The sequence below is a fragment of the Akebia trifoliata genome, chromosome 2, assembly GCF_017979445.1.
Source record: "Akebia trifoliata isolate Shusen 1 chromosome 2, ASM1797944v1, whole genome shotgun sequence".
NCBI lineage: Eukaryota > Viridiplantae > Streptophyta > Magnoliopsida > Ranunculales > Lardizabalaceae > Akebia > Akebia trifoliata.
In genome coordinates this window covers 27,470,146-27,542,234 of record NC_141376.1, presented here as the reverse complement: position 1 = coordinate 27,542,234, position 72,089 = coordinate 27,470,146, and the positions used below count along the sequence as shown (strand labels likewise).

The 72,089-nt window shown below is 38.5% G+C and overlaps 1 protein-coding gene and 1 pseudogene across 1 annotated transcript; one reads left to right on the top strand and one right to left on the bottom strand.

Annotated features, from left to right (window-relative positions):
• Positions 1–29,110: 29,110 nt before the first annotated feature.
• On the bottom strand, positions 29,111–40,390 carry LOC147410019 (putative protein phosphatase 2C 55 pseudogene; annotated as a pseudogene).
• A 3,141-nt stretch (positions 40,391–43,531) lies between these two features.
• Positions 43,532–46,210, top strand: LOC147410018 (endochitinase 4-like). The gene is made up of 4 exons (XM_086432206.1): positions 43,532–43,751; positions 44,848–44,907; positions 45,299–45,452; positions 45,580–46,210. The coding sequence occupies exons 1-3, from the start codon at positions 43,532–43,534 to the stop codon at positions 45,430–45,432; spliced, it is 414 nt and encodes a 137-aa protein (XP_086288332.1). The 3' UTR covers positions 45,433–45,452; positions 45,580–46,210.
• The last annotated feature ends 25,879 nt before the right edge of the window (positions 46,211–72,089 follow it).

Below are 72,089 nucleotides of genomic sequence, written 5' to 3'. Positions count from 1 at the left end.
AGACTATGAAGCATAACACTTTTCAAGAGATGTCCACACATTTCAAGATGTAGAGAGATGCGCCACAGTAAAAAGAGCGCTAGGAGTAAGTATAACATTGATCCAACTAAGAAGAAGCTGATCCTGTTGGTGCCATAACAAATAGCTTGGATCAACTGTTGGAACTTCATTCCCGTTTTGATCAATGAGAAATTCATTTGGATAGGGCTTTGTTCCATCAACAAAGCCAAACAAGTTGTTGCTTTTAAGGACTGGAAGAAATTGTTCTAGTCAAATAACATAGTTTGTTTGATCAAGCTTGATCGAAACAATGTGTGAAATGTTTGGGATAGGTGAAGAAGCAGCCATGAGAAATAAAATTAAAAAAAAAAAAATTCTCTCAAAGTCACTAGAGGTATGGCTCTGATACCATGAAATAATTGAGGTAATTTTCATATATTTTCTCATTATCTATAGAAGTTATTATACATGAAAAATCCCAATCATGATCATTGGAAGTCTCATACACACAATAAATATCATACAAAGTGTTTACAAGACAAGGCAAAATGTAATTCCTACAAATCCCATCTGTTTTGACCCAGTTTTACAGATTATGATATATTTTTGCAAGTTTTTCTCCTTTAAGTACAAACAATACATTAAAGGCTTCAAGGAAAAAGATCATTTTCTGACTTCATCTTCGGTAAAATTTCCCATTAAAAGTTTCAAAAAATCAGGTTTCACATGTTTAGGTTTGAAATCCATGTTTCAAAATTCAAAAATAGAAATAAAATACAGGTAAAATTGATTTTAAGATTGTTGTAAATACTGGTTCTGGTTATGTGTTGTTGAAACAATAGATTATAACCAATAGGACATGATCTATTTTTATAGACAATAGGCCTAATGGTCCACAATAGTAAATGTAGAGATGATTAGGCATTAATTAGCCTATTTGTGAACATTAGAGAAACTGAACGGTCAACACATTAACTCACTTATCAACGGTTGAGATAGAAACAAGTAATAACACAATTCAACGAGTTAGATAAACTAAAAATTTAGCAAAAGGGGGCCTTACATGTATACTCACATGAGGCTTAAATTTTGAGATTTGCACTCCCTTGCGCTGTAGACACCCCATTTTTGCATCCGCCTGATTAATCAACTCGTCAACCCGATCGCAAGGATTCCCAATGATGGATGTGTATTCCATTGCTTTACTTTGTTACCAGATTTGTTTCAGAAATTCAGATGAGGTATCTCGAATTGACAAAACCTTAGAAACCACGCTACGCTAGGAAAGTACGACCCCAGAAACATAGAAATCATCATCTTGCAGACCAAAAAGAAGTTTCACGATAAAAATCACTAAAAATTACCAAATTACCAAAATACCCCTAACCTCAAAACAACCTTAGAGCCTACGTTACGCTTAGGAAAACCCATTCGAACACATAAAATGACAAATTGGAACCAAATAAATCATTTCACCAATTTTAACAGAATTTGACAAAATTACGAAAATGCCCCTCATAAAGTTCACAACCATTTCACACAAAAAATTTCATAAATAACAAAAACTAATATTTCCATTGAATTCCTTACGAAAAACTGATTCTAAAACATCCTAGAACATTAAAAACTGACTTAAAATGTGAAAAGTCCTCTCCGGGGGTAAAACGGTAATTTCACAATTTTCATGATAAAAAATTCTGAAATTAATAAATAAAACATTAAATTATTAAATTTAAACATTAATGAAATTAATTTAAAATTTTGAATCTAAAAAATCGATCAATCGGACTTTCGGGTAAAATTGTTGAGGGTTAGTGGGATATTTCTTTAAGGACCCCTCCATTTAGGGGTCCAAAGAATTAAAGATATTTTAGAAGGGGGTTCTCCCAAAATTAAAAGTAAATCAAGCAAGACTGAAGTCAAGGTATTAAAGTCAATCAAGTGAGACTGAAGTCAAAATTAAAGTCAATTAAGCAAGACTGAAGTCAAAATATTAAAAGTCAATCAATTAAGACTAAAGTCAAAACATTAAAAGTCAATCAAATAAGACCAAAAGTCATAATAGAATTATAATTGATTAATAACTCTATCTAATAGAGTTCTAACTTAAAAATAATTCTACCTAAAACAATTCTAATTAAAACACAATTCTACCTAAAACAAGTCAAATTAAAACACTAACTCTATCCAAATCAACTCCTAAAAACATCTATAAATAGAGGTGCTCACACCCTATTTTCGTATCAAATGAAAAACCCTAAGAGAAGTAGGTCTAGAAGCTCCCCTAGCCCCTAGTTTTGGAGCCCCAACTCCTTAGCTAACATCCCTCCTTCAATTTTAGTCTAGAAAACACCCAAAAGCCTTCTAAAAACATCCCCAAATCCGCAACGAACTTGAAGAGTTCAGATTAAAAAAACAAGGAGATACCTTGTCTCGGAGATCCGAAGTCAAATCCGGAAGCATAACGAAGCAAGGGAGCACGGTACAAGGAGTTCTTTTTGTCAGATCTGAGGGAACCAAGTCCTTGCCATCGGAAAGGTAAACTTTTTATTTTTATTTATTTTCTTATCTAGGTTTTAACAATGTAATTTACTTGGGAATTTAGTAGAGACCGGCTTTGGCCGGGCGGGGTTGGTGCCTAACACCTTCCAACCCCGTAACTTGATCCCCGAATTCAGTTTTTTTGATTTTAGATTAGTTTTTATCCGTTTAGAGTCATTGATCGGTTCCTAGATCGTAATAACTAGGTGGCGACTCCCAAACCTCAAGGGTCAAAAGCGGATCCGCGCACCCCGAGGATCGAGGGCGCTTTCATGCGCATGGATCATATGCACACTACGATTTTCAAACGGGTTGGCCCCAAACACATTAGACTGTAGTCCCACGGTGCCTTGGCCCCTATGTGCGTGCGAGACCTATTCTCTTTCTCACTCACACTCAAGTAATAGAAAAAGAGGGATTCTATATTAAATAACCACCACTCTTGTATTTACCCAATGTGTGATTAAAATTTGGAAAAGTTATCTCTACAATTCTTATAAACAAGACAGCTAAGAGAATCTTTGATTCTCAACTTATACAAAAAAGGGAAGAACAATTATGACTTATGTTTCAACAATTAAGAAAATCTCTACTTTTTACAAGTAACACTCAAAAGGTCTTGAGTTCAAATATTATCCTCAAAATATATGAATAAAACTATGAATTTTACCATACACATTCCATGTTAACAAGAGGCAAATCTAGTGCAAGCTTTTTTGTCTCTAGTAAAGTTCTCCCAACTGAGCCTAAAATCGTTAAGACCGTTACATGTCATCCAGGCTAGCTACAAGCTATGAAAGAGGAATTATTTGCTCTTTATTCAAACTTTACATGGGATTTTGTATCACGGCCCTCTAATGCGATTGTCATGGGTTGCCTTTGGGTTTTCAAGAAAAAACTAAAGTAAGAAGCCATTGTCGAACGTTTAAGAGCCAGGTTGGTTGCCAAAAGTTTTTAGTTATGTCAAGGTATTGAGTTTGCTAAACCTTTTAGTCTTGTTATCAAACCAATTATTGTAGACACACCAATTTGCATGAACCCATTAGGAAAATCTAAATTTTCTCGAATTGATTCCGATTTAAAACTCAAGCTTTTCGACGGACCCACATTGCCACTTAGCATTATTTTCATGCATACATGCATACATGCATCATGTCACATAATTTTGCAGGCTCAACCTTGTCCCTAACCCAATCTAATTCCATACCACCTCTATGATCCAATCCAGATCCATAATCGTTCTCCATTCACCGTTCCATCACTCATACCATAACCAAGGTCTATTTCCTAATCCAACCTTAGCCCATGAAAAAGTCTACCTTCTAACCCAAATTCAAGTCTATTCTTTTAGCCCACTCTTAAAGTCCATAGTCCATAGCCCAAGTCCATCACCTAAGCCCAATACCAAGTTCATTCTAAGCCCATTCTCTCACACCCCCTTAAAAGGTGACATATGTTGATCTTCCATAAGCCCTCAATACCAATGCTTAATCTAATTGGATAATCAACTCCCCTTTGTGAAAGTTCAAGAATACCCTTCCCTAAAAGGGTGGTCAAACCAAAAATGTTATTTGGTCTTTGATAATAATCCATAAAGTTGAGAGAACTTCCAATCATATCCTCAAAAGGTGAGAATTTTCAAGTATATACATGGAGCTCTCCCATTAGTCCATTTCAAAAATATACTTCCACCCTTGTTTTATGAGTTATTTACAAATGAACCAAGGTCTACTTTTAACCTACCACTCCACCTTTACACATGTCACTCTTCTATTCACCCTCCCAAAAGTATTTTTGTTCTCTTATTGGTCTATTTCAAAAATATACCTCCACCCTTATTTTATAAGTTATTTAGTAATGAACCAAAATTTACTTTTCACCTACCACTCCACCTTTACACATGTCACTCCCCTATTCACCCTCCTAAAAGTAATTTTTGTTTTCTCACCTTTATTTACCAAAAACCTAAAGATCAAAGAATGTTTTTAGGATTTTTTCACAAATGTCATCTTTACCCTCATAGAAATGAAAAATCTAAAAAAAAATAAGCTAAACCTCATGTTCATTCTCTTTACTTTTAGGGTTTGACCACTTTATCATCAAAAGTCCTTCAAAAACTCTATAAATACCCTCCCTTTCTATGAATAATTCATGTTCTCAAGTCCCTATCTCTCAACTTAAAACTCTACCAAAATTCTTACTCATTCTCTCATCTTCTAAACTTCAACTCATTCAACCCTCAACCATCTCACTCAACTCACAAGTCTACCTTTCAAGGTTCAAGTTCATCAAGGGACAATGTGGGATTTAAGATGTAGTTTATTTATTTTAAAGTTTGCATATTCTTCTTCTACCCCTCTCATTTTCTTCTTTCTAGAAGCCTTAGGATGTAATGCATACCCTCTCCCATCCCCGATAGATTGGACTAAGGTTCGATCAAAAGGATGGGGGTTGAAGCCTTCTTTACCTTAAATTCATGCATCATATTGTACACAATGCACATACTCACCTATGTATGGCAATGATGAAGAAATGTATCACCCTCTTAATGGGGTGAAACACTACGTTTTTAGCCTTGCATACATGCATCAATGTTGTAGCCTCAAGGGAACTTCATCATGGAGTCTCTCTAAAAGTTCAAACCTACATTCATATTCATAAATTTAATGTGACTACATGGGTCATTCTTTTCCATAGAATGCCCTTAATGTCACATTGAAATCAAAACCTTTTGCTAAGGGGATATTTCACTCCAATGCACACACTACTCTTATCATATATTATCATGCATTTTAACATTTATTTTCTTAAGTTTTATAAGAAAAATGGCCAAGTAAGGTAACTACCTTTGGTAGAGAGGATGGGGTGCCTAACACCTTACCCATCCTCTAATTGGACCTCTTTACCTAGATCTTAGGTAAACTTTGCCCTTTCCAACACATGTGAGTCACTACAATGTCATGAAAAAGTGGTTTTTCAAAAAATCAATTCGGGTGCTCATTCACACCCATTTCCAAAAAAGAATGGTGGCGACTCCAAACAATGTAACATTGAGGTTCATGGTGAACATTTCATGTCTACAACTTGGCGATTCCACTGGGGATAGTCCATGTTCTAGTAGGTCCAAACCGATTTTACTTGGCCATTTTTCTTTTTCTTAAAAAAAAATTCAACTTTCTTTCTTATTCTTATTTTTTGTTTCTAACATGTTTGTTTATTGATTGACTCCATTGTCTTTATTGTTTTCCTTTCTTTGTGGGAGTGCATGTAATATTTATTTCTTTACTTGTTTTGATTCAAGGTTGTAAGGGTTGATATACACTTGTAAATGCACTTGTACACATTCATTTCATAGCTCATTGCACAAATCACCTTCTCCTATTTTAAAATCTAACCCCGGATGTCGGTACTCTCAAGCCCCCTAGATCGTTCATTTGGAGAGGCAGGGAGAAGAGCATCTACCTCAATCACCAACCTAAGAAGTGTACATTTCAATGTGCATGGAGGTTTGAAGATTGAGTAATCTCAAACCACCTATAGCCGCATGCATCAATACGATTAGAGGTGTAGGACACAAATGTCAAGATGTATCAATCCTTGGGAATGTTGTAAATCCTCTTTTTTAGCCCTTGAAGGCAAGGTTGTAATATCCAAAGGGGCAAGGGTGTATAGATCCTAGGATCCCTTATTGTTTCTTCCCCTAGGTAAAAGGGGTGAAACTCTCCTAGAATTTATGGTTTTTACCATTAATTTGCATGTCAAAAAAAAAAAAAAGACTAGTGGACATTGGGCCTATAGTAATGAGCAAGACACTAAGCAGTGGGCAACAAATCAATTCGAACCGAAAAATTAGCTACTGGTCCAGTCACATATAGCGGAGTGAGGAAACAAGTCAAAGTATGTACATACAAAACGGACTGGAGGCTTTTATCCAAGCCCGCTCTGTATGAACGGACTTAAACATGTTATCCCAGTCCGCCCTATGTAAACGGACTCTAGTGTGCTACTTCAGTCCGCTCTGTAAACACGGACCTGTAGGTCTCCATTGACTCATTTGACTAATTTGATTTGTAGGCCTCCATTGACTAAATTTTCGAGCCCTAAGTCTATTGTCCATGTTCAGTTATCTAAACTTCCCAATCTACCCATCCACATTCAATTTTTCAAAAAGAGAAGAGAAGTCCTCCTTAGGACCCATTTCTTACTTAGCCACCCTAGGGCTCCAATTGATTCCATATCCACCATATCCAGTCCAAACAGGGTCCATGACCCGTACCTATTTTGAATTAGGTCCACGACCCATACCTACTTCAAACTGGGTATACGACCCATATCCATTATCAAATGGGTCCATGAACCATAATGAGTCCATTACCTATGCCAACTTCCAAATGGGTCCACAACCCATATCCATTGGCTAATTGTGTTCACGACCTATATCCATTTCAGATTGGGTCAAAGACCCATATCCAACCCAAACCGGGTCCACAACCCGTGTCCAATCCGAATTTGGTCTACGACCCATATCTATTTCCAAATGGGTTCACGACCCATATCCACATCAAAATGAGTCCGTAACCCATATCCACTTCCAAATGGGTCGTTGACCCATATCCATTTTAAATGGGTCCACGACCCATAGCCGCTTCAAGATCCATTTCAACTGGGTTCATGACCTATATCCACTTCCAAATGGGTCTACGACCCATATCCATTTTAAATGGGTCCACAACCCATAGCCGTTTCAAGATCCACTTCAATTGGGTTCATGACCTATATCCATTTCGAGTCAGGTCTCCAACCCGTGCCCAACCCAAACCAGATCTATCCTTTAATCTCAACCATATCCATGATTTATATGTAAACAGTCAAGATCAACGATCGACTGATCAATTCAAATAAATCCAATCATTTTCCAACAAATTATATTAAAAAAAAGTGGTTTCTCCGACTCAATCTTTTTTATGGTAATCCATCTTTACAAAATATTTTTTCTAACTCCGTGCTGACAAACCTTCAACTCCGTGCCGACAAACCTTCAGTTCCGTGTTGACAAACTTTTGGTTCCATGTTGATGACCCTCGAGCTCCGTGTTGACAAACCTCCAGTTCCGTGCTGACAAACCTTTGACCCCGTGTTGATGACCCGCCAGTTCCATGCTGATAAACCTCCAGTTCCGTGCTGACAAACCCCTGCTCTGTGCTGACAAATCTTCTATTCCGTGCCAACAAACCTTCAGCTCTGTGCTGACAAACCTTTGGCTCCGTGCCGATGACCCTCCAGCTTCGTGTTGACAAACCTCCAACTCCGTGCTGACAAACCTTTGGCCCCGTGCTGATGACCCGCCAGCTCCGTGCTGATAAACCTCCAGCTCTGTGCTGGCAAACCCTAGCTCCGTGTTGACAAACCTTTGGCTCCGTGCCGATAACCTCTCGCTCCGTGTTGACAAACCTTCGGTTCCATGCCGATAAACCTCTAGCTCCGTGCTGACAAACCTTCGGCTCCGTACCGACAAACCTCCAGCTCTGTGCTGACAAACCTCAAGCTCCGTGCTGACAAACCTCAAGCTCCGTACCGACAAACCTATAATTTCGTGTTGACAAACTTTTGACTCCATACCGATAAACCTCTAGTTCTATGTTGATAAACCTCTAGCTTCGTTCTAACAGATTCCAGCTCCATGCTGACAAAAAAAATTCAATTCCAACTAAATTCAGGGCTCTCTTAATGTAACTTTACCAATTAATCCAATCCAACTTAATAAATCATCATGCATCTTCATTACGTAAATGATATATTAATGCTTAACCTCTTTCCATAGGTGGCCAAACGACCCAGAAAGAAGTACTTGCTACCTGACAATCCTTCATATTTTCTACGCTCGCAACCAATCATGAGCACTTCAGAGCAACCTCAGTAGACAATGATAGAAGTAATAACAGATCTTACGTCAAAGCTAGATATAGTGGTAAAGGCATTGGAAAAACATGACAAGATCCTAGATCTGCTAATGGCAAATTCAAGCATCATCCAAGCTGTCCAACATGAAACTTCTAGCTCAAATCAGGCTATGCCAGAGCAACAGCAACAACAGCCTCCGTAAGCACCGAATACCTTACCACCCACCGTTCTTGCCAATCAAGGACCACCAATTCACATTTACTGCAATCCACCACTACATGAGGTCATTTAAGAAGAAGAATGTGAATTCAGGGTAGCTGAGGTAAGGAGTACCACAGAGGAGAAACTTGCAAGTAAACTAGAGACAGTCGAGAAAGAGATCAGAAGGATGAAAGGAAAGGACTCCACAAATGGAATGAGGTTTAGAGATATGTGCCTATACCCTAATGCATCATTGCCGCCAAAATTCAAGTGCCCCGACTTCGAGAAATACAATGGCATTGGGTGCCATCTATCTCACTTAAAGCTCCACTGCGGATCTATGTACCAGTTTGGAGATGATGACAGGTTGTTGGTTCAGCTATTTCAAAGGAGTCTAATAGGGTTTGGTCAAAACCCACAGTTTGCCCAGAATCATCAAGTCGAACAGCGCAGACCCAACAGGGTGCCTCAAGTTTTCACTCGCTTGCCTATGAATTTATCAGAACTACTCCTAGCACCACTCAAGGGAGAATATCTCACTAAGAGGTAGTCAAATCCAGAGGCGATAAAGGAGCCAGGGTACAATCCCAATCAATTATGCGAATTTCATATGGGTGCACCGGGGTATGCCACCGACCAATGTTGGCAACTCAAGTACCAAGTTCAGAATCTAATCGACATGAAAATGATCATCTTGGATGGTCCGACAACCTAAGTACCTCAGCAGAATATCAATCAAAACTCATTATCAACACACAACGGGGATAGTAGTGGACCCACAATAAATGCCATAGAAAGTGATGAACCTAGCTTCGACCCTTCAATGTTGATAACACCTATTGTCTCTAAAATCATAGTCAACTTGAGGAAGGAGCCAGCATCCTCCAGCATCAATACATTGCCACAAGATTCAACCAACCAATCACCATCCCAACTTGCAGCCGTAATACCCTATCTCACCATTTACTCTAACTACCCAATTTCAAATCCTTCACGACCATATCTCATTATACCCTACACATTACCAACGACAAGTTCTTCCTTCCGACCACCTCTCGTAATTCCTTGCACCATATCAACTTTCGGTCCTTCTTCTCGACCACCTTTTATCATACCTTGCTCTACGCCAACCTCTCAAATTTTAAACTTCTCCTCTTGACCACCTCTCATCCTATCTTACACTAACTCACAAACCCCTAACATTACTACATCAACCATCAATCCCAACCCACCACCTCTTATCCTCTATCTAAAGCCAGATCCTCAATCCATGACCATCATATCTCTTAAATCCTTTCCATATCGCTCAAACCAAACTGTCCCATGGAGTTATGAGACTATGATCATTACCTCGGCAGGGGTCGAAAAATCGAAGGAGGCCATGGTAACAAACATTGGTCATATGACCAGATCAGGGAGGTGCTACAAGGTACCAAAAAGGGACCAGAAGAAATAGTTAGAGGATGAGGAAAAAAAGAATGAAAAGGGAAAAGAAAAATTGGTGGAGGAATAGTGAACATCACAAAGAGAGTCGGAGAAGAAGAAGAGTCGAGTGACTGACAAGGAAGCGGCTGATCTCCTTAAACTAATTAGAAAAAGTGAGTACAACATAGTGGAACAATTGAACCGGATGCCAACTCAGATCAGTATATTGAACCTGCTATTAAATTTGGAGCATCATCGGGAAGCATTACTTAAGGTCCTTAGTAATGCATACGTACCTGAGACCACCTCACTAGAAGAGTTGGAAAAAATAATGGGACAGATCATGACCCCCAATCCAATCACTTTCACAGAAGATGAATTTATCAATGGGGGACGTGGTCATATTGAGCCACTGCATATCGTAGTAATGTGCAAAGGTATGATGATAGCTAGAGTATTGATCGACAATGGCTCGGCTCTAAATGTCTGTTCTCTACAAACTCTGCATAAGCTAAATGCAGATCTGTCTCACCTCAGGCCGACTAAGAGGACCGTCAAAGCTTTTGACAATAGAAAAACTGAGTCGCTAGGGGAATTGGATCTTCCTATCACCATCAGATCATGCACATTTGAAGTTTTGAACATACTCTCGACATTCAATCTTTTCCTAGGAAGACCTTGGATTCATATCGCAGAAGCAGTTCCTTCTTCTTTACATCAACGGGTCAAGTTCATCATGGGGTAGAGGGTGATTTCTGTTCTCGCAGAGAATCTCATACCAGTCGATCAATCACCAAATGTACCTTATATTGATGTGGAAATAACCAGGGAAAACAAGGAGTATCATTCATTTCAGTTCGCATCTATCAATCATATTCCAAAAGGAAAAGAAAAGATAAGGGTAGAATAGTCGAAATCAAATTTGATGATTGGGCGAATAATGAAGAAGGCGGGGTATCGTCCAAAACAAGGACTAGGACCTAAAGAAAAATGCAGGGCCACTTTGATCAATGTCCAAAAGCACATTCCCTACTTTGGTTTTGGGTTCAAACCTACGAAGAATGACATCTTTGATATGAACGATAAGAAGAGGGAACTTCGACTCTCACGAAGACATAATCGAGAGCCTAGTGTATGGAACTTGGACAGGGTGTCGCACATCAGCGTCAGCTTCCTATGATCCTCGAAGAGGCCAGATGACTTGTCAGAACTACTACCAACAAACTACACAGGAGAATCAAGTGTTATAAGTATCGAGCTTATTCAAGTACAAAAAGACTCATTTGTTGAGTCCTTATAGTCCTTCATGGATGGTATGGACGTCTTGTTCAAAGGGATTCCAAATGGAGTCAAGAGGAAGAAGAAAGAGGGCCCGCTAAGGCGAAAGTCGCAATATGCGAAAAAGAAAAATCACTGTTCCTCTTTCAAATCGATTGGGGATCTATTGTAATTCCCCCTACCCTTCTAGTGTCTATGCCCGGATCAGACAACAGTCACCCGGAAGTAATGGTCATATCTGAACCATCAAGGGAGTTATTCTCCCAACCTATCTACCCTATAGAGGAGGGGCAAGTCTTCAAAAATTGGGAGGAGTACCCAATTACTTACGAGGCCGCCATGGGGTCCAGAATCCCTACGGATGTCATTAATAGAATCTCATTGGCCCGAGGACCATAATGAGCCCTCGTCCTCGAAGCAAAACTATTTTGGGGGCTCACCCTCAGTACTAATGAATTCGCATGACTTTTCGTTATCTTGTTTCAGGAAGTCAGATGACCCACAAAATCCAAAAAAATCATTAAGCTTTCAAAATTCAAAAAAATCATTAAGCTTTCAAAATTCAAAAAAATAAAAAATCTTTCAAAATTCAAAAAAATCAAAAAATCTGCAAAATTCAAAATAATTGAATATGTTAAAAAATTAAAAAAAATCAAAAATCTTCAAAATACCAAAGGTTTTCAAAGAATTTCCTCAATTGAATGAGCCTTGTGACAGAACAAAGTATGAAAGAGATGAATACGACTTTGACATCAAGTTTGACTTTGATCTCATGGGGATCAAAGAAGAGTCAGAGGAAGATGTTGAATATCCTTCAAAAGAAATCAAAGAACTCATGGAACGTCATGAGAAGGGTGTTTAGCGAAATATAGAGGATACAAACTCAGTAAATCTACGCATCGAAGATGACTCACGGATCGTCAAAATCGGAGTCCTATTAACGATTGAACAGAAAGAAGAGATGACAAAGTTCTTACAATACTACCAAGATGTATTCGCATGGTCCTATCAAGATATGCCTGGTTAGACACAGATCTAGTCGTTCACAAGTTACCTATCAAATCGGGAAGCAAGCCAGTTAAACATAAACTACGAAGGTTGAACCTAGAGTGGACACTTAAGGTCAATGATAAAGTAATGAAGCAGTTCCAAGAAGGATTTCTCACGGTATCCACCTACCCTGAATGGCTCACTAACGTCGTTCCTATACCAAAGAAGGACGAAAAAGTACGCATGTGTGTAGATTACCGAGATTTGAACAGAGCCAGTCCTAAAGACAACTTTCTATTATCACACATCGATACACTGGTGGATAATACAACGGGGCACAGTATGTTCTCTTTCATAGATGGCTTCTCGGGTTAGAATCAGATAAAAATGATGGAAAAAGATCAAGAGAAGACTGCGTTCATTACACCTTGGGGTACCTTTCACTATAAGGTCATGCCATTCGATCTTAAGAATGCCAGAGCCACTTATCAACGAGCTATGACTGTTTTATTCCATGACATGATTCACAAGAAAATAGAAGTTTACGTAGATGACATGATAGCTAAATCAAATCTCGACGAGAATCATCTGGTGAATCTAAAAAAATTGTTCGATCGATTAAGGAAGTACAGCTTAAGACTTAATCCGGTTAAGTGTGTATTTGGGGCCACATCAGGGAAGCTGTTGGGGTTCATTGTCAGTAGAAGAGGTATCAAAATCGATCTGGCTAAAACATAGTACATTATAAATATGGAGCCACCCAAATCAGAAAAATAGATCAGGGATTCCTAAGAAGAATTCAGTATATTAGTCGGTTCATCGCACAACTAACACCGATCTGTGAGCCATTATTTAAACTACTAAAGAAGTATGAGTCGAAAGAATGGAATGAAGTTTGTCAAAAAAATTTCGACAAGATTAAGAGATACCTGCTTAATCCACCAGTCTTAGATCCACCTACACCAAGTCGACCTCTACTGATGTATCTTTCCGTGCAAGAAAACTCCATGGGTTATGTATTGGGGTAACATGATGAAATTGGTCGAAAAGAACGAGCCATCTACTACCTTAACAAGAAGTTCACAACTTACGAGGTGAACTATTCGACCCTCAAAAAAATATGTTGTTCCCTTTTCTGGGCATCACAACGACTACGCCACTACTTGCTTAGCTATTCGACTATGCTCATTGCTTGAATGGATTCTTTGAAGTATCTCTTTGAGAAACCGGCACTAATGGGACACATTGGGAAATAACAACTACTTTTATTAGAGTTCGACATCACCTATGTTACTCAAAAAGCCATTAAAGGACAAGCCATTATTGACCACTTAGCGGAGTACCCTTTACCCGACTATGAGCCGTTGAAAACAAATTTTCCTGATGAAGCCATTTCTTTTGCCGTGGCCAAAGATGATGATGAAGATAAAAGTTGGAAGACGTACTTTGATGGAGCAGTAAATCAAAAGGAAAATGGAATTGGGGCAGTCTTGGTCAATGCCGGACGGAACTCATATCCCCATTGCAGTCAGATTAAGGTTTCAATGTTCCAATAACGAATCGAGTATGAAACATGCATTGTGGGGTTGAAAGCAGCAATCGACCTCGAAGTGGATGAAATAAATGTATTTAGAGACTCAAGTCTGGTAGTCTACTAGACAACGGGAGAATGGAAGACCCGAGAGCAGAGACTAGTTCCTTATCATGAGTATCTTGAGAATCTAAGTTCAAATTTCACTCAAATCTTATTCATTTATATGCCAAGGGCTAAGAACCAATTTATAGATGCTCTAGCCACTCTTGCTTCAATGATCAGCATCTCCGAAGATAATATCGTTGACCCCCTTGAGATTGGTATTCAAGACGAACCGGCATTTTGTCTGCTAGTGGAGATTGAAGAGCCTGAGGAAAAATCATGGTATGCAAACATCAAGGCATTCTTAGAGGACCGAACTTTCCCATCCGATGCCACAACAATCGACTGAAAGGCTATTCAGAGATTGATAAGACAGTTCTTCTTGAGTAGTAGAGTCTTATACAAAAAGTCTCACCACGAGGTTCTCCTCAGATGTGTAGCAGAAATAGAAGCTCAACGTTTAATCGAGACCGTGCACGGTGGAGTTTGTGAACCTCACATGAATGGACATATGCTCGCAAAGAAGATTATGAGAATGAGTTACTACTGGATGACTATGAAGAGCGACAGGTATCAACATGTTCGAAAGTGTCACTTGTGTCAAATCTATGCCAACAAGATCAATGCACTACCTTCAGAGTTGCACAATATGAGTTCTCCCTGGCCCTCTCACTTTGGGGCATGGATGTCATCGGACAGATCAGTCCCCAAGCTTCCAATGGGCATCGCTTCATCTTAGTTGCCATCGACTACTTTACAAAATGGGTAGAAGTCGCATCCTATGCCAATGTTACAAGGGGAAACGTCTTGAAGTTTGTGAAAAACAACATCATATGTCGGTACAGCCTTACAAGCGAAATAGTAACTAGTAACACCAAGAATTTCAAGAACAAAGACATGTCCAAGATGTGTAAGGATTTTCAGATCATCCATCATAATTCAATCATTTACAGGCCAAAGATGAACGAAGCAGTTGAAGCCGCCAACAAAAATATCAAAAAGATCATCGAGAAAATGGCTGTCACATATAAGGATTGGCACAAGATGTTACCATTTGCTCTGCACGCTTACCGAACGTTAATCCGAACTTTGACTGGGGTAACACCTTATTCACTGGTCTATGGAATGGAGGCAGTCTTGTCTGTTGATGTTGAGATTCCTTATCTTCGGATCTTAAAAGAAGTTGAATTGGATGAGGCATAATGGGTCCAAGCCTGATTCGATCAGTTGAACTTAATAAAGAAGAAACGACTTTCAACAATCTGTCATGGGCAAACTTATCAACGGAGAATAGCATGTGCTTATAACAAGAAGGTTCGACCTAGATAATTTACATCAGAAGACCTAGTTTTGACGAAGATTTTACCAATACAAGAAGATGCGAGAGGAAAGTTTTGTCCAAATTACGAGGGGCCATTCGTCATCCAAAAGGTACTGTCTGGGGGAGTGTTGATTCTCACAGAGATGGACGGGGAAGTCTTTCCGCAACCAATCAATGCTGACACCGTTAAAAAATATTACGCCTAAAGTCATTATTTGAAATACCAAAGTATACTTTGGCCCGCATGATGATAAACTATGAACGGCTAAAAGTACAAAAAAAATTAAAAAGTCAAAAATCTCAAGTATTTGATCTCAAGCTAGACCCAAATCTCCCATTTAAACGATTCGTCAGATGTTGGGAGGAGACATAGATCATACTTTCGGAACAAAAATAGATAAACCTCGCGTCCATTCTACCCCTCAATAAATCCAGATTCAACCTTCCTTACATCCCTTCACAATCCTAGCCTAAGCCTACATTTCGTCCTATTTAAAGTCCTCTCAGATCAGGGAATGGTTCAAGGCAACTCAATCACGGTGGAAGCATGTTATGAAAAATATCGTCAGGGTATAGTTGATTTTGCTACTTAATTCGGATTTCAAGCCACCAAAGTCGTTGGAAGACTCAAGAAGGGAGGTCAGGTCAAATATTTGAAAAAAGAATGACTTGAAATGTAGAGTCATTGATATCGAAGCTCAACTTGAGTTACCGCACCATTAAAATCGTCAGAGGAACTTGAATGGGAATCTAGATCTGTTACTCAAGAAAGAGCGCCACTAGAACTAGTGTTCGGTCTCGCAGCTCAATTTGAGTCACCAAGCCACAAAGGGCACAGAGAAATCGAAAATGTATTCAAAGTGAAAATCTATAAAGTAAGCATAGACTGAAAGGGCATGATGAAAACATGTAAGGGCACTATGAGTAAAAAAATCAGTCTATGGTAAGATCAAAACCACCGGTACAATGAAAATCCAAAAAGGGCGTTGATGCGCAAAAATGTGAAAATCGAGTTTGGTGAAAATCGTAACTGGTGCTAGGGGAAAAAATGAAAAAAAAAATAATGAAAAAAAAAACTCCTGGCCCGCAAGAGTATAAACTGTGAACGGCAAAAATCTCGAAATCCTCAATGTTCAAACAGATACGACGAAGGGATGACTCTGAAGATGCTAAGGATTAGCTGATACTTGTATCATTGCATTTGGCGAAGGCACCATAATCGTTGACGTTTAAAGTCGTCAAACACTAGTCTGTCACAGATTATTCGACAAAGGCAATCTTTTAAAACTTAAAACGAAAAAAATACATCATCAAAATTACTATTTTTGGCCTATGACGAAGAATTTATGACTTTTCTTAAAATCAAGAGTTTTCGAAAACATTAGATATATCTGAGGCTACTACGTAAAAAACTTATTTCATTTATTTCAAATAGTACTACATCATTCTTCTTAAAAGTAGGGTACAAGAAGGAATAACTGGCAAGAACCACTCAAACATTTCCCTGGGAAGCGTAGTAGGTATCAAGTCTATCCTCTAGGACTTTGATCTGAGTAGCTTGGTCAAGGATGATTCTCTCCACATCCGAGGCACGATGACACACCAAATACTCAAATATCATACCATCATGCATGTCTCTCTCAAGGACGGTCATGCTACGCTAAGCTCTCTCAAGACGATCTCGTAACTTCCATGAAAAGGAAAGAAGGAAGTTCAAAATTTGGAATTATCAAGGGAAAAGAAAGATATCTCAAAATTGTATTTCATGGTTTAAAACGTTAATCATTTTCAAAAATCATCAAAAATTCTATCTAAGATTTCAAACGAGCTCTGTGCCACGAAGTCAAGGATTTCAAAAAGGTTAACTCTGTCAGATACTATGCTTGGGTAGCCACATTCTACAAAAAATTTCTCAATCCATCCGACGTTTTTAATTATCATGCAATAAATTATTATGGATTGGTGCAAATAAAGGGTTTAATTTATTCTTTGCAAGCAACTCCTGCAAAGAGGAATAGCTATAGACACCCCAATTTGCACGAACCTATTAGGAAAATTCAAATTTCCTCGAATTGATTCCTATTTAGAACTCAAGCTTTTTAATGGACCCGCATTGCCACTTAGCATCATTTTCATGCATACATGCATCATGTCACATAATTTTGCATGCTCAACCTTGTCCCTAACCCAATCTAATTCTATACCACCTCTATGATCCAATCTGGTTCCATAATCATTCTCCATTCACCGCTCTATCACCCATACCATAACCAAGGTCCATTTCCTAATCCAACCTTAGCCCAAGACAAAGTCTACCTTCTAACCCAAATTCAAGTCTATTATTTTAACCCATTCTTAAAGTCCATAGTCCATGGCCCAAGTCCATTACCTAAGCCCAATACCAAGTCCATTTTGAGCCCATTCTCTCACAACCCCTCTAAAGGTGACACATGTTGATCTCCCATAAGTCCTCAATACCCAATGCTTAATCTAATTGGAGAGTCAACTCCCCTTTGTGAAAGTCCAAGAATACCCTTCTCAAAAAGGGTGGTCAAATCAAAAAGGTTATCTGGTCTTCTGATAATAATCTATAAAGTTGAAGGAACTTCCAATCATACCTTCAAAATGTGGGAATTTTCAAGTACATACATAGAGCTCTCCTATTAGTCCATTTCAAAAATATACTTTCACCCTTGCTTTATGAGTTATTTACAAATGAACCAAAGTCTACTTTTCACCTACCACTCTACCTTTACACATGTCACTCTCCTATTCACCCTCCCAAAAGTATTTTTGTTCTCCTATTGGTCTATTTCAAAAATATACCTCCACCCTTATTTTATAAGTTATTTAGTAATGAACCAAAATTTACTTTTCACCTACCACTCCACCTTTACACATGTCACTCCCCTATTCACCCTCCTAAAAGTAATTTTTGTTTTCTCACCTTTATTTACCAAAAACCTAAAGATCAAAGAATGTTTTTAGGATTTTTTCACAAATGTCATCTTTACCCTCATAGAAATGAAAAATCTAAAAAGAAATAAGCTAAACCTCATGTTCATTCTCTTTACTTTTAGGGTTTGACCACTTTATCATCAAAAGTCCTTCAAAAACTCTATAAATACCCTCCCTTTCTATGAATAATTCATGTTCTCAAGTCCCTATCTCTCAACTTAAAACTCTACCAAAATTCTTACTCATTCTCTCATCTTCTAAACTTCAACTCATTCAACCCTCAACCATCTCACTCAACTCACAAGTCTACCTTTCAAGGTTCAAGTTCATCAAGGGACAATGTGGGGTTTAAAATAGAGTTTATTTATTTTAAAGTTTGCATATTTTTCTTTTATCCCTCTCATTTTCTTCTTTCTAAAAGCCTTAGGATGTAATACATACCCTCTCCCATCCTTGGTAGATTGGACTGAGGTTCGATCAAAAGGATGGGGGTTGAAGCCTTTTTTACATTAAATTCATGCATCATATTTTACACAATGCACACACTCACCTATGTATGGCAATGATGAATAAATGTGTCACCCTCTTGATGAGGTGAAACACTAAGTTTCTAGCCATGCATACACGCATCAAGGTTGTAGCCTCAAGGAAACTCTATCATGGAGTCTCTCTAAGAGCTTAAACCTACATTCATATTCATAAATTTAATGTGAGTACATGGGTTATTTTTTTCCATATAATGCCCTTAATATCACATTGAAATCAAAATCTTTTGCTAAGTGGACATTTCACTCCAATGCACACACTACTCTTATCATATATTCTCATGTATTTTAACATTTATTTCCTTTGGTGGAGAGGTTAGGGTGCCTAACACCTTTCCTATCCTCTAACCGGACCTCCTTACCTAGATCTTAGGTAGACTTTGCCCTTTTCAACACATGAGTCACTACAATGCCATGAAAAAGTGGTTTTTCAAAAAATCAATTCGGGTGCCCATTCACACCCATTTCCAAAAAAGAATGGTGGCGACTCCAAACAATGTAGCATTGAGGGTCATGGTGAACATTTCATGTCTACAACTATTATACATCTTATTATTTCCATTACAACAATGAATGGTTGGCCAATTCGACAGTTTGATATCAAAAATGCATTTTTGCATGGACATCTTTGAGAAATTGTCTACATGGAACAACCACTAAGGTTTATTGATAATTCAAAGCCAACACATGTTTGCAAATTGAAAAGAGCACTTTATGGACTAAAGTAAGCTCTAAGAGCTTGGTTTGATCACTTTAGTGATTATTTGATGAGTTTGGGGTTCTTCTGTAACACTGCTGATTCGTCTTTGCTCATTGAAAAAATTTCATAGACTTTATTTATTTGCTACTATACGTTGATGATATTGTTGTTACGGGTGAAAACTTGGAATATTTACATTGGTTTAATCATAGTCTTGGCCGAGAATTTTGAATGAAGAATTTGGGACCATTTCATTATTTTTCAGGTATTGAAGTGCATACTGCTTCTGATGGTTTTTTTCTCTCACAGTCTAAATATACAAAATACCTGTTGATTAAGGCACATATGTTGGATAGTAAAGCCATCTCAACTCCCTTGGCAGTGGAGCGCCAGTTCTATCTTTCTGAAGATCATTTTCCAAATCCAACTTTCTATTGTAGCATTAGTTGGAAGTTTACAATATATCATCATTACACGTTTAGATTTATCCTATTCAGTTAACTCAGTTTGTTAACACATGCATGCACCTAATATTGGGCATTTTGAAGTTGTGAAAATAATTCTCTTTTCCTTTAAATAGGACTCAAGATTTTGGCATTCGTATTTTTTTAAAAGCTCAATTAACTTGTATATTTTTTCTGATGCGGATTGGGCTAGTTGTTCTACTGCTCAAAGATCGATCATAGGTTTTTGCATTTTCTTGGATCTAATTCTTGGAATGCAAAGTAACAAGCAACAGTTGCACGCTCAACTGTTGAAGTAGAATATGGCTCCATGACTTTTTCTGCAGCTAAACTCACGTGGTTATCTTTTCTTCTTTGTAATCTACAAATTGAACTTCTCACTCCACCAACTCTTTTCTGCAAAAATATGAGTGTTTTAAATTTGTCAATTAATCTAGTATTTCATGCTCACACTGATCATGTTGAATTGGATTATCATTTTGTTCAGAAAAAAAGTTGCCTTTGGCAATCTACTTACCTGGTATGTTTTTTCACAAAATCTATAACTATGCAATTTTTGAGTTCGAAACATCAATACTATGTTGATTGGAGTTGCCATCAATTTTTTTTGGAAAAGGATGTAAATGGTTACCCATAAAGTGTTTTAAATCTCATACGAATATAACACTAGTCTACCTAAGATTTGGGTAAGTTGTTCGATGAAAGATTAGAAAAGGTTTTAGGTACCTCTCTATCTTTCTTCACCTTAGGTGTTGAAAGCGCCCTATATCCGCGGGGTGCGTGGATCCGCTTTTAACCTTTGAGGTTTAGGAGTCACCACCTAGGTATTATGGTCTAGGAATCGAACATTGATTCGAAACGGATAAACAAACAACTAATCTACTAAAAAATACTGAGTCCGGGGATCACATTATGGGGTTAGAATGTGTTAGGCACCAACCCCGTCTGGCAAACACCGGTCTCTACTAATTCTCAAAAATGATTACATTGTTAAAAAGACCTAAACAATAATAAAAATAAAAAATAAAAATATTTACCTTTACAACGCAACGATTTTGTTTCCTCAGATTTGATAGAACAGCTCCTCGTATACAACTCATCGCTTTGTTCTGTCACCAGATTCGCTTCAGACCTCCAAAACGAAGTACTCTTTTTTAGATCTGAATATTTCTAATTTGTTTATGGATTTTTAGGTATTTTTGAGGGGTTTCTAACCGTTTTTTGAGCTAAAGTTGGGGTATGGATGTTAGGTAAGGAGTTAGAGCTTCAAAATTTGGGTTTATGAGAGGTTAGGGAAGTTTTTTGACCTACTTTTCTTAGAGTTTATTTTTTGATACGAAAATAGGTTATATGGACCCTTATTTATAGATTTTTTAAAGTGATTTTTAAATAGAGTTAATGTTTAATTAGAATTCTATTAGATAGTTTTAGAGTTTAATTAAAATTCTTTTAGGTAGTTTTAGAGTTTAATTAGAATTCTATTAGGATTTTGACTTAAGTCTTATGAGATTGACTTTAATTTTTGACTTAAGTCTTACTTGATTGATTAGAATTTAGGATTTTGACTTAAGTCTTATTTGATTGACTTTAATTTTAATTAGGATTTCACTTTACATTAATTAATATTTTAATTATTAATTTCAAAATTCTTAATTATTAAAATTGTAAAATTATCGTTTTACTTTCGAAGAGAACGTTTGCGTTTCAAGTCAGTTTTCGATGTTCTGGGATGTTTTGGAATCGATTTTTTGTAAGGAATTCAATGGGATTGGTCGTTTGTGTCGTTTATGAAATTTTTTTGTACAAAATGATCATGAACTTTATGAAGGGCATTTTCGTAATTTTATTAAATTTTGTGAAAATTGACAAAATTATTTATTTGGTTTTGATTTGTTGTTTTATGTGCTTGAAAGGATTTTTCTAAGCGTAATGTGGGCTCTAAGGATGTTTTGATGTTAGGGGTATTTTGATAATTTGGCCATTTTTAGTGATTTTTATCGTAAAACATCTTTTTATCTACAAGATGATGATTTATATGTTTTTGGGGTTATATTTTTCTAGCTTAGTGTGATTTTTACAGTTTTGTTAGTTTGAGATACCTCATCCGAATTTTTGAAACATGTCTAGCAACAAATAAAGCAATGAAATAATCATCTATTATTGGGAACCGTTGTGATCAGGTTGACGAGTTGATTAATCAAATGAGTGCAAAAATAGGGTATCTACAGATGCCCCTCTTTGGCAGAGGGTTGAAGCAAAATAGATAGCAAATCTATTTTGGTAGATAGTGTGATATCCAACTGCCAAAGCTAGTGACAGCTCATTTTGCAGCCTGATTTAGCAATTCATTGCGACGTTCGGATCTTTGAGGGTAAAACTCTCCCCGAAAAAAGGTTGTCAAGTCTTCGAGCGAGAGCTCTTACTGACGGTGTCAGATCCTTGAATTTTAGAAAATTTTCCCTGACTACAATGTACAAGTTTATGCACTTGAAATCTGAGATAATCTCAGATGGTTTGAGCAAAATCTGAGCAAAAACTAAGTAAAATTTAAGCATAATGAATTATTTTTTTTGAAGTCCTACTCTACCTACTCGGGGTGAAAGAGTAATGAATTATTTTTTTATGAAGTCCTATTCTACCTACTCGGGGTGAAAGAATAATGAACTAATTTTTTGGGAAGTTCTATTATCTACCTACTCGGAGTGAAAGAGTAATGAACTAATTTTTTTTTTCGAAAAGTTCTACTCTACCTACTCGGAGTGAAAGAACAATGAACTAAGCTTTTGGGGAGTCCTACTCTACCTGCCCAAGGTGAAAGAGTAATGAACTAATTTTTTGGGAAGTTCTACTCTACCTACTCGGAGTGAAAGAGTAATGAACTAATTTTTTTTTGAAAAGTTCTACTCTACCTAGTCGGAGTGAAAGAGTAATGAATTAAGCTTTGAGGGAACAAACGGGGGATTTATCTCTCATTTAATTTTTTTTTAAAAATAAAAAATTGGATTTTATGAAGGTCCGGTAAACATTTTAACTCTCTTTGAATCTTAGGAGTTTTCAAAATTGCTATCAAGAGGGTAAACTTTAATTAAAAGTTAACCTTATCCTTTGGGGTTGAAATTGACCAGGCTTCAAAATCAAAATGCCCTTAGTTTGACAAGGAACATTTTATTGGGGATAATTGAACATAATTTGAAAATAAATGCCCCTAGTGTAAGGGGAGAAACTATATTCTTAAAAAAAAGGAAATGCCCTTGTTAGCAAAATTTGAAATCTTTGATTATCGCAAACGCAATAAAGTTTTAACTTTGACTTTTTATATTGAAGATTTCAAGTCAGACTCAAAGAAATTGGAACAAAATATTTCTTTTTAAAATTCATCATAGAATCTGTTCTTTCTCCCCGTCGATTCGCTTAGGGACATAAAACTCTTCAAATCAATCATAGATGAGATACTTATATCCACATAGTCTATATTTGGTTCAAACTGGGTATTAAAACTTGATCATTCAGACTTTTGATGTTTTGGCTCGGACGGCCTTTTCAGCTTCTCAACTCAATGGAGATTTTCTTTTATTTTTTGGTTGCATTAAGTTTTGCTTAGATTGGTTTTTTAGGTTTTCAATCTAACGAGCATGCTCTAGCTTTTGCCTAGATCACCTTTTTAGGTTTTTGATTTAGCGAGCTTACAATTTTTTCTCTTTTCTTTGCTCTGATTGTTGCCAAGGTCGTCCTTTAAGATTTTGAACCTTGCTAGCTTGCCCTGATTTTTGCCTAAGTTGCCCTTTTAGATTTTCAACCTAACAGGCTTCATTTTTCTTTTTCTTTCATTTCGAACTTCTGGAGTTACTATTTGATCATGTTTTACTATCTTCCTTAACTTTTTCGTACAGTACTTAGGAGGACTTTTATGGGTAGGCTTAGGACTGGGCATAAAAAGAAAGGAATTTTAAGGCTAAAAAACCCAAATGCCCGTTGTGTGGCATTTCCTTTTAAATTGTTTTCTTTTTCCTTGAAATTTTTTTCCCATTTTAGATGATATTTCTTTTGAATTTTGAATTTTGAATTTTTAGATTTTTTTCTTTGTTGGGGAATATATATTTTTATTTTGATGTGGTTGGGCCTGAAGTAACTTCTTAGGTTGCCTACGTACCCCAGAATTTTGGGATCAGACTAAAACGTAGTTCGAATTCTTCCCTCCCTTAGGTTAGGTGATCTGGCTGAGAAAGAAAAATGCGTCATTTTTTTTAAAAGGCTGCAAAGGACTGAGAAAGGAAATATTGAACTGGGTAGCAGAAAAATTGATTCGGCCAAAGAAACCCTCCTTAAATGTAGTACCGCTTGATCTGGTCATGGTTGGTTGACTCTGGTAGTTCAATCATGATCTTAAAATTTGAGGGTTTTTTCAGGTAGTATTTTCTTAATAAATGAATCTCTCCAATTGAATTCAGACTTCCTCCTATGGTCGAGAACAAGTGCTTAATTTTATTTGAAGTCCGATGGTTAAATCATTGACTTGTAAGTGGCGAACTTTGATTTTCTTGTCAAACGTGTGAGTGACTTTTCTTTGATGAGTTTGCATGTGGTACAGAACTCTAAGTTGTTTTTCTTCAATCAAGTTTAGTTTTTCATACCCTTAATGGATCTAATCTACTTCTGAAAATTGACTTTCCAACAAGACCCTAAGAAATGGGGTTTCCATTTCGACTGACAAGATTGCTTCCGTGCCATACACTAAGGAGTAGGGAGTATCTCCAGTAGAGGATCGAATTGAAGTTTGATATGCCAATAGTGCAAATGGTAATTTTTCTGATCAATCTTGATGTGATTGACATGTTTTCCTAATGATTGTCTTCAGATTCTTATTGATCGCTTTAATTACTCTAGTGGTTTGAGGACAGTAAGGAGATGATGCTGGATCTTAAACTTTGAGCATAAAGTAATAATCTCGGCTTTGAAGTATGACCCGTTATCAGATATCAATTCTAAAGGTACCCTGTATTGACTTATGATAGATGCAGTGAGGACAACATTGATACGTTTTGTAACATCTTCTTTGATCTCGTTGGTGTTTTCATTTTATCAAGCGAGTATCTATTCCATGTCGGACAACACCCAAGCTTGCACCTAACATATCCCCATCAGACCACGTGAGCAAGTCTTTTGAAATTTCTGAGTAAATTTATTATCCCTTTGTGTTCCTTTAGAGATAGGATGGTTTCTACTTGAATCTCTTTAGGAATTATTTTCTGTTCCGAGGTCAATGACCTTTGTTTTCTCGATTAAAAGTTGAGCCAAACTCTTATCTTCTTGTTCAGAAGAGAAATCTATCATTGAAGTCAAATTATTAGTTAATTCGTTAATACGCTCGATGTATTCAAAATTTCTTTTATTCAATTAAATTCAGATGGGGCGACTAACACCATTGCAGACTTGACAAACTAACTTGACTAGAACAAAATAAAAAATAAAAAGACAGACTTGATTACTGAATTGATAGAAAGAACTGGACTCAAGACTTATAAACAACTAGAGACAATTACCCACAACGGACTTGATTATAGACTGAGAACTTGAGAAACTGTTTCCAAGCGGTTGGACTGAGTTTCTTCTTCAGATTCTTTGCGTTCTTCAGACTTACTTCTTCTCTCTTGGCCAATATTACATTTGGTGGCGAAAACCTCATTAGGGATCGTCACTCTGGTAAGAGGGAGGCTAGGAGGTTTATGATTGACTAAGCGGATGAGAATGATTGGGTCAAACGAGAGTTAAGTATTGGATACTATGTTCAAAGTCTGAGGAGGTTGGTAAGTGGGTAGAGGGTTGGTGGTAACATTTGACTGCTCAGGGACAGGGACAGTAACTTTTTTGGCGTCAATGAGGTCTTGAACTGTATGACGAAGAGCGATGCAACAATCAGTAAGATGATCGGGATTTTGGTGAAACTCACAAAATAAGTTGGGATTGTGAGAAGTGGGGAGTGGATTTGGTAAAGGTCGAGGTAGGAGAGGTGCAATGAGCCCTTTACTTAATAATTTTTGAAAGACAATGCTCAAAGGCATACCAAGATTGGTGAATTTCCTATGTGGTCGAGGTTGACTAGGGTTAACTTGGTTACTAAGGTTAACTTGATTACTAGGCAAGATAGTAGATTGGACGGGTGTGGTAGACGTATTGGTTATATAGGCGTGACAATGTTAGACTTGGAATTGGTGAAAGGCTTTTTGAATTTGTTGTCAGAAGAATTGGAAAGGATTCTGGAAGTGAAAGCATCTTCCAATTGGCTACCAGCTTGCAATAAAGACTCGAATGTAAGAAGGTATTGGGAGACTAGATGTTGGACATACCCTTACGAGAGATTTTTTAAGATAATAGCCACTTGTTTTTTTTCTGAAGGTCTATCCCATATTTGTGCAGCCTTGGCCCTCCAATGACCGATGAAGTCAGTAAATGTTTCTCTATTTTTCTATTTAGTTAACTCCAAGTCCCTTCTTGAAGTTTCAATTTTGGTACTGCATTTTTACTGATGCCAGAAAGCCTTAGACATATTCTCCCATATACCTACTGTAGCTGGATCTTGAGACATCAGCCATTGTAGAGCTGATCCTGACAGAGTTCGCTGAAATAGTAATGTCATATGTTCGTCGCTAAGCCCCATAGTGCGCATGTTAGTGACATATACTTTGAGATGGGTTCTTGCACAACCCACTTCATTGAACTTATCCATTTCAGGCATTACAAGTTTCTCCGGTAATTGAATCCTAGGGATACGATTCAAAGCTTCAATGCTTGCTGCATCTCATCAATTTATACTCTTCAGAGTTGAATCTAATTGAGACATCCTGTTGGCTAGCACAGGATTTTCATCGACGGGTTTTTCATCTCCATCAAGTTCAAAGACCTCATGTGAACATCTTGTTGCACTTTCTTCTGCCTTCTTTCCTTTTGGGTTTCCATAGGGATTGCCCATTGATTCTGAAATCTGTTATAAGGTTTCCACCTTGCCTTTTATACTGTTGATATCATTGGCAAAGACTGTCAAAATCTTACGGATCTCTACAAGCTTAGATTCTGAAGCCATTTCCGACTGTTGATTGGTATTGGCATTCGTTCTAACCGACTGGACTTACGACTCCAATTAAGAGATGGACGCTTGAGTTTAGCCGTAATGATATCATGAAATCCCATCAAAGGTGGAGTAGGCTTTTAGCAATTAGAAATATAGGTCCCTCTTGATAGCATTGGTTAAGTTAAACCCCTAGATTCAAAAACTCTAACCGATGAAATATTCTGATCAAGAAACATTACATGAAGATGATTTATCGATTAATCAGGAATCTTAGAAAATTTTGAATAGTGATTAAGGGTTGTACGATTTTCTAAAAGTAAGATCCAAATTGTACATCCCTTAATATGATTTTCTTACTGATTGAAATATTCGATCCATTGAATTAAACTGGTTGATGAAGGTGATTGGGACTATGTACCCTATCGAGTTTGGACCGATTCGATCCAATGGATTCGAATGTTCGTGAATCACTTCATCCAATATTTTTAAGCCAATTATTTCAATTGGTCCATGTCTTGATCCATAAGATCCATTTACCAATTAGGCTAATTAGTTTAATTTGATATTTATTGGCATGTCTAATCAATTAAGTCTATTGTGTTGGATCGATACTGCGGGTTCGATTGGAGCGGTGCGGGCCGGTCCACCCACTTACCTTTTGATTGGATTAAATAAAGCAACCCGGGAACACCCATGATAAGTTCGAGTCGTGACCTATAGGGAGGTTTCTAGTCTCTAGGTTTACTACGTGCAATGCATTTTTATCTGGCCACCCTTGCCCAAGTACACATATATACCTTTTGAGCATACTCAATTAGACGGTACGTGATGACTTGGTTTGATATACCGCATAGGTGATAATCTAGAATTCCAACTCACTTTTCTAAAGTAAAAAATAGCTAGTTTAATCCCCAATTGAAAGGTGGCGCGCGATGCTTGAGCAAAGGTACTCTTAAATCACCTTTCTTCTAGAATAGACGTAGTCTATCCCCCTATTACCGTAGTACGTCAGGGCAGGATCTTGCTTAGGCACTGATTTTTACCAAGAAGTGCAATTGATGAACTTATATTATATTTGATATACCTATAGGTACGAGTCTTAGGTTGTAGCTTTCATAAATGGTTTAGCATCCCATGAGGGGATCGACCACGTACTAGTATTACGTTGGCAATCGTGACATGTGTCTATGTGGCTCACAATATGTCAAAGGCTCAGGTCGCTTCAGCTTGGGTGCATCGATATACCTTTTAGAGTCACCTGATCAGACAGTACTGATGTCCCAGTTTGATATACCTTAAGGTACGTGACTGGAGTTGTGATTTTCATGAATGACGTCGCATCTTCGAAGAGACCAGACCACACATTAGTGCCACGTTGGTTATATTGGGACATGCAAGTGTGCAAAATAGTAAACGTGTATGTGGTGTGTGCAAAACAGAGTGGGGTGTGCCCGGGGCCTTTTTTCAAACAAATGGGCCCATGGGCCAGATCACATCATAAACGTATGAATTTCAAATATTGATCAAGAAATAAAAAATATACATAACATCAAGATTGGTATCAAGGCATGTACATCAAAGATATATCTATCAACTAGGATCATGGTATATCAGATAAACAATTAATCAGGGTAATGAAAAAGAGAAACAATGATCAAATAATCAAGAGATCACTTTAAACGATATCAACCATCGATTAACCATAGGCACAAGAAAAAACTTTTTTTTTTAGCTAGTCAAAAATAATAATATTTTCATTAAAAGTAAATGATATATCAACTTTCTTCATGATCATAGCAACATTGAGTAATCGATCGATAGGAAAATCCCACATGGCCATACCCCATCAAAAATGGAACCTTACACACGCACATGAAAAACCAGAAGAACATCAATAACACTACTTAACTCAACAGTTGTGTGTGGATAGATAATTTTGAGGTCAAAATGCTCCTTCCAATCATCAATTGGGATCACTGGTTTCAAAGGTTAGAGCTAAAAGGAGATTACTATTTCGTTACAATCCTAGGTAGAGAGAAAGGAACTATACAAGCAGAGATTGAATGGGTACAAAAATAAGTAACTCATGCTGTAATGGAGATGCTTATATAGGAGACAACTACAGTGATATCGTCGAGCTTTCCACCATGATACTGTAAACCAGCCATTTGAGCAGCAGTAAAGAAGGGTGTTGTAACACCCTGGATTTTCAACTCATATCTCGAGGAAATTAAATGGTGAGATTGGGAGGAAAATGTCGAATGAGAGATTTAGAGTAAAATACTCGAATATTACTATGATTAATTTTGAGGAAAATAGACTTTTCCATTAGATTCAAAAGGATCGAAATATATACATTAGCCTGTAAGCAAGTTTGAATTCGAGTTCGGAGGAAAAAGTTATAAAATCCTCGAATTTCGCGTTAAGTGGGACCCAAAATAGAAAATTTTCGTTAGAGGGAGAATCAAGAAAATTTGACTAAACCATTAGAACCACAACGAAAAATTATTTGAAATGGTGTATTCGTTTGTCACTTTCCGAGCCCGAATAGTTAAGTTATGATCGAAACTAGAAATGATGGGAAAATTACAAGTATACCCTCAGCCCTTTTATAAAAGAAAACTCACTTTCTTTTATTTCATTTCACTTCTTCATTCTTCTCCAAAGAACTCAACTCAGCCATTCTCTAGACCTAGGGTTTCAACCCATTCTCACCATGTTCTAAAGCGAACGAGTCCGAGTTGAACCTCGACGAAGAAGGGAAAGTTGTCGGCCACGACGAGGGCTACAACTTCACCACCTTTGGTTGTTCATTCTTGTTCGTTTTCTCCATCCTCCATCAAAACCAGCCGGGTAACTCGAGTAAACCTCAACACATTCCATCCGAGGGTTTCATCGAGTTAGGAGCTAGGTCTATACTTCATTGTAGAAGCGAAGGAGAACGTCATTGTCGGATACCTTGCAAACCCTTGCTTATTTGGCATCCAAGTCAGCCCAACCTCGACTCTTGAGCCATCCAACCCTGATTTGTAGTGCTAGCTTGTATCCTTGGCGTCCACAACCAAGTAAGGGACTTCCAATTCTTATTGGTAGCTTTAGATTTCCGAAATGTGCATTTAGGGTTTTGAAACAAAACTTATTGTTTGCATTTAAATCGTAGAAATTGGTGTTTGATTTCAAATTCATGGTAGAAGTAGGTGTTTTGTTTATGCTTTATCGAATTTTGATAACAAAATCGTGGGTGGGTCGAATGGTTCGAAGAATGGAAGAAGAAATCGAAAAACCAAAAAAAAATCGCGAGTGAGTTTCAGGCTGTAGGTGGGAAGGGTCGGTGCCACCGGCACCTGCCTAAGGCATTCTGTCGGTCCCACCGACAGAATGTTGCTTCTGCCACCGACGAAATCAAGAAGCACCCGAAAACTTTGTTCTGTCAGCAGGACCGTCGGTCCCACCGACATCTGCCGATGTGTATTCTGTCGGTTCCACCGACAGCCACCGACAGACACAGTTTTGACCAGAACAGTGTTCTGACTCTTGGCTTGACCTCCTCACACCTTATACACTATTTCTCACCCTTTATTTCATTAAAAACAATTAAGTAAATGTCCTCTTTAATTTTTACTTTCCATTTACTTTAAGTTCTTTAATGAAATTAAGGTTTTACCCCCCATTTCGGAACAATGGGAATGGTTTTAAGATCCAAATCTCAAAGGATTAAAATCCAAATTTTGGTTTTAAGAACAAAACGTAAATTTCGACAAGTTTTCAAAATATAATAATTTTCACATTACTTTGAATTAGATTACAAAAACTATATGGTGTCGAATCTCGTAAGCGAGACTTTCATTTCGAAAAACCCATTTTCAATTTTGAGAACTTTGAAAAATTGAGTTTCCGACACTTAGCCAAATTTTCACCAGCTTTCATTATTTTTAACAGCTTTTGCCCCGTGCGTCATTGGGACCTTGTTTGTGAATAAACTGTGAAGGTTTTCAATGGAAAGACCGAAATAATGACCTTGAAAGATTGGAAATGGATGGTTGATTTGAAAAGATGAAAAATGAGAATGTTGAAAGAATGGAAAATGGATGAAACGGTAAATTGTCAGAATCACACCCGAGGGGTGATGTCTGCCTTTTACATTGTATGTTGTGTGTAGGTTGGTGAAAGGATATCCAGGTTATTAATGAAAGGGTTGCATGTTTATTTTCAATTATGTTAGCGCGTGCGCTGAGTACTGTTATTTATTTTAGGCCGGGTGGCCACGGTTGCATGGTAGGAACTGGATATTTGTTCTCAACCCTGTTTTGTTAATTTCTCTTTTATTTTAAATAAAAAATCATATATGTACGTAGCTATTTTGTGAGCTGTTAAAGGGTTTGTGAATGCCTGAAGGGATAGTGTGTCACATCATCCGGAGGGGTACACTATCCTGGGATGTACGGTAGGGACCACCAAACTCATACGTGGTATGGGACGCGTATGAGAGTGGAGTCACAACTGGAATCCGGGTCCATTCCTTTCTTATCTTTACCAGTGAACGTGTATTGTAAAGGTGGTCGTATACGAGTGGAGTGTCATTTGGGAATCACATGCACGCCTGATAGGCATAGACGAAGATGATTAGTCAGTGATCACTAACAATCTAGTAGTAGTCGAACGTTCTGACACATCGAAAAGAGACCCATTGCTTACGGTCACGTCAAACGGCCAGCCCGAGCATGATAAATGGTCCCGCAAGCATGGTAGACACGACCAGCCACAAAATCAGGAACTACGATGTTATTGAGGAATATCATGTCCTGACTGGGAGCAATCCAGTCGTGAATCCCAACTCTTTAATTCCAATACTCCACCATTTGTAGTATGTATCTGTTGTTATATTTTGAATTATAAACTGAGAAGCATGTCATTTATTTCAATGTTGTCAATACTATTTGCATAAAATGGAAAATGTATAATGAGTATGGACGATTGATGCTATGTGTAATTTTTAAACTGTTTAGTTGTTCATCCCTGGCTATATGTACCAGTTGATCGTACTTCATCTTGTAAAACCTTGTATGTATTAAAATGTTCAGCATGCTTTATTCGATCATGCTTAGGAAGGGTTATTAGTAGGAATTGGCTGTGGACTTACTGGGTAACTATTGTTACTCACCCTTTCCTTCCTATTTTTTTTTAGTTTCAGCACTTGCAGCTACCGAGGCAGCCGTAGAGTCAGTAATTGAGGAGTATCTGGTCGATCAGATCGACGATCAGAGTTTATTGCCTGGTGAGCACTAGGGCCACATCCCTTAGTATTGTCAGTTTCATCCAGGATGTGTGTAGTTTTTGGATTGAGAGTTTAGGCCTATATTAGAGTGAGAATGTTTTGGTAAGCCTGTATATTGATAAATCTTCCGCACTCTGATCTACTTGCATGTTAGATGTAATTAGTCTTCCGTTGTTATTTTTTTTCTGTATCTACATTTTTATATACAGGTATTGTTATAAATTGGTTTATCAGGTTTGAGTTCCGTGAAACGCTAACATAAACAGAGGAGACCATGCCGAAATTTCGAGGTGCCACCTAGTACCTTGGGATTTGGCCTTGGGATTTGTGTTAGCGTTTGACGGGGCGCCACAGGTGTCTGCTGTACACTGTCTTGAGCCCATTGGCGAGCCAAGGCTGCTATTTCCTGAGCAGTCACTTGAGGGCCCAAGCCAGCCCTCATAGCATGAACAACCATAGCTGCGACCTCACTGTTGTATAAGTTGTCAAATAATCCATTTGTACCGGCAACGATTACATCCCCCAGTGCAACAGGAACATTAAAAACCTGACCAGCACTTGGTAGATCATTATTATTTCTTCTCTCTAGTTGATATGGGAAATTGAAACCATGGTGCTGTACAGAAGATTGGAAGACAGTATGTCCATCTCTAATGACTATAAACCCACTGTCACCTAGATTAATGACTTGAATGGCCTGGTCTCCTAGTGCTATAATGCATGCCGTGAATGATCTTATAGCCTCTGTACACGAGTGTGCTTTCTCTAAAACTTTTGCTGGGTTAATGGAACCTTTCGATTCCCTTTTAATTGTAGTTACTGAATTAGACATGAGTTTTCCAACATCAATACCCATGTCTCTCCAGCCTCTAACGCCATCTACCACACCTATTGCACTGTTGAATGTGCGCTAAAGCTAGGGCCTATAGGTGCTGTAGGCAGGGTTGTCAACGGATAGATATCCGATTGGATATAGCTCTATCCAAATTCGAATCCGAAAAATAATAATACTATCTGAATTCGAATTCGAATCCGATTGGATATCCCAAACAAACATTCGAATTTGAATTCGAAAACTATATCGGATATCCGATAATATTCGATTCGATCAAAAATCGAATAAAAGTCCGTCTTCCTCGATCTGTTGGAGTTCACACAGTCGAAACCCAAATTTCATCGGAAACTCCGACTGGTTCAGATCAGAGAGAGAGAGAGAGAGAGAGAGAGAGAGAGAGAATGTACCTGGATGCTCGCCGACCGGAGAAGACGTGTCGGAGTTCGCACAGTCGAAACCCTTATTTTCTTCGAAAAATCACTCCTATTAGTTTCGATCGGAGAGAGAGAGAGAGAGATTGTCGCCGGCGGAGAAGACGGTGGTTACAACAATCGAAACCACGATTCAGTCGTTTGGTTATTCACGTTTGAAGGTTTGAAGAAGATAAAGTTTAAAATTTCTTTTTTGGTTGTATAACACGAATATATACATATATAAAAGTTTTGTTGTAAAACATAAATACAATATATGTATATTCTTATCGGAGTGGATATTATCGAATCAGATATCGCAATATCCGAATTCGTATCCGAAACTCATTCGAGTGTTAAACTGACATCTGAATCCAAATCCGATATTCGATTTTTCGAATTCGAATTCGAATTTGAATTCGAATTTCGGCTATTCATTGACACCCCTAGCTGTAGGTGTATGTATTGGTGACATCAAATTAGAGCAGGCGTGGGTGGTGTGTTGTGGACCCATCTCAAAGACAAACTGTGGGACCTACTATGGTCCCCACCTTACCTTACATCATCCTAGACAGTCCGAGCATTTCCTTCATATCTCCCTCTCTCTCTCTCTCTCTTCCCTTTATCAGATTTCTTTTTCTTAAAGTTTTTTTTTTTTTTATTCTTGTTGTTATTACCAACGTACAGCAACACCGATGAGAAAAAGGAAAACGAATATTTTACTTTTGATACCAAGCGCAAAATATATATATATATATATATGGGTCCCTTTCAGCAACAAACATTTTGACAAACATTTTGGCAAAACATTTTTCAAAACATGGGTTAGAGGTTTTGGAATGGGCTGATTTTTGGTGAGGATGATCTCTACGGTGAGGAGATCATCCTCATAAAAAATCAGCCCATTCCAAAACTTCTAGCCCCATGTTAACAGGTTGAAAAATCGTGGACCGTCCATTTTTTGTAAACCATTTTTGATGGGTTAGAAGTTTTGGAATGGGCTGATTTTTGGTGATGATGATCTATTCCCTGTAGAGATCATCCTCACCAAAAATCAGCCCATTCCAAAACCTGTAACCCATATTTTCAAAAATGTTTTGCCAAAATGTTTGTCAAAATGTTTGTTGCTGAACATTTCCCTATATATATATATAATATATATATTATAGCAGCCCACGAATTCTTCCTTTCTCTCTTCACAGATGTCCTATCCTTATTTTATATGCCATTTTGTATTTTTCATTGTTATTGGAGTCCACAAAATAAAAAAATCCAAAAAAAAAAAAATACTTAATTAAAAAATTCTATTAACATGCCCTAAAAAAATAAAATTAATTAAATAAATAAAAATAAAATAAAATAAAAAATAGGCCAATTTTGCAATGCGACAATTTTTTAGGTTTACAAATTTGATCATCAAAATTTTCCCAGCGAAGTCGCCATTGAAAGCGCCCTTGATTAGCGGGGTGTGCAGATCCGCTTTTGACTTTTGAGGTTTGGGATTCGCCACCTAGTTATTGCGATCTAAGAACCAAACATTGACTCGAAATGAATAAACAAACAACTAATCTATTAAAAAATAATGAGTCCAGAGATCACATTACAGGGTTGGAAGGTGTTAGGCACCAATCCCGTCTGGCAAACATCGGTCTCTACTAATTTTCCAAAACGATTACATTGCTAAAAAGACCTAAATAATAATAATAAAAAAATAAAAATATTTACCTTTACAACGCAACGGTTTTGTTCCCTCAGATCTGATAGAACAACTCCTCGTATATTACTCCTCGCTTTGTTCTATCACCGGATTCACTTCAAACCTCAAAAATGAAGTACCTCCTTTTTAGATCTAAATATTTCTAATTTATTTATGAATTTTTAGGTGTTTTTGAGGGGTTTCTAAGTGTTTTTTGAGCTAAAATTGGGGTATGGATGCTAGGTAAGGAGTTAGGATTTCAAAATTTAGGTTTATGGGAGGCTAGGGAAGCTTTTTGACCTACTTTTCTTAGGATTTATTTTTTGATACGAAAATAGGTTGTAGGGACCCTTATTTATAGATTTTTTAAGTGATTTTTAGATAGAGTTAATGTTTAATTAGAATTCTATTAGATAGTTTTAGAGTTTAATTAGAATTCTTTTAGGTAATTTTAGAGTTTAATTAGAATTCTATTAGGGTTTTGACTTTAGTCTTATGAGATTGACTTGGTTTAGATTTTAATTAGGATTTTGACTTAAGTCTTGTGAGATTGACTTTAATTTTTGACTTAAGTCTTATTTGATTGACTTTAATTTTAAGATTTTGACTTAAGTCTTACTTGATTGACTAGAATTTAGGGTTTTGGCTTATGTCTTAATTGATTGACTTTAATTTTAATTAGGATTTCACTTTACATTAATTAATATTTTAATTATTAATTTTAGAATTTTTAATTATTAAAATTATAAAATTACCGTTTTACCCCCGAAGAAAACTTTTGCTTTTCAAGTCGATTTTCAATGTTACAGGATGTTTTAAAATTGATTTTTCATAAGAAGATCAATGGGATTGTTGGTTTGTGTCGTTTATGAAATTTTTTTGTGCGAAATGGTCATTAATTTTATGATAGGCATTTTCGTAATTTTATTGAATTTTGTGAAAATTGGTGAAATTGTTTATTTGGTTTCAATTTGTTGTTTTATGTGTTTGAAAGGATTTTTCTAAGCGTAATGTGGGTTCTAAGGATGTTTTGATGTTAGGGGTATTTTGGTAATTTGGCCATTTTTTAGTGATTTTTATCGTAAAGTTTCTTTTTGTCTGCAAGATGATGATTTCTATGTTTTTGGGATTATATTTTTCTAGCTTAGTGTGGTTTCTACAGTTTTGTTAGTTTGAGATACCTCATCCGAATTTCTGAAACATGTCTAGTAACAAATAAAGCATTGAAATAATCATCCATCATTGAGAACTGTTGCGATCAGGTTGACGAGTTGATTAATCAGGCGAGTGCAAAAATGAGGTGCCCACAGGTGGTAACCTTTAAAAAATATGGTCATTTTAGAAAAATTATAAAGAAAATAAATTTAAAAAAAAAACAACGATTTTGTACCTTTAAACGCAAGGGGATTTAATGTTGGCCTAGATCATGAGGATCACTTCATTGAGAGAAAGGACCCTAAACATGTCTTTTTTCAGAGCACAGGTTTTGAAAAGTATGGGCTTTTGTGATTATGAGAGTACTCTCATAGAATGAGGAGGGGTCAATTACCTTTAGCCTCAAAACAAGTTTTGTAGTGAGTGCAAAATGTGTGAGGGATTGAAGTAAGTACAATTTGGTTTTAAAGAAGGTTTCGACCCCAACACTTTTGATTAAACCGAAATTCAATCTACCAGGAGTGGGAGAAAGTGTTCATGGCATCCTAAGGTTTCTAAACCAAAATTAAAAAAAGAAAAGAAAGAGATAGGAGAGGGAGATGGAAAGGGGAAAGAGGGGAAAATAAAATCAAAATCCTATTCTAACCCACCTTGAAGCTTGAGTTCTCCTTCTTCTTTTTCTTAGATCCTTACTAAAATATTTATATTGAATCATTTTTTAAGAGAAGAGAGTGAGAGAGTAGAGAGCTGAGTAGTGATTTATCTAGAATTTTAGGTTAATAGAGAGGGCTTTAAAGCATAGATTTTTTTTTTCAAAGGAAGAGGGGGTTTACAGGTATTGAGGGTTGCCTTTAGGGTTAAAATGGTCAAAATTAAAAGGTGGTAGAGAAAGACATGGGATTAAAGACAAAAAAAAAATTGAAATTTAAGATTGGGGAGGGATAAATATGGCAAAAGAGGTAAAATGATTATTTTTTACCCATACCCATGTATACAATTCGAATGAGTTGAGGTATGGGTGTTTGGTTGAGAGAATGGTTAATATAAGAGGTTAGATGGTTAGATTTTGGGAGGTAAGTATAGTAATAATATGTGGTTAAAGAGTATGGATATGTGTGGGTTAGGTGAGTTGATTAAGGGAATGGGTAGTGGTATAACATGGTGGTAACTTGTGATGAGATTTTAAGTGAGAATGATTGGGTTAGGTAATGGCATGTGGTGTGGAGGGGGAAGTGGTGTGTGTAGCTTTTGAGAGTGACGATGTGGTTAGGTATATTAGATTTGGGATGTTAATTGTGGTGATGACTTATGTCCATCTTCGTGAGCATGGGTTTCTGAGGACTTGTGGGCTTTGATCGTGGTCAATGGACCTTAAATTGAATGAGGTTGGATTTGAGAGTTTGTGGGTTTTGAAATGAGGTGATGTTGAAAGTGATTTTGACAATGTCTTGGGCTTAGAATTGACTTAGGCTAGAATTTGATTGAGGATTTGGATTGGATTATGTTAGGCTAAGGTATTTTTAGGGATTGATTTGTGTTGGATCATGGAGTAGGATTAGGAATTTGGTTTGGGATAGAATTTGAAAGAAAGTTGAGGTTATGAGATGATCTAGAAATGGATGATAATGTGATGAAGAATTATTCATTTTTGAGCATGTGGACCAAATAAAGGGCCTTAGATTTTTATTTTAAAAAATGATCAATTTTTTGAAAAGTAGGCCATTAGGCATTTTGATTGATAAAATGATTTTAACAACATATTTTTATGGGCTTTCTCGAGATGGGCCCGTGCAAATTGGAGTGTCTACAAAATCATATGGTAAATATTTTTGTCAAAACAGTAGCCCAATCAACTTTTCGAGCAAATCGGCTCAAACTTGGTCTTTAGAGATGCCCAAGTTTGAGGGGTAGTAATAGGAATTGTACATGTATCCTAAATGATGAGGACAATGAGAAGGATTCTACAACTAAACCAAGTTGTGAAGCCCACAATTGTTAGAGATTGTGGAGCTTACGATTGTTGAGTGGAGATTGTGTTCCTTGATTGTAGAGATAGTATCTTATAAATCTTATATCTTGTACAACATTTATTTCAATAATATAGTCCCTTGCTTCTTAGGTTGAGAAGTAGAATATAAACTTATCTTCTCAATTCTTCTTTTTTTACAAGTTTTTAGTCTCAATGGCAATTTTGGACCGATAAGCGGTTAAATGCCCTTAGGTTGTGAGTTTGATACCCAATATGAGTATTAATTCCACAAGGATCACCCTCAAGGGCGCACCCTCACTTACCTATGTTTGTGATGAGTGGGCGTTGCACATGTCCTAGGACTAGTCTTTGGACAAACCATGATTTATAGACTGTGCAAAGCCTAGATACGGCCCGGTCCCTTGTCTACAGGGGATTCCCTGTTATACCCGAAATTCATTTTTTCAAGGGATATGATTATTACTCTAGAAAATGGATGTGGAATAATTCAAAATACATTCCATATCATTTTGTTGTACTTTAGAAAATGTCAAAAAGGAGAGTTGATTTTTTAATTTTGCAATACAGATAATAATGAGAGAATAACATTAAGAGGTGGAAAAATTCATTTTCCTATGATTGGATGATAAAAACATTAATGACAATCGCATTTTTCAGGAAATGGATTTTGACCCATTTTTCCATGTATAAGCAGCATACATATCCTAACTTCATGATTCAACTAAATCTAGAATCCTCACATTATATTATCCTTCACTGATTACATTAGAACGCTTTGAAAGTATCTTAAAAACTGATAAAATACAAATTAATTTGTGTGAGGAGAGAGATGACAAATTCAGTCCCAAGAATAAGTAATAACTAAAAATTAAATGTTTTTTACTCTTTCTTTCTTAGAACTTTGAATGTGGCACACCAATCATGACCAAGTCGAGATGGTAATTCAAGAAAACAAACACACATTCACACTAAAAAAAAAAAGATAAAAGAAAAAAGAAAAGTCCTTATTCACTTTTTATCTTCTTGTAGTACATGGTACAGCTCTCATAGCTAGGCCTTCAATCAGTGATGCAAATTTAGTGGTAATTCAAGAAATTCAGTTTTGCTTTTGGGGTTAGAGTTTTACCCATAAACATTGTGGACCCTAACCTCATATATGTATATATCCAAACTCTATCCTTTACTTATCAGAGTAGCTCCAAAAATGACCACATTAAGTGAATCAACAATTCAACTAATCTCAAAGAACTTATCCTTGAAAGATAGAAAGAGCTGTAGTGAAACACATGATGCATGGTATGGTATGTTCGACAGCTAACTGACCTATGCCTTCGATTGGATTTATCCCTAAAGACCAAAACACAGCGTAGAAGGTAGACCTCTAGGCAGTAGCTAACTGTGGGTCAGTCTATCATAAATGTGACGTTGAATATCCATAGAGACCACGCCACGCCACGCCATGCCAAAGTAAGAAATGTTATTCATCCCAATGGACTAGAAACCGGACCATATCTTCTAAAATCAACTATTAAAATGAGGGCTTAGTCAAAAGTGTATATGGTGGAATTCTAAACCTTCCAGGAATAAGGGGTCATGAATCATGATCTCTCTCTCTCTAGTGCATTCTGATGCAAAGCAGTCAATGCGGCATTATAACTAAGGGTATATTTGATTATACATGAAAAATAAGGTAGAAAATCAATTTTTATGGAAAATGACATTTTTCAAGTGTTTGATTGCACATGAAAATGAAAATTCATTTTTCACCACAATCAAAAAGTCTACTAAAACATGGATTTTACTTTCTCACCTATATAGGTGGAAAAATGAAATCTACCCATATTTCCCATCCCTAATTCTTTCCCACTCATATCTTCTTCTTCCCTACCATCACTACCCATCACACTAATCTCGTTGTCGTCGTCGTCGCTGTCATCGTCGTCGTCATCGTCGTCACCGTCGCCGTCACCACCATCTCCGGCCACCTTCTCTCTCTCTAACATCTGCCGTCACCACCACCACGATCTCCCCTCACCTTCCTCATCATCTTCTTCCTCACTTACCTCCGTCATCGCCACCATCACCATCACGTTCTCTCTTCTTCTTCCTCACTTATCACCGTTGCCATCACCGTCACCGTTACATCCTCCCCTCTCCCTCTTCCTCCTCATATTCTTCTTCCTCTCCCTCTCCTCTCATCTTCTTCCTCCTTCTCCTTCTTCTTCTTCTTTTTTTTCATGATTTTATCCAAGTAAAATCAAACAATTGAATTTGATTTTCCAACTCTACCTATTTTCCACCACTATTTTTCCATGAATTTCAAATTCCATGGAAAGTCACTTTCCATGCAATCAAACATACCCTAAAAGTCGGAGCACTACGGAAAAAACTTTGAAACGGACAGCCCACTTCAAAATTTCCGTAGAACCCACTTCTTTAGATTACACGAGACTATTCAAGTAGGTATACTTCTTAGATAGTTCCAACCCACAGACTTGATATGGGAATTATAATGTAAAATTATAAAATCGTGTGGAATTTCTTGAAATGTGTATAGTCCCCATGATTTAATTTCAAGAGCCATAGGTACCGAAACCAATAGAAATATATTTGTTAGTATGGTTGAGGAATTGTTTTAATGAACCATGAGATCTGCTTCATTATATAGAGAAAAATCTAATAAATACAAATAAATGGAAGAAAGCATGTTAAATATGCACTTATTATATAGCAAGGTAAGCTTGAAAATTAAAATAGCAACCTGAATTGTGCTTTTTGATAAACCAAATTAAGATGTCAAATTTCTTATGAAATCTGAATACTGTAGATCTAACCAAAGCTAAAATCATTTATATTAAGTGTCGAGATCCCATAAGGTGTCTTGTTTCTATAAATAGGAATGATGTCTATGTGGCACAATTTGATTGGGACATAAGTACATTGGGCTGCGTGAACAACTTGATTAGGAACCCGAGGTGTTTTATAGACAAACTAAAATGTGCCACCACAAAAACACTTAAATCTATTTTATAGGAACGACTGAGTCTTATATTAATTCTAAGTATTAATTTAGAATCATTGTATATATGTTTCAGTAGGAACTTAGAGCCAAAATTGACAAGTAGAGACATTGATGGATACCCTCAAAAAAGGAATTTTTTTCCAACTTGTTAGTCTGGTTGAGGAATTGTTTTAAGGGTAAATTACACTTTGACCATTATAATTTGGCATAATTCTATTTTGACTCCTTAACGTTTTGATAATTTCACTTACCTCCCTTATAATTATCTAAGGGGTTCACTTACCGTCAAAGTATTGTAAACTTAACAGTTAAATTCCTTTTATAAAGACGATTTTACCCTTTTTAAAATGTTATTTTTTTCATAACAAAAATATGCCTGTGACAAGGTATGCTCCTCTTGATCCTGAGTTCAAAATCGAGTGTAACCTCTAAATACTTGTGTAGCAGAAGTTGTGGGCTCCTCTACAGTCTCGGGGAGACTTAGTCTCACCAATGTGGATTAACAAAAAAACACACAGAAAAAAAATATACATATATATATATATATGTGAAAAAATGGGGTCAGTGAATGCTTGGATTAGTGCATTTTTATTATTGTTTTAAAATCTAGTTTTTAATATAAAATAAGAGTGCAAAATGGTAAAATAACATTTGAATTTTAACACTGTTTGTGAAGGGGGAGATAAGTGCAATTATCAAAATGTTAGAACATCAAATAGAATTATACCAAACTACAGGGGGTCAAAGTGTAATTTACCCTTGTTTTAATGAACCATGAAATCTGCTTCATTATTTAGAGAAAAATCTAATAATACAAATAAATTGTCAAATATGCACTTATTATAAAGAGGTAAGCTTGAAAATTAAAATAGCAATCTAAATTTTTCTTTTTGATTAACCAAATGAAGAGGTCAAATTTCTAATGAAATCTGAATAATTGGATACCCTCAAAAAAGAAAATTTTTTCCCCTTTACTTCCATGGACAATGAAGCATACTTGTCACGCATTCCTCAATTTTTATTTATTATTTTTTCCTATTGAATTTTTCTTTTGTTAACCTGTGTAATTTTTATAGGACTTTTTTTTTAGGCATTCCATTTACATGTTAATTTACTATTATTATGACAGAAATCTGAGTTGAAATGGTTGACACCAAAATTTGAATGGTCATAAATGCCATCACTTTTATATTTAAATTTAATATAATTAAGATCATTTTAATAAATAAATAAAACATCGAAAAAATTGCACCTACACATTGTTTTAATTTTCAAAACTACATAACTAACCATTTTACTGTGCAATCTTAAGGAAAAAAAAAGAACATTTAATCAATATTTTAAGTAAAAAATAAATCCTTTTGATAAATGTATGTTTGCACATGCCACTCTCTAATATAATAAAAGAATAATGATGATTGCACGCGATTTTGGTCCATGGTTGAGTAGTAGCTGACGTGGCAAGGCCACAGAACCCAACAACTCATAATAAAATAACATTTAGAGGTGTACTTAATGCATCTTAACTTGTGCCCAAGGGCACAAGTTAACAACATCCTGGACTAAAATAGAAAGAATCGTGATAATCTGACTACCCCACATGGCAAACTCAATTTACTACCTAGGTGAGAAGTTTGGGAACCATAGATCTGCACTCCTTGAGATACATGGTTCTCTCGAGATATATGTTTTTTATGAGGAAGTGCAGCAATGTATCCTGAGGGGCGCAGATCTACAATTCCGAACATGTCACGTTAGGTAGCCTATTGAGTTTGCCACGTGGGATAATCAGATTATCACGACCTCAAACAGACAAGCCTCCTTGAACCTTTGACCATGGTGGCGGTCAATGAGAGGGCGAATTTCACTCAAAATCTTTTTTCCAAATCGAAGGGGGAAGGGGGCGTGTCCATCATATGCACCTTATTTTCTAAGGCATAAGTACAAAAGAGAGAAAAAACTTAGAAGATAAATAAAAGAGACATAAAAGTCAAGGTCCTCAAATTGAATGGTCAAATAAATCCAAAAGCTGGCCCACAAACGCCTCATCACCACCCCAACACTGGACCCTATTTATACCACGTTCCCATTTCTTCAATTACAACCAACTTACCAAAACAAAATGAAGTCTTGGACTCTGCTTCTCCTCCTCTCCTTGGCCTCATTATTGGGTGCCTTGGCACAACAAGGGGGTGACATTGGCTCTCTCATTTCTCAATCCCTTTTCGACCAAATGTTGAAGCATCGAAATGATGCAAATTGCCCCGGTAGGGGTTTCTACACTTACAATGCATTCATCACCGCCGCAAAGTCCTTTGGAGGCTTTGCGACCACTGGTGACACTAAGGTGTTGTTTGTTAAACTGAAAAAAATAAGTGCTGAATAGCATTAAGCGCTGAAACTTATAAGCGCTGAATTTAAGTGCTGAAAAAATTGTTTGTTTAGATGCTGAATCATATTTGTTACACATTGCTGAAACTAATAAATTGTCTTTGTTACCCTTACAATCATATTATATATTGTTTGCATGTTTCAAATGCTTATTTATTATGAAACACAATAAAATATATTATTTCTTATAAAATTAAAATACAATTTATTTTTAAATAATAAATAATACTCAAATTTTCAATTTATAAATAATAATTTCTATTTATAAAAGCCCACAAATTTCAAATTAAAAATAATAATGTCATCAAGTCACCAAAATTTGAAATCAACTTTAAAATAACTTAATTTTGGATGAATAATTTTCGATGGAAATGAAGGATGTGTAATTATAAAAGCACCTTATGAATTAATAAGGGCAACCCACACTATAGCCATTTTTTATTTTGTTTTATATGGATTAAAGTTTGTGGAATGAGCAAATTTTTAGTGAGGATGGTTTATATGGTCTAGAGATCATCCTCATAAAAAATCAGCTTATTTTGAAACTTCTAACTCGTTAAAAATAGTTTTCAAAAAAAAAGATGGGACAATTTACGGTTCTTGAACTTGTTTTGATAGGGTTAGAAGTTTCAAGATGTGTTGATTTTTTGTGAGGATGATCTCCTCATTGTAGAGATCATCCTCACCAAAAATCAACTCATTCCAAAACTTTTAATCCATATAAGACAAAATAATTTAGCTATGGTGTGGGTTTATTAATTTGTAAGGTATTTATATACTTATCCATGGGATATAAGAGGTAATATCCTTTTAAGAATAAGGGCATACTTGTCCATGCTCAAAAAAATAAAGGACATACTTGTCCGTGTTGAAAAAAGCGAAGTACTTACCGCTTCAGCACTTTTTTTCAACATCAAAATAGTGCTGAATTTTTTTCACTTATTTTCAGCAATAAGCACAAGTAAACAAACGCGCTATTTTGACAAAAGTGCTGAATTTAATTTTTTTCAGCAATAAGCGCTGAAAAATAGCGCAAACAAACACCGCCTAACACACGTAAAAGGGAGATTGCCGCGTTCTTGGCTCAAACTTCTCATGAAACTACAGGTTAGTCAAGTTGATAGAGAATTGACAAGTACAAATATTTTGATTATTTCAGAATTTAAAGCCAAACAATGATATTTTTGTGTAAATATTTGAACATCTACCATGGACATAATTTGACATACCCTTGTTGCATACTTACAAATGTGGACAAATTAATTAATGTCACAGTGTATAAATGTGGACTAAACACATCGTACCATCATCGATATATCTTATCACAATAAAAAATATAATTGATCTATCTCATTATATCTCTAAGATCATATTATTAGGTTAATTTTGCTTTTCTATACCCTTTTTATTTATAAAATTCCAATGGATGTAAATTTGCTTATCATACAATTCAACAAAAAATATTTTATTTTCAATTGATTTGTTATTAATTTTACAGGGGGGTGGCCAACTGCACCAGATGGCCCATACTCTTGGGGATATTGCTTTGATCAGGAACAAGGAAATCCCGGTGATTACTGCACTCCGAGCGCACAATGGCCATGTGCTCCGGGTAAAAAGTATTATGGGTGAGGACCAATTCAAATTTCATAGTAAGTACATCGTCATTTATTCCCCAAACCAAATTGAAATTTTATAATAATAATAATAATCCATTGTATATAACCAAGGGATTGTGAATTTGATCATCGTTTTTTTTATTTATTTATTACTTTTCAGCAACTACAACTATGGGCAAGCTGGACGTGCTCCACAAATAAATTACAACCTCATCAACGACCCAGACGCCGTAGCCAAGGATGCAATCATTTCTTTCAAGACAGCATTTTGGTTCTGGATGACCCCACAATCACCCAAGCCATCATGCCACAATGTCATAACGGGACAATGGACACCATCTAATGTTGATAGGACCGCAGGTCGGCTCCCTGGTTTTGGGACCATCACAAACATTATCAACGGAGGAGTCGAATGTGGCAAAGGTGCTAATGATAAGGTTGCGAGCCGGATTTGGTTTTATAGGAGGTACTGTGACATACTGGGAGTGAGCTATGGGGATAACCTTGACTGCTATAACCAAAGGCCCTTTGCTTAAGCCCTCTTGTATCCCTATTTTCCTTAAAGAATAAGTAAACCAACCCTACATATGCTTAGATACTGTGTGTGGGGGCAATAATATATGGAATTACCAAATGTTTCCCATCTATGCATTTCTATGTGCTATTAAATCTCTTTTTGAATGTGGATTTGTGTGTGATGGATGACCTCTTGTACGAAAGGGCGAAGCCATGTAGGAACTAGTGGGGATCCCCTACTCAACTTATTAAAAAGTATAAACTCTGGTTTAACCCCTTTTGTGTTTTTTTTTATTGATAATAGATAAAAACCGACTAGCCTTACCAAGTTAAGTAAGGATTTCACCCTTAATAAGGGTCCTTGGGCTAATGATCCTTGCTTTAAGGTGTAGACACCCCAATTTGAACGGGCCCTCACTCGAAAGAACCCAAAAATAGTAATTTTTCAAATAAATTTAGCCAACGGGCCTCGATGGTCCGAATCATCGAAACATGACATTTTTGCCAAAATCAAAGCCTCTAACACCGCTCAATGGGTTAGTAGGTCCACCAAAAAGATTCAGCAAGCTCCCTTCTACTCCGCTCCACTCAAAACCTCGATTTTTCGATAAAATAGGCCAACAGGCCTCAAAGGCCCAAAATGCTAAAAAGTAGCAATTGGATTGAATCGATGCTCCTAAGACCACCCAATGGTCTAAGGGGACCGGACTCATCCCACGTTGTCCCAACCTTTGCCGCTCCACGCTTATAGCCACAAAAATCAATAAATTCTCCAACGGGCCCAAAAGGCCCAAATTGCTAAACACATGGCATTTTTTATCAAATCAACAATCACAAAAATCTCAAAAAAATTAATAAATTAAAAAAATAGGGGACTTGGGATGCCAACCCATCATTCACCTTTCGCCGCTCCACCTCAAAATCCACAAACACCTTAAGCCCATGCAAGGCCGACAAACCCTTAACCCTCTCCTAAACTAATTTTCCACTTTACACCCTAACCTAAAATTAACTCCATATCATCTAAACCCTAACACCTATCTTCCCTCAAATATCCAACCTAAAACAAATCTTAATCAAGCCAAAATGACCTACAACCCTTCTAAACCCAAGCCCAACACTTAAAAGCCCATAAACCACTACCCATATCCAATTCATTATCCAACCCACTACCTTAACCATTATCCACTACCCACATCAACCAATCACACTCTCAATATCAAAAGATGGCACATGTCATCACCACCCTTCACCTCCCTCATCTAATCACCTACCCCATGACCATTCTCTAAACACTCCATCTAACCCACATCACTTCCCTCCAAAATCACCTCAACCCATACCCTACCCTACCCTAACCTAACCTATCCCCATCCTCTAACATCATCAACCACCCACACCTCAACCCATACCCTAATCCATCACCATTATCTAACATCATCAACCACCCATATCACTACCCATACCTTTATCCATCATCTTACTTAAAACACTCCAATAAAATCACCTCAACCCATACTCCCCTCATCATCAACTAACTAACCCATACTTCTCTCTCTAATCAAACAACCACTATCAACCAATCAACCAATCTCATCACCTCACTCTCTCATCACATATGCCACATGGCATCATCCCCTTCCTCCTCCTAAAAATCAATCCACCAACCTCTTATACAACCCATTTTCTTAAATCTACACCTCACCTCTTCAACCAACCTAACACTCCTTCTCTAAACAACTCCCTTACATCCTCACTCCCTCATCAACCATCACTCATATTAATCCACCAAACACTCTATCCAAATAGATTTGGGTAGGATCCAAACCATTTGGGTCAAAATCTCACCCATTTTCATTCTTTACAAAATTACCCCCAAATTCACTCCAAATTTCATAACCCCATCCTCTAAAAATCATGCCATTACCCATTATCCCAACTCTTCACCCCATTATACCCCTCAAACCATCTCAACACCTATAAATACCCCTCCCCTCCTTCCAAAAAGGGTTACCAAGTCTCCTAAAAAAAATCTACTCACCCCTCTTCTACTCTATTACTCTCTCATACCACCTTCTAAAAAAAAAGTAACTTCACTCTCATACTTCAATAAGGATCTAAGAAGCATAGAAGAAGAAGAAGAAATGAAGAAAGAAGGGTGAACTTGAAGCTTCAAAGTGGGTTCAAAGCACCCCCATCTCTCTTTATCCTCTCCTTCTCCATTTTCTAATACCCCCTTTCTACTCTTTTATTTTTATATTTTAAATGAGTGGACCCCAAGGCTAAAGGTTCATAGGTCATTTCCATCAATGAAATGACCCTATGATCAAGTCGAAAATGAATCCCTATCGAGGGTACAAACACTTACACGTGGCACTTTATTTACCGATGTTCTTTAAAACCAAAATGATCGAATTATGTTGAGGTTACCGTCACTTGGCGGTGAGAAAAGGGTGCCTAACCCCTTCCCTTTTCTCCAACCGTGCCGCTTGCCTGAATCTCTAGGTTTGATTAGTTCCCTATCCGTTGCAAGTCACTAACGCCAAAAATGACAATTTTTTGAAAAATGTGCACCGGGTGACCATTCACACCCATTTACAATTTGAATGGTGACGACTCCAATTCTTCGTAGATGTGGTCGTCATAATGACAAAATCCACGTATCTACAGCTAGCGACTCTACTAGGGATCATGGCTCATCCCTCGTGACAACTCGGTTATTTTGAAAAAAAAAAGGGAAGGATTTTGTTTATTTACTAACGTTGTTCGTTTGTTGTTTCTTATGTTTCTTTTTTGTTTTTCTCGCATGTACACGTTGTAATATTTATTTATCTTTTGTTGCTTGTATTATTGTAAGGGGGTCGATGAAAAGAAATAAAAAAAAATGGCACGTGTGCACTTGCGAGCATAGCCTCACTTCCAAGCCACCCCACCCTCAATGTACTTAGTCCCGATGCTTAGTAGTTTTACGGCTTGATATCGTTATTTCAAGTGCCAGGAATGAGCACATCAAATCCGATCACCAACCAACGACGTGTGTATTTCGATATGCATCGAGGTTTGAAGATCGGGTAGCCGTGAAGCCACCTATTAAACTCATGCATGTGCCCGATTAGACAATGCTAAGACACAAGTTTAAAGTTTACATCGACCCCCGGACAAAAGTTGTATTGGTTTAGTTGTTATCGGGCTTGAAACCCAAGTTGTAAGCCCAAAAGTGGCAATTAGATCATAGGTTTACTTTGCTCTCCTTTTATATCCCCTTAGGTAAAGGGGAGGGAATGCTTGTTGCATCATGTTCAAATAAAAAAAATAGTGAGCAAAGGGCTTAAAACAAAGAGACATGAAAAACAGTGGTAAAGAAAACAATTCTGGGAATTTCCAGAAACTGGATTTCTTTCTGGTTCGTGTCCATGACACGGATGGACAAAAATAAGTATCATCCGTGTTGGGAACACGGTTGAGTCAAAGCATGCCTCATCCGTATTGGGAACACGGTTGAAATAGAGACTACTTTACCCGTGTTTTGAGCACGGTTGAAACAGTAAATGTCTCATCCGTGTCCAAAACACGGATAACAGAATGAGGAGTACATCCGTGCCATTAAGACGGACTAGATTGAACTCAACCCTACATAATGAACTCGACAGTCCATTTTTTAATAGGCTCACTTACTATTGATCAAACATTGATGACCCTTAGAAAAAAAAAATCCCAAGTTTTGGACAAATTAAATAAAATGGATCTTTGTTAGTCAATGTTTTCGAAAATAAATAAAAAATAAAAAATGAGAAAATAAAAAAAAAGGGGGGGGAAGAATTTACAAATTTTCCAACTCGAAATAATTTTGTGAACCGGGCCCCCGCTTATGTCCATTTAAACCGGGCCCACGAGCCGAACCATCCCAATTGGGCCCACGACCCAGATCCAATCCAACTGGGCCCACTATCCGAACCATCCCAACTGGGCCCATGACCCAGATCCAATCCAACTAGGCCCACGATCCGAACCATCCCAACTTGGTCCACGACCCAGATCCAATCCAACTGGGTCAAAGACCCAGATCCAATCCAACGGGGGTCCACGACCCAGATCCATTTCCAAATGGGTCCATGACCCAGATCCAGTTCCAAATGGGTCCACGACCCATATCCATGTTCAGTTGGGTCCACGACCCAGATCCAGTTCCAGTTGGGTCCACGACTTAGATCCAATCCAACTGGGTCCACAACCCAGATCCATGTTCAATTGGGTCCACGACCCAAATCCATTTTCAATTGGGTCCATGAGCCAGATCCGTTTTCAACTGGGTCCACGACCCAGATCCATTCTCATCTGGGTCCAAGACCCAGATCCATTCTCATCTGGGTCCAAGACCCAGATCCATTTTCAACTGGGTCTACGACTCAGATCCAATCCAACTAGGGTCCACGACCCAGATCCGTTCAACTGGGTCCACGACCCAGATCTGTTTTCAACTAGGTTCACGACTCAGATCCATTTTCAACTGGGTTACAACCCAGATCCAATCCAACTGGGTCCAAGACCCAGATCCGTTTCAACTGGGTCCACGACCCAGATCCATTTTCAACTGGGTCCACGACCCAGATCCATTCTCATCTGGGTCCAAGACCCAGATCCATTTTCAACTAGGTCCATGACCCAGATCCGTTTTCAACTCGGTCCGTAACCTAGATTTATTACAAATCAGATCCAGATCTAATTTTGAACCAAGATCACGATCTAACAAAGATAACAACTGGTCAATCAACTCGAATGTATTCAAAAAAAAAAATCAGATTTCAAAAGGCACTAATGGCAGTCCTTGATCAAAGTCGGTGCCTAGAAAGATCTTACCCTGTTGATACGAGGGGGATAGACTACGTTTATTAAGGGAACAAGGTGATTTAAGAGTGCCGTTGTGCGCCATCTCTTCCTTGGAGATCCGCCTGGCCGACGGTGATTTCAGAGAACTGAATTGGAGTCTACCAAAAACATGGGCATTCCAACTCGATTTATCTCAGAAATTACTTTTTCAAAATGCTTTCCTGACTCCGCATCGATGCCAGTTCCATGCTGATAAAGTTACCTTTTTCAAAATGTTTTTCCCGACTCCGCATCGATGCCAGCTCCGTGCTGATGAAATTACTTTTTTCAAAATATTTTTTCCGACTCCACGTCTATGCCAGCTCCGTATTGATAAAATTACCTTTTTCTAAATATTTTTCCCGACTCCGTGTCGATACCAGCTCCGTGCTGATGAAATTACTATTTCAAAATATTTTTCCGACTCCGTGTCGATGTCAGCTCTGTGTTGATGAAATTACTTTTTCAAAATGCTTTCCCGACTCCGTATCGATGCCAGCTCTGTGCTGATGAAAATTACTTTTTCAAAATCTTTTTTCGACTCCGTGTCGATGCCAGCTCCGAGCTGATGAAATTACCATTTTAAAAATGATTTACCGACTCCGTGTCGATGCTAGCTCCGCGCTGAGTTAATTCCATTTTCAAAAATATTTTACCGACTCCGTGTCAATGCCAGCTCCGTGCTGATGCCAACTCCGTGTTGATGCCGACTCCGTGTCGATTCCAGCTTCGCGCTAAGTTAATTCCGTTTTCAAAAATATTTTACCGACTCGGTGTCGATGCCAGCTCCGTGCTGATGTAATTCTTTTAAATATATATATATATATATATATATTTTACCAACTCCGTCTTGATGCCGGTTCCGCACCGAGAAATTATTTTTTCGTTAAAATTCATAATAAACAACTTTACCTGATCTAATAAAACGTTATGCATCTTCATTTTTTGTAAATAAGATAGTAACACTTGGTCTTCTGTATCCATAGGTGACCAAGCGAAAGAAATACAAGCAGCCAGAAGTGCCTCCCTATTTTCTCAGATCATCCACAGTCACCATAAGTTCTTCTGAACCAGCACAACCTCCAGTGACCGAAGCGTCAGGTATCGACCCGCAAATAACAACATTATTAAAGATAATTGAGAGGCAAGAAAAGATAGTGAGCACTGTGTTAGCCAATGCCAGCATCCTACAAGCTCAAACGATACAGCAGCACGCATCCGGGTCGAATCAAGAGTTACACGAACAACCTCCACAGGGACCGCAGACCACAATGCCACCTATAGTGCCCGAATACCAGGGGCCTCCGCTCTATATTCCATAGAACCGACCACCCCCTGTGGTCATTCCCGATGATGAATGTGAGTACAGGGCTACGGAGGCCAAAAGCGTAACAGATGAAAAATTGGCTCAGTAAATCGAGTCTCTACAGGAAGAGATGAGGAGGATGAAGGGCCTCAATATCATGAGTGGAACCCGATTCAAGGATCTGTGCTTTTACCTCAATGCTCAATTACCAGCCAAGTTCAAGTGTCCAGCATTTGAAAAATATAACGGAGTAGGGTAGGGTGTCCGCTGTCGCATCTGAAGTTGTATTGTGGATCCATGTGTCAGTATGGCGAGGATGACAGGTTATTGGTGCAATTATTTCAGAAGAGCTTAACAGGGCCGGCACTCAAATGGTTTTCTGGGTTGGATCACTCACTCATTAAGAACTGGCAGGACTTAACCGAGATGTTCTGGCAAAATTACCTGTTCAATACTGATGTAGGGCTAGATCGAAACGACATGGCCAAAATGACAAGGAAGCAGAGGGAAACAGTGAAAGAGTATGCATAGAGATGGCGAGAGTCCGCCTCACAAGTAAGGCCTGCAATGACAGAGCAAGAGATAAACACTACGTTTATCACGACACTAGGGCACGCCTTCTATACTCATCTAGTGGGGCACACCACAAGCACATTCTTGAACCTGGTACAAGTGGCGGATCGAGTAGAGGACGGGATCCGAACCGGTCTAATCTTCGATTTCACGAGTCTAGGGGCAACTACAGGAATCCCTTCTCAGAGAAAACCAGTACCTTCAGGAAAGAAGAGGGAAGAAACTCAGGTCAATAACGTGCAGTCAAATCAACCCCTCTTCATCCCTTCACCAGTGCCAAAACCACAAGCACCATCAACTTTATAGGTACCAGCACCGCTAACATGGAACCCTCCACCTCAGAATCTGTTTCAAGCAAATCCTCCACCAGTTGCATAGCAGGCACCACTATACGGGCAGAACCAGCAGGCATGACCCAACAGAGTAAACAGAGTGTTTACCAGGTTACCCATGACACTATCGGAATTACTGCCAATCTTAGTTAGGGGTGAGTATCTCGCAAAACGTCCGCCAAATCCTGAGACTGCCAAAGGGCCAGGATATAACCCCAATTTGTTCTGTGAATTCCACATGGATGCACCAGGGCACTCTACAGACCAATGCTGGCAGCTCAAGCATCAAGTACAGAACCTGATCGATAAAAAGGCTCTCATCCTAGATAGGTCTGCCAATCCGCCCCAACAACAGAATATCAATCAAAATCCCCTACCTACTCATAATGGAGAGGGGAGTGGGCACATGGTAAATGTCATCTGCGGAGAACTCGACTTTAATCCTTTTGATCTGATAGCACCTATCAGGACGAAAATCAAGGTCCACTTAACCCAAAAATCAAGGACGTCAACGGTTAACACAATCAACCATTATGCAACAAACCCATCGCAAAATTCACTACTACCACTCAGATTGGTCGACCTCACCATCCATCCCACTCATCAAAATACTGCTACCCGACCACCTTTAGTCATACCTTACGGATCACCCCATCATCAAAATTTGACACGGCTTCCCCTTGTTATACCCTACACACTGCCATGTTCTCAATGATCAACTCAACCCCCCTTCACATACCATACACTTCGTCTCCACGTCTACTGCTCGTCATTCCATATACTCCATCAGCTCCTCACACAACTTCTCCTACTACCACTACCTCCAAATCGTCACCACCACCCCTCATCCTCAATATGAAACCCGATCACTCCCCATAACCATACGCTCGCCTAAACTATTCCCCTATAGTTCCAATCAGGCAGTTTCCTAGAGCTATGAGACCACTATCACTACAACCACGGGGGTCGAAGCAATGAAGGAAACAATAGTGGCTGATATTGCCCATATGACAAGGGCAGGAAAATGTAAAAAATTGTTAGAAAATGGGATAAACATTAGGGAAGAAACCAAAGAGACAGCAAAAGAGGAAACAGATGAAGAAAAAAGGAAAACGAAGGGAAAATGTAAGATGTATAAGGATGAGAAGACGGAAAAAAAAGGTGAAAGTTACAGACAAGGAAGCTGCAGACTTCGTTAAGCTCATTCTCAAGAGTGAGCATAATATAGTGGACAGATTTAATAAACAGCCAGCTCAAATCAGTATCTTGGGACTAATGCAAAAATCGGAAGAGCACCAAGAGGCATTACTGAGAGTTCTGAGGAAATCACATGTACCTGTAACTACCTCACCAGCACAGCTGGAGCAAACGGTCAGCCAGATCATGGCCCCCAATCTTATTATTTTCACAGAGAACGAATTTATGCCTAAAGGAATGGGGCACGTCGACCCATTAAACATCATGGTCATATGCAAAGGCATGATGGTCGCCAAAGTACTAATTGATAATGGCTCAACGCTTAACGTCTGTCCGCTTGAAACCTTCCGGAAACTCAACGCTAATTGGTTGCATGTGAAACCCAACAACAAGGTCGTCCGAGGGTTCGATACTTCAAGAAGGGATTCGCTGGACGAAGTGGATTTATCAGTCACTATAGGTCCTTGCACCTTTGAAGTAACATTCGAGATCATAAAGATACCGACAACCTTCAATTTATTACTGGGCAAGCTGTGGATCCATATAGCCGGAGCAGTACCATCCTCGTTAGACAAAATAGTGAAATTTATCATGGGACAAAAGATGATATCCGTGCTGGCGAAAAATCTCATTCCAGTGGGGAGAGCTCCAGATGTGCCATTCATCGATATCTAAATGACAAAGGGCAAGGGACTCTACCATTCATACCAATTCGCTGCTGTCAATCACATCGAGAAAGGAAATGAGAAGATAAGGGCAAAGCTATCAAGAATAAGTCTGATGATTGGTCGGATTATGAAAAGGGCAGGCTATCGGCCCAAGTAAGGGTTGGGACCGGGAGGAAGAGGAAGAGCTACACCAGTTGAAGCAAAAAAGCATACTCGTTATTTTGGTCTGGGATTTAGGCCCACAAAAAAGGATATTGCAGAAATAAATGACAAGAAAAAGGAGCTTCGACTAGTGAGAAGGCAAAATCGTGAACCGAACATCTGGAATCTAACCGAGTCCCTCACATTAGTGTTAGCTTCCCAAGATCACATGCCAAACCCAACAGCTTATCAGAACCACTATCAGCAAAAAAGTCAAAAATGGTAAATCCCAAACCGGTGCACATTCATGAAGACTCAGTTATTAAGTCCCAATCCTCCTTCGTAAAAGGCATTGATGTTCTATTCAATGGGGATTCTAACGAAAGTCTATCGGAGACAACTCAAGAATCCACTAAAGTGGAAATCACTACCAACCAAGAGAACGACTCACATTTTCCAACGGGTATTGACTGGGCATCAGTCGTCATCCCACCGAACTTGAGAAGAACTATGCCCCAATCTGACAACAATCAATCGGAGATCATGGTCATCTCCGAACCACCATCCAAATCATCCAACGAATCACTTGCTCATCTCATCCGCCCCCTCAGAGAAGGGGAGACATTGCACAATTGGGAAGAATTCCCATTGACACTTAAGGCTGTTGAGGCCTCCAAAAAAAATGCCGTTAGGCGACATCAATTTGCCCGAGGATCATAACGAGCCCTCGTCCTCGAGTAAAGACTATTTGGGGGGTTCCCTATCTTTATTAACAAGTTTGCATAATTGTTCTTCTTATTTCATGTATCCAGAAAATCACAAAAAAATAAATATTTTTCAAAAAGCAAAAAAATCAAAAATTTCTTAAAAACCAAAAAAATCAAAAAACTTTTAAAATCGCAAAAACACAGATATTTTTCAAAAACCGAAAAAAGAGTTTTCGAGGGATCTATCTCCATCGAATGAGTACTCAGATAAAACAGAAGTTGAAAGGGATGAATATGATTTTGATCTTGAACTCAACTTCGACCTCATGGGGATAGAAGAAAAGTCTTAGGACGAAATGGAATACCCACCCAAAGAAATCAAAGATTTGGTAGAACGACACAAGAAAGGTGTTCAGCCAAACATCGAGGATACAGATTTAATCAATCTTGGTACCAAAGATGACCCACGAATTGTCAAGATCAGAGCTTTGTTAACGTCGCAACAAAAGGAAGAAATGGTCGAATTCTTACGAGAGTATCAAGACATCTTCGCATGGTCGTACAGAGATATGCTGGGGTTAGATACAGATCTCGTTGTTCACAAGTTGCTAATTGCTTCTGGAAGTATACCAATCAAACAGAAACTGAGAAGACTGAAGCCTGAATGGACCCTCAAAATCAAAGATGAGGTCATGAAGCAGTTCGAAACAGGGTTTCTTGCAGTTTCTACGTACCCTGAATGGTTGGCTAACGTCGTCCCAATACCCAAGAAAGATTGGAAGGTACGTATGTGTGTTGACTACCGAGACCTAAACAAAGCCAATCCTAAGGATGATTTTCTACTTCCACACATCGATATTCTAGTCGATAGTACAGCAGGGCACGGCATGTTTTCGTTCATGGACGGCTTCTCGGGCTATAACCAGATAAAAATGGCAAAAGAAGACCAAGAAAAGATTGCATTCATCACACCATGGGGTACTTTCCACTACAAAGTCATGCCATTCAGACTAAAGAATGCGGGGACGACGTACCAATGAGCAATGACCGTCTTATTCCACGACATGATCCATAATGAAATGGAGGTCTACGTAGACGATATGATTGCTAAATCTAGTATTGAAGAAGACCATCTGGTAAATCTGAAAAATTTGTTTGACAGACTCAGAAAATACAGTTTGAGGTTAAATCTGGCAAAATGTGTGTTCAGGGCAACATCGGGCAAACTACTGGGGTTCATCGTCAGCAAAAGGGGCATTGAAATAGATCTGGCTAAGACTAAATATATCCTCGAGATGAAAGCACCTGTCACAGAGAAAGACGTTCGGGATTTTCTAGGGAGAATACAGTAAATCAGTCGATTTATAGCATAATTGACGCTTATCTGCGAACCAGTATTCAAGCTACTGAAGAAAGTTACGTCAAAGAAGTTGAACAAAGACTGTCAGGAAGCATTCAATAAGATTAAGCAATATCTGCTCAATCCCCCAGTCTTAGTCCCTCCTACGCCAGGGCGACCTCTGTTGATGTACATCTCAGTGCAAGAAACATCTATGGGGTGTGTGCTAGGGCAACACGATGAATCATGACGGAAGGAACAGGCTATCTACTATCTCAGCAAGAAATTTACCGAGTATGAGGCAAAGTATTCAACACTTGAGAAGACTTGCTGTGCATTAGTCTGGGCATCTCAACGACTGCGTCATTATTTGCTCAGCTACTCAACTATACTCATCGTCATGATGGACCCCCTGAAGTACCTATTCGAAAAACCAGCACTAACAGGCCGCACAGCAAAATGGCAGTTATTGTTATCTGAGTTTGACATCACCTATGTCACTCAAAAAGCAATCAAAGGACAAGCCATCGCGGACCACCTCGCCGAGCACCCATTGCCTGACTACGAGTCGTTAAAGATAAACTTCCCGGATGAAGCTATATTATTTACTGAGATTGAGAACGATGATGATGACGAAGAACCAGGCTGGAAAATGTACTTCGACAGAGCAGCCAATCAGAAAGGAAACAGAATAGGGGCAGTCTTGATTAAACCAGATGGGTCCCATGTACCGATCGCAATCAGGTTGAAGTTCCAATGCTCTAACAACGAGGCTGAATACGAAGCATGCATAGTAGGGTTGAAAGCAGCACTAGATCTCAAGGTAGATGAGATTGATGTTTTCGAAGATTCAAGCCTAGTAGTCTATCAGACGATTGGAGAAGGGAAGACTCGGGAACAGAGACTAGTCCCTTACCATGAGTATCTAGAGGAACTAAGCTCACACTTTGACAGAATTTCATTCACGTACATGCCAAGAGCTAAGAACCAGTTCGCCAATGCACTAGCTACGCTTGCTTCCATGATCAGTATTTCAGAAGATCTAGTCATCAACCCAATTGAGCTCGGGATTCAAGACGAGCCAGCCTATTGTCTACCTGTCGAAGTTAAAGAATTTGAAGAAAAGTCATGGTATTCGGACATCAAGGCATATCTCGATGATCGAACCCTTCCCTCAGATGCAACACCTAATGACAAAAGGACTATCCAGAAATTGGCAGGGCAATTCTTCATCAACAATGGCATTCTGTACAAAAAATCGCACCACGAGGTCTTACTCCGATGCGTGGCAGAAGCATAAGCAAAAGAAAAACGACTAATCGAGACCGTACATGGTAGAGTCTGTGGACCTCACATGAATGGTCATATGCTAGCAAAGAAGATTATGCAGATGGGATATTACTGGACAACAATGGAAAGTGACTGTTATCAGCATGTTCGCAAATGTCACCTATGCCAGATCTACGCCAACAAGATCAATGCTCCGCCTTCAGAGCTACATAATATGTCCACTCCTTGGCCCTTCTCACTCTGAGGAATGGACGTCATTGGGCCAATCTCACCTAAAGCTGCAAATGGGCATTGCTTCATTCTAGTGGCCATCGATTACTTCACTAAGTGGGTAGAAGCTGCTTCATATGCCAACGTCACGAAAAGTAATGTCCTAAAGTTTGTCAAGAACAACATTGTCTGCAGATATGGGCTTCCCAGCGGGCTAGTGACTGATAATGCCAAGAACTTCAAGAACAAAGATATGATCAAGATGTGTGAAGATTTCCAAATCACTCATCACAATTCTAAGTAAAAGAATCAGACTATGGCAAGATCGAAGCCACCGGCACGATGAAAATCCCAAAAAGGACATCGATGCGCAAAAATGTGGAAATCGGGTCTGGTGAAAATCGTAACTAGCACCAGGGGCAATGAGGATTTAAAAATAATAATAAAAAAACGAAACTCCTGGCCCGCAAGAGTATAAACTATGAATGGCGAAATCCTTCCAAGAAAACCCGTGGTCCAAACAAATAACAACCTTCCGATACTAGGATACTGGGGATGACTCTAAATGAACCAAAAGATAATTGATACTTGTATCCCCTGTGTTTGGCAAAAGCACCAAAATCGTCATAACCAAAGATTTTACAAACTCTGAATTTATCGTACTTATTTGATAAAGACATTTCACAAAATTGCATTTCAAAACTACTATTTTGGCCAATGATGACAAATCTAGGACTCATTTGACGAAACTTCGTGTTTTTAGAAACAATAGATATACCTGAGGCCAAGTAAGTACAAAACCTATTTTCTTTGCATTAATCTTTCAACATTTTGCATACATTCAGATAATGAAAGAAAATACAAGAAGTGGAAGTACAACGTAATCAATCAAACATCATGGTAATAAATGAAAAAGGAGTCAAGGCGTTCCTCCAAAGCACGAATCCGAGCAGCTTGACTCACCATCACTTTCTTGGCATCGAAGCATCACGACTCACCAAGTATGCTGCAAAGTCCTCAAAATGAGGACACTGAACAAGTCGATCCCTCAACTCGGCAACTTCAACTCGAAATCCTAGCCACTTCACCACCATCACTAGATTCAAACTGGACAAGGGCCGATGTCAGCCGAGTGATCTCTTTCTGCATTTTCTTCTCAGACTTGAGCCAAATGGCTTGAATTCGACGATGATCAGTCTGAGACTCCTCCACTCGATCTCGATAATCAAAGAAGGATGAAGCACCAGGGCGTGTTTGGGGAACTATCGACACCGAGGGTCTCCCAGAAACGAGTTCTCGAATCCAATGTAGGTATGACGGGAACAGATGTGCTACGAAGATGGGTCGACTCAGAACCTCAACTCGACCCCATTCTTTTACGAGTCGACTCAAAAGTGCAGTCGATAAAGGGCCAACTGACTCATGGAAGTTCTCAGGGATGAGCATGCCTTGATCATAGCCAAATTGTCGGAGAACCCTAAGTTGTACATAATGTGTCGCCCCATGAAGAGCAATCAAAACGAGAAAACGGGCACCATCGAATGCTATCACGGGAGACCCTCGAGATTGGAAGGCACCAACCCATCTCACTTCTTCATCATCAAGGTTACCAATAAAAGAATACCATTCCTCTTTGCCACCCGAGACGAAAGGAGTCACGCGCCTCTACATCATAAGTATGAGGTCGGCATTAACGCAAAAGGGATGACTAACAACTTCGGTGGAAGCCAGATGATCCATAAACCAGAGCTACAATAACATAAGCATTCTAAACTTTGAAAACTAGCAAGTTCAAATCTAATTTAAAAACTAAGTTAAGTTAGGAATTTACCTGCAGGAGTGGAGCACACCCTCGAAAAACTCGATCACGACCGGAAGAACAAGCCGTGAGAGACTGGATCATCTCGCTCAAAAGCATCGGTGCAAACCGGTGTCCTTTCCGAACTTACTGAATCACGTGAATAAGAGAAAGATCCATGATGTCTCCACCACTCGGAAACAAGAGTTGGCTCACCACCATCAAAGTGAGGGCATTAAAGTGAATCAACGATTTCGAGGAGTCCGTAAGACGTTCAATCAAGAAAGACTTGGATACTGTCCTCAAAACTGATCCGCCATCCGGAATCTTCAAGAATTTGTGACTTATCCCCGAAAAATCAGAAGCTTCACTTCGGAATCCATTACGCAATAGTGGAATCACAACGGGGTCCGACATCTCAATTTCCAACAATACCTCAAACTCCTAGATGGTGGGAGTCATTTCATGCACCCCAAACCGAAAAAGATTAAGTTCGGGAATCCAATACCCCAATATTGCCTCAATCAAGCCGAGCAGCCTGTTCCTCCACCTCAGCCCTAAAAGCTCTCCACCTATTCTCCATCTCCAATGCCCTCGCTGCCTGAGCCTCGATAACGTCGTAGCCCTCTCGAAGGCTACGAAGATCATCGGCCTGAGAACAAGAACATCGATCAAATGAGACAAGGATACAATGGAACGCAAAAAATTATAAGGAAGAGAGACAGTGATAGAATGTGTACCGTGACAGCGTGCTCTTGAAGAAGGACCCCTCCGATCTCGGTGATCCCGGCCTGGGCAGTGACAGCAGGCATGATGCACCCAATAGAGGCCTCTTAGAACCATGCCTGGTAATCATCCCCTCTCCCCAGCCCAGCATCATCTATGCCCCTCGCCTGGGCAAGATACTCATCCACCGTCATCGCACCCGAGATAGGCTCAGGTGGAGCGACAGGGATGCGAAGGCTCCCGTCGTGCTGGAAGAACAATCGCTCCCCTAGATAAAATATATATCTCTACTCGTCGATGAAGTAGGGGTAACGCTATCGTCTGGTGTTAGGCCTGTAGGCGTTCGTCACCTCATACCTCCCGTTGACAGTGCGGTGGAGGTCTCGCAAAGTGACAGAAAATACTGCAAAAGAGATAGTCAGATAACAGACATGGATAGCTTCGAAGTCAAACAGAAAAAAAAATGTTAGATTACTCACGTCTCGAAGCCGGCACCGGTCAATGTGGGCACGAGCACTCCTAGGACTGCTCCTGATAGCCCTGACGTCTCTAGTGGCCCAGAATGCACCCAACGGATAACCCTCGTCGGGATGACGACGGGTAGGTAGGTAAAAAGGAAAATACACAAGAACAAAAATCTGAAAAAAAGAAATAAGGCATCAGACAACGAACGAGATATGGGGAAAGGAATTGAAAATAAATGAAATTGAGATCCATTTTACCTCAACAAATTGCCAAAAGAAGCGTGTGGAGATCCCAGCTCCACAAGAGGCAGTGATCCCCTCAACGACCCGATCAAGTCCAGCCGAAATGGTACCATAAATGAGATTTCCCCAATCGAAATCACCGATGTGATCGATATCGTGCATAACCGAAAGAAAGGTGGTGGAGACGGAAGGATCATCCTCTAGGAAGAAACAGCTACCGATGAGAAGGAGAAAACAGATCTGAAAAATAATGTCAAAATCACGATCACCGAAGCGAGTCGATCTCTTTCTATAAGTGGGCGGAGCTCTGTCTTCTCCCTCTATCAATAACAGCCCCATTAGTACCTCAGTGCTAATCCTGCCCATCTTCCCCACCATGGAGGCAGGGACTCTGGTAATGCCCAATAGCTCGCCCACCTTCTGGACAGACATCATGGCAAGTGGCAGGGGCTCTCCATCCGAGGAAAGGGGTCTAAAGAAGTCAGGGTTCAAGATTCAAGAATCGAAGAATTCAATATTTTTTTTGGAAAAATCAGGAAAACAGAATTTATGAGTTGGTTTCTTCAAAGGATTCGAGGGTTCTTGATAATTCATTTCTCTCACATACATATATATATATATATATATATATATATATATATATATATATATATGAAAATGTTCAGCACCAAACATTTTAGCAAAACATTTTTCAAAACATGGGTTAGAAGTTTTGGAATGGGCTGATTTTTGGTGAGGATGATCTCTACGGTGAGGCGATCATCATCACCAAAAATCAGCCCATTCCAAAACTTCTAACCCCATCAAAAATGGTTTACAAAAAATGGACGGTCCACGATTTTTCAACTTGTAAACTGGGGCTAGAAGTTTTGGAATGGGCTGATTTTTGGTGAGGATGATCTCCTCACCGTAGAGCTCATCCTCACCAAAAATCAGCCCATTCCAAAACCTCTAATCCATGTTTTGAAAAATGTTTTGCCAAAATGTTTGTTGCTGAACATTTCCCTATATATATATATATATATATATATATATATATATATATATATATAGGGTCAGGTTCAAGGGCCATATGAGAAAACATATGAAAAAACTTTCGTTTTTAATAAAATTTTAAAATATGGGTTAGAAATTTTGGATTGAGCTGATTTTTTGTGAGGATGATCTCTATGATGGGAAGATCATCCAAAAAAAAAAAAAATCAGCCCAATCTGAAACTTCTAACCCCATTAAAAGTGATTTAGAATGTGGACCGTCGATTTTTTATCAATTTTTATCACTAATTTGTAAATCACTTTTGATGGATTTAGAAGTTTCTGATTGAGTTGATTTTTTGTGAGGATGATCTTTTCATCATAGTGACCATCCTTGCAAAAAATCAGCTCAATCCAAAACCTCTAACTCTTATTTTGAAAAACAAAAATTTTTTCATATGTTTTCTCATATGGCCCTTGAACCGCCCCCATATATATATATATATATATATATATATAGGGAAATGTTCAGCACCCTAAGTTTTACCACACACTTTAACAAACGTTTTTTGTCCTACATGGGTTAGAAGTTTTGGAATGGGCTGATTTTTGGTGAGGATGATCTCTATGATTAGAAGATCATCCTCCCCAAAAATCAGCTCATTCCGAAATGTTTAGCCCCATGTTTACACGTTGAAAAATCGTGGACCGTCCATTTTTTGTAAACCATTTTTGATGGGGTTACAAGTTTTGGAATGAGCTGATTTTTGGTGAGGATGATCTCCTCACCATAGAGATCATCCTCACCATAGAGATCATCCTCACCAAAAATCAGCCCATTCCAAAACTTCTAACCCATGTAAGACAAAACACGTTTGTTAAAGTGTGTGGTAAAACTTAGGGTGCTGAACGGGACCCTATATATATATAGGGTCGGGTTCCTGCAACACACATTACGACACACATATAGACAACGTGTTTGTCTTATATGGGCAAAAATGTTTGGAATGGGCTGATTTTTTGTGAGGATGATCTCTGTGATGAGGGGATCATCCTGGCAAAAAATCATCCCATTCCAAAACTTCTAACCCCATCAAAATTGATTTACAAAAATTGGACGGTCTAAAATTTTTCAACAAAAATTGGACGGTCTAGAAGTTTCATAATGAGCTGATTTTTGGCAAGGATGATCTCCTCACCACAGAGATCATCCTCACAAAAAATTCAGCCCATTCCAAACATTTTTGCCCATATAAGACAAAACGCGTTGTCTATATGTGTGTTGAAATGGTTGTCGTTTGAACCTGACCCATATATATATGTGGGTCCCGTTCGATGGCTAATTTTTTGGCAAACGGATTGGCAAACATTTAGTGACCGTACGATATAACGTAATCTGACGGACGGGATTACATCTCACACGTTATAAAATTATATGTATATTTACAGCGCCGTCCCTCAATTATATATATATTTTGTGCTTCCTCCCTCTCCTCTTTAAACCCGAGAGAACAGAACTCTCTGTTCTGTCTCTCTTCTCTTCTCACTCTCTTCGAACTCGATGTCACTCTGTCATTCTCTCTCGCTCGCTCTCGTTCACTCTCATCATTTTCTCTCTCGCTCTCTCTCTCTCACTCTCTCTTCCTATTCACGCTGAAACCCTCGCTAAAACCCGATCAGAACTCTCTCTCTCTCGCTCTTTCATTCTCGCTCTCGTCAGTTGGAAATGAGAATCTGGGTAACCATCGGAAGGAACCTATGTAAAATTGAACACAGAGAATACTAACAGATCTGGGAATGGCCTCACTTTATTGAAAACTTTTACAGGCTTTTATAAAGCCTTACAGATAATAACATAAGCAAAATAAACCACGTTTATAGCCTAGAGACATGGTAACAACTAAGACCAACTCAAATGCAACAACTACCCGAACTACCCTGAAAAATTGGGCTACAGAAATAACAAAGTCTGACCTCTTCATTCCCTCCCCTAAACTAGACTATCTAAACAACTAGTTTATCATAGATGCATCACAAACTCCAAGCTGCTCTCTCATTCTTTGAAAAGACTCCAATTTCAGTGGCTTGGTGAACACATCAGCCACTTGATCATGTGTACTACAGTGTTTCAAATGCACAACTCCATCATTTGTAAGGTCACGAAGGAAATGAAATCGCACCTGAATATGTTTGCTTCTACCATGTAAGACAGGATTCTTAGCTAGCTTAATGGTTGAGCTATTGTCACAAAAAATGACAGTGCTCTCATTTCCTTCATACCCCAACTTCTCCAGCACCCTCTTCATCCATACTGCTTGAGTTGAACATGCAGCAGCAACCACGTACTCTGCTTCGGTTGTGCTTAAGGCAACGATTGGTTGCTTGCGTGAGGACCAAGCTACTGCAGCTGAGCTTAAGACAAAGGCATAGCCTGAGGTGCTTTTCCTATCTTCCACATCACCAGCATAATCACTATCAGTGAATCCAATTAGCTCCTTATTCCCATCCTTCTTATACAACAGTCCAAAGCTAGAAGTTCCTTGTAGATAACGTAGAATTCGTTTGGCAGCCAAAAGATGAAGCTTCGTTGGTTTTGACATGTATCTACTGATCAAACTGACTGCATACATAATATCCGGTCTCATGGCTGTCATATACATCATGCTACCCACCAATTGTCTGTAATAAGAACCATCTACCTCCACTCCATTATCATCTCGAAAAATCTTGGAACCTGGACAAATTGGATTTTGAACAGAGTTGCATTGTTCCATTCCAAATTTCTTTAGAACTTCCAGCACATATTTCTTTTGATGAATAAAAATTCCTTCACCAAGCTGTAAAACTTCTATCCCAAGAAAGAACCTCATTTTACCAAGGTCCGACATGTCAAATTCATTCATCATTGATCTCTTAAATTCAACAATCATATTCTCATCACTCCAGCATAAATCAAGTCATCAACATAAAGGCTAATAGCCAAAAGTTTACCTTGTTTGTTGAGCTTGGTGAAGAGTGTTCACTTTCACACTTCTCAAACCCTTCGTTCAAAAAATAAGCTTCAATGCGGCTAAACCATGCCCTCGGTGCCTGCTTGAGCCCATACAATGCTTTATTGAGCTTATAGACTTTGTGCATTGCAGTTTTCACCTCATAGCCTCTTGGTTGATCGACATAAACATCTTCTGTCAAGTTCCCATGAAGAAAAGCTGATTTAACATCGAGTTGATAAACATACCAGCCTCTTTGTGCAGCTAAAGTAATAAACATTCGAACAGTATCCATACGTGACACAGGTGCATACACTTCTTCGTAGTCAATGCCGTACTTCTGTGCGTAGCCCTTGGCAACCAAGCGAGCTCTGTATCTTTCTACCTCACCGTGCTCATTTACCTTTGTCTTGTAAACCCATTTAACCCCAATCCTTCTAGCACCTGCTGGCAGCTCCGTCAAGTACCATGTATTATTTTTCTTAATGACGTTTATCTCCGAATCCATAGCCTCTCTCCATCTTGCATCAGCTGTTGCTTCCTCATAACTCGTTGGATCGGTATTGGCAAGAAGTGCCCAGTTAGCCTCAGCATCTTCATCATCAAGCTCTTCCCCTGAGACATATTCTCCCATCCACACAGGAGTTCTTATGACCCTTGAGCTCGATCTCACACTTGAAGGTCCAAGAGGTCCACGAGTTTCTGGGTTCACAACGTTTGGTGCAACTTCTTCATCTTCATTGCTGCCTGCATTCTCGTCTTCTGACTCATTCGAAATATTCAGCTCCTCATCATCACCCCACTCCAACTCAAGAGAATTCTCCTCTTCAAAACTTTCATCCCAGTTCCATTTCTTGTCTTCCTCAAAGACAACATCCCGACTAATTACTACTTTCTTCAAAATAGGATCATAAAGTCGGTAGGCCTTTGATTCTTCACTCACTCCCAACAGAACACAGCTCCGACTTTTATCTTCCAGCTTCGTTCTTCGTGCATCCAGAACATGAGCATGTGCAACACTTCCGAAAATCCTGAAATGCGCTACTGAAGGTTTGACCCCACTCCATGCCTCTTCCGGTGTCATGTCTGTGACGGATAAAGTGGGGCTCATGTTTAGGACATAGAAACTCCAGTTGACTGCCTCCGGCCAAAAGATCTTTGGGACACCTTTCTCAGACAATAAACTCCTCACCATGTTCATCACTGTCCGGTTTTTTCTTTCTGCGACGCCATTCTGCTGCGGCGTGTATGTTGCAGTCAATTGCCTTTTAATTCCATTCTCTTTACAGAAATCATTAAACTCATCCGAAGTAAATTCCCCACCACGGTCTGTTCTTAAGCACTTAATACCAAGGCCTGTTTCTTTCTCTACACAGCTCTTAAATAACTTGAAAGAGGCAAATGCATCTGACTTATCAATCAGAAAATGTACCCAAGCTTTTCTACTATAATCATCAATAAAACAGATTAGGTACCTCTTGTGGCTGTTTGAAATGGGAGTAACAGGCCCACATATATCAGCATGAATGAGTTCGAGTTTCTGAGAAGCTCTCCATGTACTCTTCTTTGGAAAAGAGTCTCGATGTTGCTTTCCTTTTAAGCAATCAATACACACAGCCCTAGTATCGTTGATCTTAGGCAAACCCCTCACCATTCCTTTGTGCTGTAATGTTTTGAGGCTTTGGTAACCAAGGTGACCGTACCTCTGGTGCCAAAGATCAGTCATGTCTTGAGTTGTCGCTTGCAAGCATACCTCCTTCTTCACTTTCTTCTCTGCTGGCTGTGATTCGGATAGCAATACGAACATTCTATTCGCAGTCATGTCGATTTTGATGATCAAGCCTCTTGAGGGATGGTAAATTTGACATTTGTTGGATTTAATTAGCACAGCTAGTCCTTTCTCCTGCAACTGACCAATGCTAAGAAGATGATTCTTTAACTCAGGTACGTAGAAGACCTCTGTGACAACATAACTAGTGCCCTCCAGAAATAGTCTCACATTCCCTTTTCCAACCACATTCATCCTCATATTATTTCCGAGCCTCACAATTTGGGTGAAACTCTCATCCAAATCACAAAACAAAGAGCGATCACCGCACATATGGTTACTACAACCAGAATCAAGGAACCATAAATTATTTCGATTACCTCCGTTCATCTCCATATTTGCCATAAGCAGCAGCTCCTCTGACTCATCAAACTCCACATAGTTAGCCTTCTTTTCCCACATTGGACAATCATATTGATAATGTCCAAGCTGGTGACACTTGTAACACTCAATCGTAGCTTTTTCATAGGTCTGTCGGCCTCTTCCTCTGTCCCTTCCTCCTCGAAAAATTGTTCTTCCACGCCCTCTCGCATTATACCCTTCGGCATGAGTGACTTTGAGTGCTTGTTCTTCCCCACTTGAATGCCTCCGAAATTTTTGCTCATGAACTAACAAAGAGCTTTGCAATTCATCAACTGACAAGCTCTTGATATTCTTCGACTCTTCAATCGAACATACAATATAATTGTATTTCTCAGACAGAGAGCGCAGTACCTTTTCAACAATCTTTGCATCCTGCATATCTTCTCCCAAATTGCGCATATTGTTTGCAACAATCATCACTCTTGAGAAGTAATCATTAACTGATTCTCCTAACTTCATCTCGAGCACCTCGAAATCTCTTCTGAGTGTCTGCAGCTGCGCATTTCTGACTCTCTCATTCCCTTGGAATCTTGTTTTTCATCAAATCCCAAATTTGCTTGGCTGTGTCCTTCTGAAGAATGGTTTTCAAGGTAGTCTTGTCTATGGCCTGGAAAAGGTAATTCTTTACCTTTAGATCCTTCAGTTTCTTCTCTACAAGATCTGTTCTCTGTGCGCCATTAAGAACCTCTCCTCTGGCTGGTTCTATGACTCATGTCTCCACCAACGGCCGCCATTCCTTCGAGCGAAGCAAATTCTCCATGAGCATAGCCCAATGCTCATAATCACCATCGAATTTAGGAATACTCAACATAGATTCCTTCTCTGTTGTCATCTACACCCTTTTATGTTTCCTCACTTTCTCTCGTGTTTACACTCAAACTTAAGTATCAATCAGACCCCTATGATATGAGCTCTGATACCAGATGTAAAATTGAACACAAAGAATACTAACAGATCTGGGAATGACTTCACTTTATTGAAAACTTTTACAGGCTTTTATAAAGCCTTACAGATAATAACATAAGCAAAACAAACCACGTTTATAGCCTAGAGACGTGGTAACAACTAAGACCTACTCAAATGCAACAACTACCCGAACTACCCTGAAAAATCGGGCTACAGAAATAACAAAGTCTGACCTCTTCAACCTACTCCTACTGCAGAGTTAGAATCGAAAGCTTGTAGTTCAAATTTTACAAGTTGGACTGGAGGCAACACTAGTGAAGCAGAATTGTCTGAAGTGGCAGATGATTGGGAGAAAACTTATGAGTGAAAATGAGAGATTTATAGAGAAATTCAGGGGGATTGTATTTTACTGATATGCTGGGTATTTTTGGGTTCTTATACATTACATCACCTTGGGTGTTTTGATTTTATATTTTGTCAATCTGTGTAGAGAGAATTTACAAGTCCTGTTGTGTGGAAGAATGGTCATGATATGGTTGCCAAATCATGATTGTCATATTTCCTCCAGTATGAAAGTTTCTATGAAAATATATAACTTGCCATGCGGCAATGTTTTGTTGGAATTTTGCTCTTTTACTTTACAGAGACTAAGCTGCCATGTTTGAGTCACTCGTGTGTGAAAGAGAGAGAGAGAGGGTTCCGATCGGGTTTTAGCGAGGGTTTCAGCGTGAATAGGGCGAGAGAGTGAGAGAGAGAGAGAGAGAGAGAGAGCGAGCGAGAGAGAATGATGAGAGTGAGAGCGAGAGCGAGTGAGAAGAGAGAGCAAGCGAGAGAGAATGAGAGAGTGAAAAGAGAAGAGAGACAGAACAGAGAGTTCTGTTCTCTCGGGTTTAAAGAGGAGAGGGAGGAAGCACAAAATATATATATATAATTGAGAGACGGTGCTGTAAATATACATATAATTTTATAACGTGTGAGATGTAATCCCGTCCGTCAGATTACGTTATATCGTATGGTCACTAAATACTTGCCAATCCGTTTGCCAAAAAATTAGCCATCGAACGGGACCCTATATATATATATATATATAGGGTGGCGTTCAAGGGCCAACTTTTTAGCAAACTTTTTGGCAAAACATTTTTCAAAACATAGGTTAGAGGTTTTGGAATGGGCTGATTTTTGGTGAAGATGATCTCTACGGTGAGGAGATCATCCTCACCAAAAATCAGCCCATTCCAAAACTTCTAACCCATGTTTACAAGTTGAAATATCGTGGACCGTCCATTTTTTATAAACTGTTTTTGATGGGGTTAGAAGTTTTGGAATGGGCTGATTTTTGGTGATGATGATCTCCTCACTATAGAGATCATCCTCACTAAAAATCAGCCCATTCCAAAATCTCTAACCTATGTTTTGAAAAATGTTTTGCCAAAAAGTTTGCTAAAAAGTTGGCCCTTGAACGCCCCCCATATATATATATATAGGGTCCCGTTCAGCACCCTAAGCTTTACCACACACTTTAACAAACGTGTTTTGTCTTACATGGGTTATAAGTTTTGGAATGGGCTGATTTTTGGTGAGGATGATCTCTATGGTGAGGAGATCATCCTCACCAAAAATCAGCTCATTCCAAAACTTCTAACCCCATCAAAAATGGTTTACCAAAAATGGACGGTCCATGATTTTTCAACGTGTAAACATGGGGCTAAACATTTTGGAATGGGCTGATTTTTGGGGAGGATGATCTTCTAATCATAGAGATCATCCTCACCAAAAATCAGCCCATTCCAAAACTTATAACCCATGTAAGACAAAAAACATTTGTTAAAGTGTGTGGTAAAACTTAGGGTGCTGAACATTTCCCATATATATATATATATATAGGGAAATGTTCAGCACCCTAAGTTTTACCACACACTTTAACAAACGTTTTTTGTCCTACATGGGTTAGAAGTATTGGAATGAGCTGATTTTTGGTGAGGATGATCTCTATGATTAGAAGATCATCCTCCCCAAAAATCAGCCCATTCCGAAATGTTTAGCCGCATGTTTATAGGTTCAAAAATCGTGGACCGTCCATTTTTTGTAAATCATTTTTAATGGGGTTAGAAGTTTTGGAATGAGCTGATTTTTGGTGAGGATGATCTCCTCACCATAGAGATCATCCTCACCAAAAATCAGCCTATTCCGAAACTTCTAACCCATGTAGGACAAAACGCGTTTGTTAAAGTGTGTGGTAAAACTTAGGGTGCCGAACGGGACCCATATATATATATATAGGGAAATGTTCAGCACCCTAAGTTTTACCACACACTTTAACAAACGTTTTTTGTCCTACATGGGTTATAAGTTTTGGAATGGGCTGATTTTTGGTGAGAATGATCTCTATGATTAGAAGATCATCCTCCCCAAAAATCAGCCCATTCTGAAATGTTTAGCCCTATGTTTACACGTTGAAAAATTGTGGACCGTCCATTTTTTGTAAACCATTTTTGATGGGGTTAGAAGTTTTGGAATGAGCTGATTTTTGGTGAGGATGATCTCCTCACCATAGAGATCATTCTCACAAAAAATCAGCTCATTCCGAAACTTCTAACCCATGTAAGACAAAACGCGTTTGTTAAAGTGTGTGGTAAAACTTAGGGTGCCGAACGAGACCCATATATATATATATATATATATATATATATATATATATATTATATATATATATATGGGAAATGTTCAGCACCCTAAGTTTTACCACACACTTTAACAAACGTTTTTTGTCCTACATGGGTTATAAGTTTTGGAATGAGCTGATTTTTGGTGAGGATGATCTCTATGATTAGAAGATCATCCTCCCCAAAAATCAGCCCATTCCGAAATGTTTAGCCCCATGTTTACACGTTGAAAAATCGTGGACCGCCATTTTTTGTAAATCAATTTTGATGGGGTTAGAAGTTTTGGAATGAGCTGATTTTTGGTGAGGATGATCTCCTCACCATAGAGATCATCCTCACCAAAAATCAGCTCATTCCGAAACTTCTAACCCATGTAAGACAAAACGCGTTTGTTAAAGTGTGTGGTAAAACTAAGGGTGGCGAACGAGACCCTATATATATATATAGGGAACGGTTCAGTAGCCCTAAAGTTTGCCAAGTTTGGTGCCAAACATTTTTCAAAATATAGGTTAGAAGCTTTGGAATAAGCTGATTTTTTGTGAGAATGATCTCTATGATGAGGAGATCATC

Bases quoted from the DNA above. Each gene is read 5' to 3' on its own strand.
- LOC147410018 (XM_086432206.1), top strand. From the start codon at position 43,532: ATGAAGTCTTGGACTCTGCTTCTCCTCCTCTCCTTGGCCTCATTATTG. The intron at 43,752-44,847 runs CTAAGGTGTTGT...AACAAACACCGC, and splicing joins CTTTGCGACCACTGGTGACA to CTAACACACGTAAAAGGGAG. The intron at 44,908-45,298 runs GTTAGTCAAGTT...TTAATTTTACAG, and splicing joins AACTTCTCATGAAACTACAG to GGGGGTGGCCAACTGCACCA.